Genomic DNA, 72,089 nt, shown 5'->3' with positions numbered 1-72,089 from the left:
TTTATACATGTGATTTACCTCTGTTATAAATCCTCGAGTACTGTGTGTGTCAGCATACCAATCCAGGGATGACACTTAAGCACAGAGACTTGATCCATTCGGGTCGGGTCGCTACAAGATGGTATCAGAGCACATGTTGACTGTAGGACGTGACCCTAGAAACTGGCAAGCCCATAGGAAGGATTTTCTCTAAAACTTTTCTTTTCAAAAGAATCTTGTACCTCTCTTCTCTTCTGAGTTAATTCAAATATTCCCTTTAGTGATACCATATCCCTTTTCCCTTTTGACCACACGAAGATTCAGCTGATGAGACCACTTCAAGAAGTACAGGATATCGGACAACTAAGACCATTCGGAATGAAGAGGATTTTATCGTGCATTATGATAATGGAAACTACAACGGTTGAAGACTCCGAAGACTGGAAGAATTTGTAGGCTCTGAAGAATTGCCAAATGTGTATGACCTAGGAAGGTTACCCTTATGGAACTTGGCAGACTATGGAAGCCGTCAATACCCGAGATCAAGGTGTATCGGAGAAAGACCGGAACATGGAGCATTAGACCTCAAATTTTTTCTTAAGAAAACCCAAAGCCAGGAGATATCAGTTATGGAATGAAAGCTCATGGCAGTAACATGGGCATAAACACGGCTATCCATGATGTTATCGTCCGCTTATGCTATTGTCACCGTGCCGAGTTAAGCATGCATATGCATGGAAGGATTGGATGGTAGAAGGCTGATGGAGCGCCTATCAGCAAGATGAAGTTTTAACTTTAGACCGGTGTATCACCAGGATTTGGAGTATTACATCAAGAAGTTTAGGATGGACCTGCAGGAAGCTGTATTTGGCAAAGAAGTGTTTCGTGAAGAACTCAGAACCCAGAAACTGAAAGTAGCCAAGCTGGGAAAGCAAAACCTCGAGATAACGGAGACTCGTCAAGAACTGAAGGACAGTAGGATCATGGTTCATGTCAAGGATGTTGAAACCCAGAAGTTTGGAACGCAACTCCAGAAATATTAAAGGACGTCACGAGAGACTTCGCGTCAACAGAGATGATTTGGCAAAAGAACTTGAGAAGGACAAGCATGATTGGAAGAAGCCATCGGAGACATTAACAAGACTTGAAGAGTTTGGCGACTTTGAAGATTTTTGACCTCTAGAAGACCCAACCCCTGTTATATGCCTACGTTAGATGCGACGTTTGTGAGCTGTCATTTGTTTGATGTTTTTCTGACAGCCACGATAAAAACTTGTCTATTCAAAACTATTGTTTGTATTGTGTGTATCCCCCTCTATCTCTCTTATCTCACCCCAAACCCATGGACCCAATAGAGGATGAAGGGAGATGAGCTTGTATTTTCTAGACCAATGAGTCAATTGGAGACGGACCGATGGATTCAGAACATGGAGGATCACATGAAGAATAACCCTATAGTCGGAAAGGATATGACCCGGCATGCTCTTTAATGTTTTGAAAGAGGTGTTGTTACTTGGTGGAGGATGTACCAAACCATCAATGGATGGCAAGAAGTAACCACTTGGAAAGAATTTAAGTGGACTCTACAAAGATCTCGTCTTGTGTCCCAGAAATTTAAGCCTTATGGAAAGGATATGAAGAAACCTTGTGCATACAAGCCTTGTGGAGAAATAGGCCACAACCATAAGGAACACAAGGATGAATGCCCTAATTGTGAAGGAAGTCACCCAGCTGAAGAATGCCCAACTAGGCAGATCATTTGTTTCTTGTGTGAAGGGACTACCCACTACCCTGCTCAGTGTCACATCTACCCCATCGTACAAAGGACCGTCCAGCAGAAGAAATAAGCAATGAAAAGAGCCCTCATGGAAAGTTTAGAAGAATCTGCGATGAAGGAAGAGGTGGAGGACACACCCAAAGAAGAACCAAATAAACCCTGCACCAAGTCATGCTATTCATGTGGAGAAGAAGGACACATCTCCCAAAATTTTCTGAATGGGGATTTAATAGAATTCCCGACAGAGAAGTAGAGTATGACCCACAGGAAATAGAAGCCCTGATTGGAACGGAAAAGTCCAGGAAGAGAAGTAGATTGGATCCCAGGAACAACCCAATTTCTACAAAGAGAGACCTGAGTCATATCACATGTTTCAGGTGCAAAAATTCAGGACACTACCACAATGATTGCCCAAAAGGGAAGATGATGACCCCAGGAGGCTATATAATCACAAGGAAACCCCGAGATATGTCAGAAGTAATATGTTTCCGTTGTGATGAAGCAGGGCACTTTGCCAGAGAATGCCCCAAGGAGACGGAGACTTGTGATAAATAGTTGAGTGCAACGAGAAAAAAAATGTAGTAGTAGTGTGGACATTTCTTTTATTAGTGAAGTGTCGGGTTGAGGCATGTAATGGAATACAGGAGATTGAAATAATTTGAGAATCAATAAAGTTAGCATCATTGGTATAGGTTTGGATTTTATGAGTTGCTACTCTATGAAGAAATTTTTTGACCATTTTCGAGGATATGAGAAATATGGTCTATGGAAGATTGAGCATTTTAAAGGTGGTAGTACCCTGTGAGGAAACTTGACCCTTGGAAAAAGGTAATGATATTCCACGAAGTGGATTTTGAACAAAATAAGTATGAGTTTTATCTCGATATGTTGGATACCCCAAGAATATGAGGGTATGGAGTATTATTGGATGCAAAGGAGGTAGTCTATGAAATTGGAGACAGAGCATGTCTTCGTGTGTCCCCTCTGCGAGGAGTTAAACTATTTGGAGTTAAGGGAAAGTTAGCCCCGAGATTTGTAGGACCATACCGAGTTTTGAAGCGTATGGGAGAAGTGGCCAACAAGTTGGAGTCACCCGAAGGACTGTCAGGAGCTCATGATGTGTTTCACGTTTTCCAGTTGAAGAAGTGCCATGCAGAGATGGCCAATATTCCCCTGTAAGGACGCTTGACCCTGGAAAGGATAATGATGTTCCACGAAGTGGAGTATGGACTTCATAAGTATAAGTTTTTTTTCTTTTCTCGGTATGTGGGATATTCCCCGAGGATGAAGAGATGAAGTGCTATTGGATATAAAGGAGGTATGATGTTGGAAATATGTATCAATGGAAATTCCATGATGAGTCTGAGTAATCATGTCCTAGTTTGGTGCCAATAGAAGGAAGGAAGACAGTACAATTGGATGGATTTAAGAATACCAGGAAGTTGGATGTTGGATTAAGGATCAGTTGCCCGATGATAAGTTCAAGGAACTACAAGTGATGAGATGGGCCATAACCCGCAGGCCCCAGGACCTGCCAAGAAGCAAGCACATTCTTGCTGAAGGAAAACCCTGAAAGAAGTTACGATTTTATCGACAGACGATTTTATAGGAGTAACGCAAAAACCTGAGAGTTGTGAAGGAACGATAGATGTTTGTTTGGCTTGCAGAATCCATGGATTTATCCGAACTTGGTTCGTCGACAAGAGAAATTCTGCAATGCTTGCGAGGATGAGCGAGTGTTAGAATGCGAGATTCGCTAAACCATATACAAGGTAATGATTTGGGTGCGGGATGGATTGATCACCATACCGACTTACTCTTATTGTTCACCTTGCTATACGGGATGGTAAATCTGAGTGACTTACCTATAGTAGAGAGACGACGATCAAACCTTGTTTGAACCTTAAAATGGTGTAAGTATTTTTTTCCCTTGTACAAGGCAGCTCTTGCCAATCGTAGGTTATACGGTGAGGATCAACCAGACCCATTTCCTACAGGAGAAACCATAAATTGTTGACCACCATGAGATGTCGATAGTTGTTTAGTATTGGCGCCTGACCCGTCAGCTAAGAAGACCCAGTCATGGAATAACCTTACCAAGATGGAATGGACACAAGAATTGAGGAAAAGGTTATGCCACCACCGGAAGAGCCTAGAGAAGGAATTATACTGAAGATCTGAGAAGACCGACACTGTCAAGAATAATGGATGGAGTATATGAGTTTTGATGGAACCGTAACCATGCTTCTAAGGGTGGTAGCACCCCAGACCCCGGTGATGATCGATGGATTTTGAGAAGACTCCAAACCTAACCTATTTCTTGCTAGCCTCTCCGAATCTCGAGGACGAGATTCATTTTAAGGGTGGTAGGTTTGTAAGATCCCAAAATTCTAAATTTTGGAATGTTATAATAAACAAATAGATTAGATTGATTGTTTGATTGATTGACTGAAAGTGAGTGAATTCGAAATCTTTTGAAAGTTAAATGAGAGGGAATAAAAGGACTTTCCCAAACTTTCATTTTTCTTTTATGATCTCCATGAATTCAAATTCCTTTCATCACAAAACCCTCGAGAGAAGATGACATGACTTCTTCCATTTATTTAAATGAAAAGGGGTGTTGAAAATATTTGAATATCATTTGAAAATATTTCCAATTCAGAAACTTCAAGCAACTCAATGATTTTAATGAGAGAAGATAAAATGACTTCTTCAAAACATATGAAATATGAGTTGGAAGTTTAAAAGGATCTAATTTAAAGTCCTTTTGGAAATTATTTTCAATTTGGAGTATTTGGGTTTTATTCAAATTATTTTTCTCCAAAATAAAACTATATGGAAAATAGGGTAACATGATTCCCTACAACAGAAAATTGGAGAGAAATAAATTTGAATTAATTTTGGTATTTTGAAAATGATTTTTATTGGATTTTAGTAGAGCAGTAGCACTCTTTGATTTATTTGAATTTTTGTGGATTTTATTTAATGCTAGAAAAATGTCCATGTCGTTGGAAATCTTTTTCTGAAAATTTTGATATATTATATGCCTATATAATATTTTAATTTATTTTGTTTTTCTTTTATTTTTGCTTGTCTGAAAAAAATCCTCTGGACCGACCGGACCGGGCCGGCCCAGTTCGCCAGGCCACGGCCGGCCGGCCCACGCCGCTCGTCCCCGAGCCCCGAGCGGGATTCCTCCCACCACACGCCGCCGCACCGCCTCGGCGTCCGTGCTCCAGCCGGACACCGCCGCCGCCTTGCCCTGCCCCCTCCCCCACGCCACCTCCTCCCCTCTCCTATAAAACCCGAGGCCCCGGGCCCCGTTCCTCCTCCTCCGCTGCAACCGCCGCCCTCGCCGGAGCTCCCGCCCCGACGAGACCTGACGCCGCCGCCGCGCTCCGTTCCAACTCCCCGAGCGCCGCCGACCCCCACCAACCTCATCGCCGCGCCACGCCGCCCCTTCCCCGCTACTCCGCAGTCGCCGCCGACGCCCGGAGCCGTCGCCCCGTTCATCGCCGAGCCACCGCCGTCGTCTTCTCCGGCGACGTCGACGCCCACCGCCGCGGTAAGCCACCGGTCGCCCTCGTCCGTTCGATCTAGGATGGACGGCTAGGATTAGATCTCGTCGTCTTTTTTTTATTTCCGAATCGGTACACGTTAAATAGAGAACGCTCGCTTTTTACCTCTTCGCAGCGAACACATTCGTTAGTTAGCGTTCGGTAACGAACGTTCACTTTTTAGCTTTTTCTTTTTCTGTTATTTTCGGCCAGGGACCCATCTGTGAATAATTTATTTACAGATTAGCCCCTGATCTTCAAACAACCACATCTTTTTACTCGTTTGTCCAAATCCAACAAAACCAACGCCCACGTCTTCGTTATGATCCCCTCTTGCCAGCAAAACAACTTAAACATGTTTTTGAAAGTTTTAAAATTTGAATTCAAACATATTTGTATTCAAATTTCGTTTGATCGTAACTTGAGTTTCGTACCTCCGTTTGAGTTGATTCTTTTTGCTAATTGAAGCTCTTGACCTAAACTTTCTTATAAGGACAAATTCACATAATTTTGGTGCTGTTAGAAATTGTTTTATGTTGCAAGAGTTATTTGCTTGGTTTTGATGTTTCCCGAATCGTCTTCTTCGTTCTTTCTGATCTTTTGAGTGATTGCTTATGTGTGGTTACCATTGCTTGCTTACGATAGATTGACGGAGTGTGACGAGTAGATCTATCAAGAGTTTTGAGTGCGAATCATCTTCATCAACCTTGCAGGCAAGTAACACTTTGATCATACTTTTCCATACCCAGTTTTTATTGCATTAGATCAATCCTCAAACATTGCATGGTTAGGATATAATTAAATTGTGGGTTTTGGGAAGTAGTTGAGGTAGTACCTATTACCTATTTTATTTTATCAAACCCTTGGAAGTTACTTCTACGTTGCTATTATATTGCCATGCTATGCTCGTAGACGTGGATTGGGTTTGAGAGATATTCTTGACAGATGTGAGATTGTTAATAATGGTTTACTTAAGGTGGCAACTAAAACTCACATCTGGGTGGATTGAGGCACCTGGAGAACCCAGTGTTGTCTGTTTGTATAAGGACCGCCACCCAGGCTCAAAGGGATCATAAGATTATTCATGCTAGAAACTTCCGTGTGCAGCCGCAAGCTATTATGGGCTCTAGCATAGTCGAGTAAGTTGTGGGAAACCTTTCCATGATGGGCTAGCAGATGTAGGGGATTGTAGGTGTAACGGCCTATCTATCGGTTAAGGGGACCTCTTCGGAAAGACTGTGTCTCGGTCATTCGTTTCTCAAACATCATGTAGTGCGAGAAATCAAACGGAGGCGATCGAGTCTTGTGGGGAAAAGTGCACAAACCTCTGCAGAGTGTACAAACTAATCATGATTAGCCGTGTCCCCGATTATGGACATCTTGAGTATCTAGTTCTTGGATTATCCCGTTGATCTCATCATGTTACTTAATTTAAATTTGATTTGGGTTTAATCACGTTCTTAATTGGGATTGAGATGCTGTCAACCATCTCAATGTTTCACAACCACAATGGTAGTTAAATAAAATTTATTCCTTTGCAGTAGGGAAAAATTGGCTTTTCGCAAAAACATTATAACCATAGAGCTTTTCCACCAGCCATATATGCATGTAGTGATAGCCTTTGTTCATCATTTCCCTACGGTGTGAATTTGCCAGCATATTCCATGTGCTGGCCCGTTTTCGGGCTGCAACGTTTCATGTTGCAGGATATCTATCTTACGACGAGTAAGTGATTCGTTAGGGTTACGATTTCTACACTCAACTTTGCCGTTGGTGTTGATGGGAATCCACAACCTTGTTACTTCCGCTATTTGGATTGAGGTAATAGTATTTACGTTACTTTATACATGTGATTTACCTCTGTTATAAATCCTCGAGTACTGTGTGTGTCAGCATACCGATCCAGGGATGACACTTAAGCACAGAGACTTGATCCATTCGGGTCGGGTCGCTACACCCAGGCAGTAGGCCTGTGCCTCTTTCGATCTGTATCCCAGTTTGTGCTAGCCTTCTTAAGGCAAACTTGTTTAACTTATGTCTGTACTCAGATATTGTTGCTTCCGCCGACTCGTCTATGATCGAGCACTTGTATTCGAGCCCTCGAGGGCCCCGGCTTGTATTATGATGCTTGTATGACTTATTTATGTTTTAGGGTTGTGTTGTGATACCTTCCCGTGAGTCCCTGATCTTGATCGTACACGTTTGCGTGCATGATTAGTGTACGATTTAATCGGGGGCGTCACAGCCCGCTGGCCGCCGTTGTACTGGCCGCCTCCTTGCGAGCCAGTAGGTCGACCCCCGGAGCGGCCGTCGTTGGTGGTGTCGGCGAAGGTGCGCCCCCCTCCCCGGCCGCCGCCTTGCCGCGCCACGGCGTTAGCGGAGGTGGAGAACTCGGGGGCGAAGGCGTTCTGCTCCTTGAGAGATTCGCAGGAGAGGAGCATGGAGTAGAAGTCCGACAGGCTGACAGCACCGGCGGCTGCCAACACCGTGAGAGAGTGCTGGAGGGACTCGTACTGAGGCCCGAGACCGACGACGATGTAGTCGATCACCTCAGCATCGGAGAGAGGCGACCCCACCTGGGCCATGGCGTCCGCGAAACCCTTCATCTTGTGAAAGTAGGCGGCGGCGGTGAGGTCGTTCTTCTTCAGCGTCGAGAGTTGACGCCGCATCTGGCGCACCCCGGCCCTATTCTGCGCCGAGAACATGGACTCGAGGCACGCCCACACAGAGGACGCGGTGGTGCGGCCGATGACATGGCCGAGGATCTCCTCTGTCATGGAGCCGACGAGGATGCTGAGAACACGCTGATCTGTGTAGAACCACAAGGCGTACTCCGGGTTGGGCTTGGTCACGGCCTTGGCACCGTCTCCTTCGGTGATTGTGGCCGAAGGCGCTCCGTAGGAGCCGTCGAGGAAGCCGTACCAGCACTGGCCGGCGATGTTGGGGACGACCTGCATCTTTCAGAGAAAAAATTGGTGCGATCTAGACGCACCGTGATGGTGTTGAGGTGCTGGTCGGTAGGGGCGGAGACGATGGCGCCGACGGGGATGGATGGTGTGGAGGACTGGGACGGGGTGCTCGAAGAGGAGATGGAAAGCTGCAACGCGGCGGTGGAGCCCATCGCGTCGGAGAGCTGCGGCGGCGGTGGCGGGGAACGAGACGGCGGCAGCGGAAGCGCGTGAGCGAGAGAAACCCTAGGTCGGATCGACCCGCTCTGCATACCAAGTTAAAAGGAATTATTTGCCGTGGTTAGCCCCAACCGGCTGGCATCCCTTTATATCGAGGTCGTCAGCGGAGGGGAGCCGCTGGAGGAACGGCGGGGAACGGACACCCGTGGGCCCTGGCAGCTAGCGCCAGGGAGATCGCTTTTCTTTCTTCGGTTGGAAGAAAGAAAACTGCGGGTGGTGCGACTGGCCACGTAGCGATGCGCTTGGGCCCATATGTCATTGACTTCACGCTCAATCAGTACACGTAGTAGTATATCCGAATCTCTCCTAGCGTCGCCGCCTATCAGTTTCAAAATTTCGAGGAGCCGGCGGAGGGAAGAGAGAGGGGGAGAGGGAGAGGGAGGGACAGACGTCCGCACCGCCTTTCCCCTTCCACCTCCCACTCCGCCATCCCCACCCCTGCCTCCACCCCCGTCCCGCTCTCGGTCTCCGCGCTCTGATTCCGGCGCGCCTCGCCGGGTCGGAGGCCGCCATCCCCACCCCTGCCTCCACCCGCATCCCGCTCACGTTCCCCGCGCTCTGACGCCGGTGCGCCTCGCCGGGTCGGAGACCGCCATCCCCACCCCTGCCTCCACCCGCATCCCGCTCTCGGATCCCGCGCTCTGACGCCGCGCGCCTCGCCGGAATCGGAGGCTTAGGGAGGGAAGCTTGTCCGCGTGGCGTTCGTTCCTGCGGTTGTCTCGTTACTCGCCGACGGTCCAGGTAAACTTGCGCTCCCTCCCTGATGATCGAGTAACACCAGCGCGCCATGCTTCCCTCCCCTCCTCCTCCTCCTCCTCCTCTCCCTAACCCCCTTCACTCGTCTCTGTGCAGGTAGGGCGGCGGCGAGCGACAGGACGACGCAGGCGTACGCCGACCACCATCCCCCTCCGACCTTCCTCTCCGCCATCCCCGCCCCTTCCTCCGCCCACCCCGCCCTCGGTCGCCGCGCGGCTCGCGGGATTAGGGGCACAGGAGGGGAGGGAGCGCGTCCCTCTCGCGGGATCCAAGGGCAGGGTCACAGGTACGCGCGCGTAACAACCCACATCCTCGGGCGTTTGCTTGCTCTCCGCTCCGATCGATTTACCATACGAGTATCCGTGTCATTGCTGGGGCCTCGGTTTGTTGTGCACGGGCTAGATTTCGTTGCGGTGGTGAATCAGACTGATCGTACGAAAATAATATGAAAATAATAATGCCATGTGTAGTTAAGGAACCTTTATTTGCATCTCAGCTGGGGTTGTTTCTGTGTGTTGATTATCTCTAGAAGGATCACTACTATGTGCTTCTGTTTTCAGTTGGACTGGTAGTACGAAATACAAATCATATAACAATTGCAGTCATTGTTTAGGTCCTCTATTTCCTTCTGATGAGCTTGATCAGTTTAGCTTTGGTTTTTCCTGTCCCCACTCCCGATTGATATGTGACATCCTGCGTACTTTTTGAGCCTGCAACTACATTGCTGCTTCACCGCCTTGATTATATTAGCTAGCTCCAAACTTCGGTTGTCCCAATTGATATGTGGGTACTTAGGAAATATAATGTGCTTTCGCTTATTGCGTCACGCCGAACTCTGTTTGTTGCTTGTTACTTAAGCACTTGAGTGCTTGCCCAGGCTTGTTAAATTACCATGTTACACCTCTGAGTACATTAGGAGTTTTAGTATTATCATGTATTTATTTTATCACTACCTTGGCAATCCATTTTGTTAATCTTGTTGTCTGAAGTTAGCGGATATTCATCAATTGCATTACTGTGTATGCAAGAAACCCATTTTTTCATTTCTCGGTTAATTTTTTACTAGCCAAATTGGCAGTTAAAAGAAGTGTCTGCTCCTCCATTGTTCTTTAAACATTATCATTTGAAGTTGCACGGTTGCCTCGTTTATCTCTAGAGTGCATAAGTAATCACAATAGTTATATATTATTCCATTTTTTCAGCACTGTAGCTTATGCAAGAGAACTAAGTTATGCACAGTATATGATAGAATGAACTTACTCATTATGTCAGATTTTGTAAACATCTTACTTTAACTGTTTCTTGTTATGGGTTTCTATTCTTATGTGTTTTGTTATTTGTATATCCATTAGATTTAGTATAATACAAGGTGCATCTCATAGCAAATTGAATTGCTAAAGTTGGTAGTTACTTAAACAGTTTGAAGAAATCCTCCTGTGAGGTTACACAGTAGAAACTCTGCTGTTGTGTCCTGTTTTTTTATTTATGTTGAAAACGCAACATGCTTTCTCTGAGATTTATCTGATGTCTGCATCCTCATAATTTTTTCCACACATATATTGACTAGTCAGAACATGAATCTGCATTATGGTTTTTGAGGTTTTCTGTTAGAAAATACAATGTCGGTTGGTAGTTAAGATCATGAACAGCCACTCTGTTGCATTGATCATGCATGTATCTCAATTCTTTGTAATCAAATGTAGCCAGAGTTATCAAAGATCTGTGTATTATGGTTTTCAAATTTGCATTATGGTTTTTGACACTTGTCGATTAGAAAATACAATGCCGGTTCATAGCTAAGAGCATGAATAGGCACTATGTTGCACTATATCATTGATCATGCCTATATCTCCAACTCTTCATAATCAATAGCCAGATTTGTCAAAGATTTGTGTATGACGATGTAGTGGGATCATTGGCATGTCATGATCTTCAGTCTTTTCTGATTATAGAAGAATATAGTATGCTCATAGAAACATGATACATGCTCGTTTACATGTGCTCATCGAGTGACCTCTCTTGGAGACCTGTGTTGAGGCAACTTGACTAATTTATCTGAGGTTAGTTTGCGTAGTGCTGAAACGTAAAATACTGATGGCCATCCTTGCTGTAAGTAGTTAGTTTCAATATTGATTTCTGATGGCCATTCGTGCTCCTATGTCTTCTTTTCCGAAGCCAGTTCTTTATCTTCAAAATGTAACATGCTTTCTTTGAGATTTATCTAGCTGATGTCTCCTGTCTGCACCATTTTAATTATGGCAGGGATTTAATTATGTTTGTTAATCAATATGCCAGGGATTGACTGAACGGTGATTAGAGAAGGGGTTTCCCAAGTGGCAGCTATGAAGTACATGTGGCAGAGCGTTGCTAGGGTATTGCTACTACTGCTAGTCTCCAGTGGATGGCTGGAAGTGGCCACAGCCCGTCCAGATCAGTCCTTCCACAGTCTAAACCGTAAGTTGCATTTTTGATGCAGCATGATTCCTCATTTCTATTCCCTCCTGTTGTGCCAAAGTTTTTCTCCTCTTTGTTTTCTCAGGCACTTTGACAGAGGAGTATGGTGCCCAATGCTACTCCAGCTCACTTTCTGTTCGGATTTCACGATATTGTGACATACTGGACGAGTCACCGAACAGTGAATGTTGTGATGCCATCTTTGCAACCCTTGGGAGAAAGGATTGCCTATGCAAAGTTGTCAGAGAACCGAACTATCGATCATCACCCATATCAGGGGGCGACTTTATTGTTGATCTTTACCGTTCTTGTGATGGGGGCCCTTACATAAGTCCAACGGCGGAAACTGAGTGTGAACAGCCAGGCAGGCAAGCCCCACCCACACGGCCGCCGCCCACACCGCCGTCGCCGCCCAGTGCAAGAACTGCAGAGGGTGACTTGAAAGGCCTTCTGTCCTTTTGGAGGAAGCTTGGATGGGCAACTTCTTCGCTGCTGCTCCTGGGGCTCCTTAGTTTCATTCTGTGGAACACCTTGACCCAGCTTGCTCATGATACTAGGGTCCGTGCAACAGGATGGTTCGTAAGCAATGCAACTAATGGAGCAGAAACAGCAGGAGATGCACGCCCCCCTCCCACATGGAATGTTATCACAAACAACATCTTCGTCTGCAACCTTGGCTTCTCCCAAAAACTCAAGGACCCAGGTGAAGCTATGGCACCAGCTAATGTGGAGCTTTCTGCTTCTGTAAGCCCTCAAGGTGGTACGCCCTTTACCAGCGGACAAGCAGATTCGGTGGAAGAGAACCCAGAGTCATCTTTGCTGCGATAGGTAACCTCTCAAGCCGTTTTAATCTACTACAAAACTGTTAGGTTTTGCCCTGAGCCGGGAAGAGCGAAGAGCTTGTCATGATCATCCTGGTTGTAAGCAACAGTTAGGTTAAAACTTGAACCTTAACAGTGAAGTAGCTCAAAATGTGTTAAACAGGAGTGCCACGGCAGTAACTAGTTTAAATATTGGTGTCTGATGGTTTCTGGCTAGTATTTAACTTGTCTATTCTGAAAGCCAATTGTTTGTGGTTCAGTGATGATATCCTTGTTCATTCTGGTGCAGGGAAGTGCTACTCTGCTGTTGAGATTGAAGATTTCTTCGACTCCAACTGTGTCCATGTAGAAGATTCATTCAGTTATCACATTCGGATGGCTCTCCTTGTTTCTGTGCTTGCTGTCGTCATTCAGTCTACTGCCAACATCATCCCGGGCAAGGCTGTTCACGATTGAACGGATGTTGCTAAACCTCCCTAGTTACTGCTGCTCGTTTATCGCTGTTAATTCTCGCTCCTAAATAACACGGCTGGGATGTAGCCGGTGTGAATCATTATCGAATTTTCCAATTGCTTGCCGTGTGGCTGCTACACATGCACTCGTTATATGAGTAGTCCTGATACTGTGCTTGTTGGTGGATTGTGTCCTTAAGTTTTTGGTTAGTACTGGTAGAGTTGAGGTTGAGGTTGCATAGTGATTTGTTGAGAAATGATCATGTTTGCTCAGTGTTTGAGCTGGAAATGCTGGACAAAAATTGCTGTTTGTTTGTCAATATCAGCCAATGAAATTGGGAGCTTTGAGCTCCTTCAGTTGAAAAAAAAGCTTCAGTTTTCAGTATATGATGTCCACGTTTTGCCTATTACTAGCCAGCTTGTATTGTGTTTGTCTTGAATTTTATATCGCATTGCATGTACAAAAATGTAGTTTTTGGATAGTTCCAGAGCTAGCAGAGCTAATGTTCAATTCAATTCAACCACAAGTTAAGAGGGACATCGAGAAAAATGCTTAGCTCACCGAGCGTTGAACACACAACCGCTTTCAGAACTCCCTAACTCTCGACGATCCGAGCATCACAACATCTCTTGGATCCTGATACACAGCCTCCAAAGAGCCATGCTCTTCTTGAATTTATTAAATGAAAGTGAATGAAGTACATATCCATGTAGAACTTTTGTTGACTTTGCTTTCATAAGGCTTATAATAGTTGACTTCTTTTGCTTCGTATTGCCTCCATGGACTATTCTAAGAGCAACTACAGCGGAGTCGCCATATGTCCCTGATCATTATAATAACCGTTAATATAGTAATTTTGGCCAAAATGGCACTCTAGCAAAGTCGTCAAATGACTCTCGATCGACATAAACGAGCTTGCAGCCTACATATTTGGATGCTTTGGAGGGCTAGTATGGAGCTCACATCAAACCCAACCACTAGTGTAAGAGGGAACTTCACCTTCTTAATCCTCGCGTCGTGTGCAAGATTTGAAGCAGCCCGAATTCCCAGGCACCACCGACGACAGGCACTCGACCATAATATTACCGACGTTCCTTTGGCTTCCCGTGACAACCCGTTGGATGACCGGGCTGGAACGCGGCCGCGAAGGCGCAATTTTTTGGTCCTCTAGGCTTGCATTGCTATATTCCCACTTGCCCCCTCCCCGCCACTGATTATGGCTAGCATTGGCTGCAGCAAGGCCGGCTAGGGAATCCAGTCGTCGTTGCTACTATTAGCTAATTACTCCCTCCGTCCCATAATGTAAGACTAGTGCCAAAAAACGTCTTCCATTAAGGGACGGAGGAAGTAGTTTATAGTTAACTAAGCATTATCATTGTTAACAATGTTAGGGATTTCAAAAAATCTTCCACTTTTTTTTAAAACCACAAATTAAAAAAATTGGTATTGGATAAAAAAATGTCATTGATCTGGATTTTTTTATACTTGAAAAATGTTCATGAATTTTATAAATATTCACAAAAATGAATGTTAAAAATTTCAAAAACTATTGAAGAGTTTGCAAAATGTTTGTGAATTCTAAAAAATGTCCTAATTTTTTTTAAAAAACTTCAATTTTTTAAAATGTTAGTCGATTCAATTCATTCTCACAAATTTCAGAAATTTTCATCAATTCAAAAACTGTTTTTGAAGTCGAAAAAAAGTTCACAAATTTTTAAAAAATTCTGAAGATTCCAAAAATATTCTCAAATTTCAGAAAATGTTCTTCAATTCAAGAAAAAAAATCATGAACTAAAAATGCGATTTTTTTCATTTTTTGCCAATTTCGGAAAATGTCCGTTGATTCAGAAAATGTTCATGAATTTTTAAGAATGTTCATCAAGGTTTTTTTAAATAATCCTGGTTTTTTTAATTTTTTTCATGAATTTCAAACATGTTCCAAATTTTGAAATGGGAAAGAATGAAAAAGGGAATAAAAAACCATAAGAAAAAAAAAACTGGTTCAGGGTGGAAAAGTGATTATCGGCAGGCCCATACCTATGAGAGCTGGGGGGCGGGGGGCGTTGGCAATGTATCCCTCAACTCACAGGATAAAAAGGAAACACCATATGTTTTTGAGGCCATAAGTGAGGGAGCGCCTTTATCTTGCTTTATTATCAGAGATGAGATCACCTCAAACCCATCAAAAAATTCGGAGACATCACCTCAAGGACGGCCTCCTATCACTACAATTGGACCGGTCCAAGTAGCTTCATGTGTTGCCATACGTTTTTCTTCCCTGCTTCTTTAATTCTTCTTTATTTATTTTGTAAAAATATTCTAAAAACTTAATTTACTTATTTAAAAAAATCACTATGAATTTGAAAAATGTGAAAGAAGTGTAAAAATTTGATAGTGTAACTTTAAGGAAATTTTGATAGCATTAAAATCTCCATAATATTTTAGTAAATGTTCATGTATTTAAAACAAAATATGTACCTAAAACGTTGTTTTAAAAAATGTTCGTTTACTTTAAGATATTTTCCTACCGTTAAAAAATGTACATGACGTTTTATATTCACACGTTATTTTTTTGAGGTTAATGGTCACACGTTGTAAAAACATGTTCATGAAATTTTAAAAAAATGTGAATACAATGTCAAAAAAGGTTTGCGGAAAAATGTTTTGTGTCGTTCAGAAAATTGTCCCGAATTTGGGCTGCGCATCCCGTTTTAACGGAAATTTGGGCCGCGCGGAGCGGTGGCCCCGCGGCATATGCTTTGGGACAGCCCATCACGCGGCGAAGCGGTACGGCTGCGTGGGCATCGGACGGTCCGGGGGCAGCCACGTCTGTCGATCCTACGGTTCCCACGCGTCTTCTCACTCCGTACTGTGGGGATTGAGGGTTGCCCCGCCGCGCCCGGCCCTGCTCCCCGCTCCGTTCGCCGCCGAGGTCACCCGCCTGGCGATAAGACGGCGCGGCCGCAGTCCCAGTCCCGTTGGCCGTTGCCCGGTCACGGACGCCGTGGAGGTGATTTCCGCCTGGCGAGAAGAGCGCCCCCATCTCTCCGCCTGCGGCTTTGAGTACGGCCGCGTGGGAGGAGAAGGCGGTGAGCGAGGAGCTGTGGTGGACGGTGTGAGCTCGAGCGGGCGCAGGAGGCGCCGCCGTTGCGACGGTGGGCCATGGCCCGGAGCTGCCTCCAGCTTCCTGCCGCCGACCAGCTGTGGTCCTGCTCGTGCGAAGGTTCTTCTTCTTCTTCTTTTTTGTGGTCAAGCTGCAAGGTTAAATCTAGGTTCAAAGTTGAATTATTCAAGTCAACCATCCCTTATCATGTCTGTCCTTTTTGTGGTCAAGCTGATGGGTTAGGAACTAGGCTAAGCTTCAAGCTAAAGCGCATAGTCACCAAGGTTAGAATATTGCTGATGCAAATCCTGCAAGTCAGGCTGATAGATAACTGATACATAGATTGGCATAGATGTTTCTCAGCAAAACAACAGAAAAACACTTGCATCCTGAAGAAGTACAGTATTTATTTAAATCAATACAGAGTTTATAAGCTACACTCTGAACGTACATAAATCAAAGTTACATAATAATATACTACTTAAATTGAAGTTACATACTATAGTTACAACTCAAATCCATCAGTCTTATTTTCTACTCCTTGGGCTTCCTCGGCTTCGGCTCCTTCGTCTTTAAACCTCCATTGTCGTCCATTCTTTGGGGCCTCAGCATCATATCAAGGATACCATGCAACTTCTCTGTTCCTCCATATAGCTCAAGCTTTTTTATCTGGGATTTGAGATAACTATTATAACAATCGTACTTCTCACAAAAAAGTGCAACGGACAACAGGCCCCACTTTGGTATGTATTTTGTCTGGTCTTTACTGAGAAAAGTCACCTTGTCCAGATCTGCTGTAAATATTGCCCGAACACCATTAAACCTCAGAGATTCCGGTCCCATGATGGTCATGGTGAGAACAGCAACTTTGATGTCTTCCTCAGGGGTAATCCTAGGATCATAATTAGCCATTATGTGGATAGCACGGAGTAGTGCCTCCCGTCCTAGTTGCACCTGGGTTAGGGATTCATAGCCACCTTTAATGAGATCTGGATAGCTCTCACCAAAGGTGAGCTCTGTTCCGCGCCCATGAAACAGTGCTCCGTAGCCTTTCATGTAACACAATCGATCTGCTGGAGTCACGAAAGACAAAAAATACAAATTTTCATTCCGCCACATGATCTTCACTCTATCTTGACCTTCACCCAGCACCGTGACATTTATCCATTGTGTTGGGGGGGGGGGGGGGTTAATTTCTGATCAACATCCTTATCTAAGGGCGCAAGCACGGTATGAGTTCCATGCAAGGGGCCAAACTGCCCCACTACATGTACTTCGTGGTAGAATGATTGGTATGATGGTGCCAAAGCATTCCAGATTATCCCCTCGCCCTCGGATCGCGTGTAGATGACAAATGAGAATAACACAGCGATGAAAATCATCCTGTGTAAAATCAAAACGGAAATACATCAGGACATAACCATGTTTTGGACTGAACAGGGAACAACTACAAATTTATTACCCATGTTACCTGATGTCCTGCCCCATGGATACTCCTTCCCTCTGAAGAAAAGCAAGTGGTGTGAAGTTGAATGAATTGTGCTTGGTGCACAGGCAGGGCGTACAGTTGCTCTGTGTCTGTTCCATGCAAGAACATTTGTTGGGGGTATAAATACCACTCTTTAATATGATTTTACCAAACAATAAAGAACATGGCTGCAGAATGCCATGCAAGTAGCACTTCTTGATATGATTTATCAAAAAAGAAAGAACATTAGGTTGGGGGTAGACGTAGCACTTCTTGATATGATTTATCAAAAAAGTAAGAACTCAGGGCAGAATGCCATGCAAGAACATTAGATTGGGGGTAGAAGTAGAGTGAGGGCTTTTGCAGGCCGAGTTGCTCATTTAGCTAGCAGCACAATAGCCCAAGAGCGGCAGTTCGCTGAGTCCCAGCCATCCACTTCTTCTGCCCACGCTGGAGACGCACGCAGCTAGCCAATTTTTTCTACCCACGACGAGGTGGCGCTCTGTCTCTGTGCGTGCCGAACTGCCGATTGCAAGCCAGGCGAGGGAGAGCTTGACCAAGCCGCTGGCGCCGGATGGGATGGAGCCCCCATGGTTTCCAACGCTGCGGAGAACACGGACAAGTCACACAGTGCCGTGCATGCCGCCGCTGGTGGGGATGAGCGACGGGATGTAGCACAGAAAGTGGGGATGACCAGCGCGGTTGCCGCCGCCACGGTCGTCAACGCTGGGGAGGGGAGCGCATCAATGCAACGATTGGCTGCAACAACCTCATTCTCTAAGCCTAAAGTGAAATCCTCACTCACTGGAAGTCCCTTCCAATTCTGAAATTGCAACCCCTAACTAACACTAGCTTCTATTCTGATTAGAGAGGTATAACTCTGTACATGTCACTACTGGTGTGCCTTGTGTTCGTGCCGTGCGGTTGAGGCAGTTGCATGATGTGATTACCACTCAACTACGCCAACTAGTTATCTTTCTTAGCCCAGAGCAACACATTTCCTGCTACGCTCTAGTATTGTCTGTCATGTATTCAGTTGTGCTCACAGTTAACTTATCTTGCAGCATAATATTTATCTCATTTGTTTCACTATCAAATTATGCGGATCTACCACCCATATCTGATTTGACATGTATGATTATTGTAGCTGAGAGAGCCTAACTGTGAACAATTTGCCCTTTTATTTGTGTTGGCATGGACTACTTGGCTTTTCTCTGTCAGGATGAAAAAAAAATTGAACACCCAAAGTTAAATTCCTGGATCCGCCGGCCTGGACCGGCATTTTGGTACAGGGGTGACGATTCGAAACAGCACAGGAAGGGATTCTCAAAAAAAAAAGCACAGGAAGGAGAATCTCGTCCTCCACCTCTCCCCATTCCCCGAACTTTACCTCATGGGAGAAGCCCCAGCCACATAACAGACTTTGCCTCTCTCCCCTCGGGCGATGGCAGCGGGGGTGCTGCCCGGCGAGATGTCCACCAGCGGCGTCGACTCTGTTGGGTGTGTGTATTCCGTGCCCTCTTTTTTTTTTCCTTAGGTCATCGCGTGCCTAATCCCCATGCTGGATTTGGATAAAGTTGACAGGGATCTGGATTTGTACAGGATCCATGGGGCTCCGGCTTGTGGTGCTTCCATCCTACCCGCGGAGTCGCAGGATCCATGAGCGTCAATGTCCAGATGGGCAGCGGCGGCGGGACTGGCGGTGGCGCCGCCGGATACGTGATGTGCTCTGAAGCTACCAGTGGCTGGATAAGGAGGTTAGTGCGTCTCGTTTAAGAGCAGGGTTGTGGTTGTTTGCTTATGTTGCTGCATTGATTTGTTTGCAGAATATGTGACATCCCAGTTAGAGGATGCATATTAACTATCTGTCATGCTAATTGTAGCCTGCTTGAAATGTGCGGTTAGGAAGTGTCTCTTGTTTAGCTAAGTTGAGATGGGGCTGTGTTCATGTGGAGTTCAGTAGTGTATGGTAGTTGGATCTGTCAGACATCCTAGTATCATTGGTATTCTGCTGTTGCAGACTTGGTTGGATTTATAGTTGATGGTGTGCTTCACAAAAATCTATTGATTAGTCTGTCTGTGCACATGCTGATTTCAGTGGAGATTATTTTGGTTAGGAGAATGACTGGTGTAATTGTTTGGGTTTCATTTGGAGTTGTGACAAAATGTCTGGTAGTGATTTTTTTTCCAATACGTCACAGTGGGATTTAGTACGATCAGTTCTTGGCAGTGGTTTTTGGGGGCTTGTTCATTTAGTGTTTGGCGTGCCAGTTATGACAATGCTTAGGAAGCACCTCATGTTTAGATAAGTTATGGTGTTGTGTTCATGTTGAATTCAGTAGTGTATTTTTCGGTGTGATTGGTTGTAGTATGGTTGTTGGATCTGTAACCCATCATAACATCATTGTGGATTCTGCTGTTGCAGACGTGGTTGGATTTTAGTTGTTGTTTCGCTTCGGATATATCCGTTAAATAGTGTATGTGCACATGTTGATTTCATTAGGGGATTAGTTTGCTGAGGAGTAGGTGTGCGGTGTAATTGTTTGGGTTTCATCTAGAGTTGTGCCAAATGTTAGGTCAGTGAATTTTTCCCGATATGACACAATGGGATTTAGTAGGATCAGCTTCTTGCAGTGGTTGTATGGCTTGTTCATTTAGTGTTGGTCATGCCATTGTTTGTTTTTGACAGTGCCTAGCAGCCATTCTCTTTAATATTGGTCATGGTTAGTTTGAGACAAAGCCAAGCTCTTAGGGTTGGTTGGGTTATATTATTTGATCTATCCGTAGGTTTTAGCTATAAAATCCTTTGTTTTGATGTTTAGTTCATCTCTGAGCGGAACGCTGTCGTCGCCGAGAGGATTATTATGTGTGGTGGATTCTTGTCTTGTTCTTGGATTTGTTACCCACCACAACATCATTATAGGTTACTAAAGTTGCAGCTTTGGTTGGATTTTAGTTGTTGTTGTGCTGCACAGCCCCTGGATTAATCACTGTGGTTGTACACATGTTGATCTTCAGTATGGGATTACTAGTGTTAGGCTTATGTGATGTAATTGTTCAGGGTCATTGGAGTTGTACCCAAATTGCTGGGGATGTTTGGTTCCAGATTAACAGAAAGTTGATGGATGACACAAGGAAGCTTGGTTTTTGAGCTCAAATGATCGACGCCGTACTGGACAGATTTGGGTTCTTTTTTACTGAGAAATCCTGTACCAGCAGGGTGCCTATCGGTGCGTCATCGTCGAATGCATCCGTGCTCCCTATAGAGTCGCAGGTTCTATGAGCATCGTCAATGGCCGCCGCGGCAAGGGCATGGAGGAAGGTGGGAACGACCCAGGGGAGCAAGGGTTAATACTAAAAATTTGGAATTATTGTTGTCCCGAATGGCATGGTATTTTAGTTCATTTTAGTCCAAAAAAATCTTGCTGATGATGTACATATGATACGGTCAGTGTGGTATGACTTAGAGAGTATCATAGTCATAGCATCATTGCATGAATTCTGATATGTGATTGTGTTCTGTTGGTAGGAGATGCAATCTAAATTAAGCAATCAAATGCGGATTTGTCATATGCCACAGACCACAGCAGCTAGCTAGGGGAGTGTTTTCTGATAACGGACAATTCAATTATTTATGTGAAAAGACTTGATTCTCAGGCTGAGTGTGGAAGCTCATTATGCATTTTTATTGATGTTTATCTGAAAACCATGCCCATGCATCAATGCATGACACATGCTTGAATCTCAAGCTCAGTGTGGAACCTCATTATTCAATTATTTTTTTTTGTTCAGGGGTAGGTGTCAATCAAAAGAAGCGCCCAAGGGGCAGGCCAACAACAAGCCGAGACAAGGCTCCTTACGAGCAACATTTGAAGAGGCCTCGGTTTTGTAAGATCTGCAGGGTGTAGGGCCACAAATGTACAACGTGCCCCCAAAGGGGCGATTTTCCAAACGAAGTTGCCGAAATGCACCAAGTGTGGTGTGGTTGGGCATCGTCAGAATGTTTGTGGCACTAAAAAGAGTGGACCGTTGGAGCCAAAAAATTTCTAGATCACACTTGTCATGAGGGGTTTATGAAGTCAGCATATCCAATGTTTGTTTTCAGGAATTTATTTTGTGATGCAGTTGTTTCCATGAATTGCCCTGCCCGAACTGTTTGGCAGTCAAACCAAACTTGCACGATATCACTCTGGTTGATTTAGAGGGTTTACCTAGTCAGCCTTCCCAATGTTTTGATGTAATTGTTTTACTTTATGCTGCATCTGTCTTATTTGTTGGCATTAATTAGTCTGCCTGAACTGACTGGCATGGTCTAGCTTGTTTTTGTTTGGTTTTTCTAGGGTGCTCCATTGTACTGTGGACCGGCCGGCTGGCAAGGCTGAGCACGCCTCCTCTGTCGCACACATGAAGAACAAAGAGACCTGGCGGTGAGTTGGTTGGGTGGAGGAAGATGACAACAGCGGCTGGTTTGATGTGAGGGCGTAGTAAATTGGGAGAGATGGACGATTTGCTGGTGAAATCAAACATCATATTTTTTTCCCATGATAATACGTGTCTCATTAAAGATTCAGTTACAAACCACGCAAATATCGACATTACAGGACTGAAAAGATAGGATAATCCTATGCAAAAAACCAGCGCCTGCCCCTCTTCACTAAGGAAAATGAGACAGATCACCTCTTCACCCGAGCTCGACGCGGCTCCATCGCTGCTCAGCAGCTTTACGGACCTCCAAAGTAGTTTGCTTGAAGCAAAACCATTGCCGTTGAAAGAATCAGACTAGGGCAACATGTACCTGGACACGCCATCGAACTCAAGAACTGACACCCCCACACGACTATGACGCCGGAGGAGGAAACACTAGTAGAAAAAGGGCCATTTGTCCCGGTTCTTGAGGGCCTTTTGTCTCAGTTGTTGAACCGGGACTAAAGTGTCGTTACTAATGCCCTGGGCCTTTAGTCCCGGTTCTTACATGAACCGGTACAGATGGGCCTCCACGTGGCCCGTGCGGCGAGCCCAAGCAGGAGGCCCTTTGGTTCCGGTTGGTGGCACAAACCGGGACCAATAGGCGTCCACGCGTCAGCAGCTGGCAGGAGCTAAGGTTTTTTTTGAAAGGGGGTGGTTTAGAGGTTTTGGGGGGTTAATTTAGGTGTTTCATATATTGTGTTATCTAGCTAATTAATAGAGAGAAGTGTCCTCTCTTATCTCCGTGCTTGGTCGACGTACGCTACGCATTATACGTATAGAGAGGACTCGACACGCTAGCTAGTAAGCAAATGAAGGAAACAGAAGATCGTCATGAACATATGCATACAAAGAGAAGTGATATCGACCACCTCTCCTTCTCCGAGAGATTGGTCGAAAAACAAGTTCTCGTATATCTATCCGACGCTACTGGCTACATATATACAATATAATTATCTCTTACAATATAATCTCCTAATTATATATGAACACAGGGTCCACATGGTATTCTCCGTCTTTAGCGATCATGTGGTCAAGGAAGAATGCCGCCAATTCCTCTTGAATATATATATATATATATATATATATATATATATATATATATATATATATATAAATGAAACTCAACACAAATGATGGTAATAAAATAAAATTGTGAATATTATTGCTTACGCACTTTATATTGTTCGTCAGAGTAGCCCCGCTCACAGGTCGTGTGGTAGATGGACTCGCAAACGTAGTATCCACAGTAATTATTCTCGGCTTCCTTCCACAACCACTTTACAAGAAATAGAGGTCAATCAAACTGATAAGCAAGCATGCTATAAATGGTATTGATGAAACTAGCGCTTGAATCACTAGGAGATGCGCGGAACATGCTAGCAGTACTTACTTTCGGGTGTCTAAATTGCAGCTTCTTCGGCAGTCCCGGAGCTTTTTTGGTGAATTTTGTCCAAACTCTGCCAGACAAAGAAAACAATTACTTGATATCAGGAAATGAACAAAGTTGCTGATATGGTGCGATAATGATCGATTTAACTTACTTCTCAAGCATTTCAGTCATGTCCGCATACTCCTTAGGATCTTTTCGTCTCGAGTCTAAGACGGTTACTAGTCCCCGCTCAAGTTTAATCTCTAAGAGAATATAGTGGAAGCTGCGCACGCATGCATAACTCATCAATTACATTACTATAACCTGGACTAATAAGGGAAACTGAATATGCACAAGACAGTAACACTCACTTGAAGTTGTAAGGAAAGAGTATTATATCCTTGTTTCCATTTATTACCAACGATCGTAGCAAGTTGGCCTCGGTATCTTTGGCATGAAATTTAACCTCATTTGCATCTATGAGATTTGTGTTAATGAACCCAATATCACCGATTTGTCTTTTCTTCAATTCGGCCATCTTCAATCTGCATAATATAGTGAGAATAATTATAAATACATGCAATGAAAGAGCTGACCTATATATAGAGACTTAATGACAGAAATAATACTACTTACAGACAGTAGCAAGTGACCGTTAATTTATCGATGGCCATTTGATTGAAAAACTGGAAGAACTCCTCAAATGGAATATGCAACAGATCAATTCCAACGAGGTCATGCTCCTCTTTAACGAACAGCGTTAAAATATTCGTCCCCCCAGACTCTCTGCGGGTTTTCATGTACCAATCATGGAATCTTCGCATCATCGTTGTTAGAGATTTTTCATCTTTGACGAGAGGCTTCCCGTACTCGTATCTGTGTTCCTCCACCTCCAAGAAATCATAATGTACATCGTCAGGCAGGTAATCTCCAAGATTGCTATAACCGGGCACCATCCTCGGATCATTAGCGACGATGTCGCTAGACACCTTGAGCGGGGGGCACGATTGGTCTGCTTGTTCGCCGAGCTGGGCAATTTTTTTCCCAGCTCGTCATTCTGCTAACCTTTGATCACTGATAGTACTTCCCGACCGCTTCACTTCGAGAAATGACTTTTCAATAATGCGGTCATAGTTGGCTTTCGGTGGAGACTTTGATGGTTTCTTCAGGGCATCCAGAGTGCGCTTCGCTTTCACCAGATCTATCTTCTCCTCCGGAGGTGGATGTTTCTTTGCTTTCACCCCTTCAAAGAAGTTCGTCACTTCGGCTCGCACGATCTTCGCGTTCTCCTCCACGGTCCTCTCGTATGGTAACTTCTCTGGAGTCTTCAGAGAAGGACCGAATCTGTATTGCCTCCCGCCTCTGGCTGTACTGCTAGACGCCGGAGCAGACGGAGCGGCTGCGACTGTCTTCTTTCGTGCTTGCTTACGAGGCGGAGGAGAAGGACTACGACGCTCCGGAGCAGCCGGAGCGGTGGCGGGTCTCTTCCGCCCTTGCTGGCGAGGCGGAGAAGGAGGAGGCTGGCTGCTCGGGCGCGCCGGCGCAGGCGGAGAAGGAGGCGGAGTGCCGCCACGTGCCGGAGAAGGAGGCTGAGTGCCCTGATCACTCGCCGGAGGAGGAGGCGGAGGAGGAGGCGGAGTGCCCTGACTCGTCGTCCGGAGGCGTCCAGTTCGGCAGGTTGATGAGCTCCTTCCGCCATAGGCATGGAGTCTTCAGAGAAGAACCCAGCGAGTCTCCCCTTCACCCGTAGGGTGGTCAAGATCGAGGTCCTCAAATCCATCCATTATTTGATCCACCATCACCCTAGCATATCCTTCTGGAATCGGCCGGCAGTGGTAGGTTGCGCCAGGTTCAGTAGGTAAAACAGAGCCAAGAGCCGCCTTGACTTTGAATTTCATCCATTGCATCATAAGGTGGCAATGTTGAGACTCCGTGATAGCATCCACGGGGTAGCTAGCAGGAGCCGTGAAGACAGGCTCCTGCTGAAGCAGCTCGGTGGAAGCCACGCTGCTTCTCCGCTGAGATGGCGGGGTAGCTTCGGGGGAAGCTTCGGCAGGTCATTTGTCCCGATTTGCTTCTCGTTCCTCTATCGCTAGTACCCTTGCGTGCAGCGCCTGCAGTTGGGTATGCTCCACTTTCCTCCTCCTGTCCTGGCATTTGTAACCGCCTGCGTCCGGAAACCAGCCTTCCATGGAACGGAGCCTGGCGTGCCTCGTGTCCGTCCAGGGTGCTCAGGATTCCCGAGGGCCATTGTGAGCTCGTCGTTCTCTCTGTCTGGAACAAACGTCCCTTTCTGGGCTGCATCGATATACTCCTGAAGCCTCGTGACTGGTATTCTCATTTGCTCGTCCGTCCAAACGCACTTCCTTGATACAGGGTCCAAGGTCCGCTTGTACATACCAAAAACAATTAATGCATCAATTAGCTAGCTATAGTCAGCACATGCTTAATTAATATATATACCTGGCCGGACTCCGTTCGGTCACCGGAGCCGTCATCACGGTGTCCTTCTTGCATCGGCATTGGGTCACCGGAGCCATCATGATCATGTCCTTCCTCCTCCATTGTTCGATCACCGTAGTCTGCTTCTTCACCCTCTCCTTCCAGACCATCGGTGTCATTGAGAAACGACAAGACGGCCTCACTTTCGTGTGCGATTATGTCCCCCAACATCGCTTCTGTTGCTTCGTCTCGGGGGTCCATAGTTTCTGCAAATTTTTACAACATGGCAATTATTATTCAAACATGACAGATGGATATATTAGTGTGGCAAACATAGAACTAGCTAGCTAATAACAATAAGGAATCATATTAATTAGTGGCCTCGACGCTGCTTCTCTAGGGTTTGGGGTGGCCTCGATCGGCAACGCTTCAAGGGTTTGGGGTGGCCTCGACAACGCTTCAAGGGTTTGGGGTGGCCTCGACGACAATGCTCTTTTAACTTGGTAAATTTGGGTGGCCTCGAGAGAGTTTGTCGGGTAGGGGCGCGGCGGGAGGGGGTAGGAGACCGACATCATTTTTTCTACGGTTTGGGTGTCCTCGAGAGTTTTGGTCGAGCGAGAGGGCCGGGGGGTGCTCCCGTGGTATAAGTTATCACGGTCGAGAGGGGGTATATATATCGACCGCCCCTCATGTGGAAGTTATCCGGAAGGGGGTTATATCGACAACGACGACATACATACATTGGAAAATAATGTTATCGGGGAGGGGGTATATCGAACCCCCCCTCGTGTTGAAGTTATCGGGACGGGGTATATCAACAACGACATACCCGATAAAAAATAAGAAGACGAAGAAGAAATAAAAAGAGGAGAAGAAGAAAGGAATAGAGGAGAAGATCGAAGAAAAAAAGAAGAAAAAAAAAGAGGAGAAGAAGAAAGGAATAGAGGAGAAGAAGAGAAAATAGCTTCTTCTCCTCTATTCCTTTCTTCTTCTCCTCTTCTTTTTCTTCTTCTTTCCTCTTCTTATTTATTTCTCATCTTCTTCCTCTCCTCTTCTTCTCCTTTCTTCCTCTTCTTATTTTCCTTTTTCCTCTCATTCTTTTTCTTCTTCTTCCTTTCCTAGCTAGATATATAAAACTTTTCTAAAAATGTAACTTTTGCATATATAGAACTTTTTCTTCTTCCTTCTTCTTCCTTCTATTCCTTCTTCCTAAATATATAAAACTTTTCTAAAAATGAAACTAACCTAAAATGTACTAAATTAGAGAACATATATAGATAAAACTTTTCTAAAAATCTAACTTTTGCATATATGTATTTTTAAAACATCATTACAATTGAAAAAAATACATACATACATACAAAAAACATGTAAAAAATACATACATACATATATGAACGTACATAAAAAAAATACATATATCTAAAAAATACATACATATATGAAAATCTAAAAACATGTAAAAAAATAGCATGTATAAGTAAAAAAATAGCACCGCGGCGGCGGGGCCGGCAGAGGCGCGGTGCTCATAGAGGGAGGAGCGTGCGGCGGGCGGCGTCGGGGCGAGCAGGGGCGCGGGGAGTGGCGCGGCGACGGCGTCGGGGCAGGGGCGGCGAGCGGCGGGGCAGGGGCGGCGCGCGTCGGGGCAGGGGCGGCGCGCGTCGGGGCAGGGGCGGCGCGCATCGGGGCAGGGACGGCGCGCGGCGACGACGTCGGGCGAGGGCGCGGCGACGGCGAGGGCGCGGGCGACGGCGACGACGGGCGCGGGCGACGGCGGGCGGCGTCGGGCAGCCTGGCGGCGTCGATGTGCTCGGCGTCGTCGGGGGCAACTGTGGTGATGAACTCTGCAAAATTGCTAAGTGCTACTTATATACAAAGAGCATTGTTCCTGGTCCGTCCCACGAACCGGGACCAATGCCCCCTTTAGTCCCGGTTGGTGCCACCAACTGTGACCAAAGGTCAGTTTTCGGCAGCCCAAAGGGCGGGAAGTGGCGGCCTTTGGTCCCGGTTGGTGGCACCAACCGGGATTAAAGGGGGGCATTGGTACCGGTTGGTGCCACGAACCGGTACTAATGCACCCCTTTAGTCTCGGTTGGTGCCACCAACCGGGACCAAAGGCCCTGTGCTGCTGTGCCCGCGTTGAAAGTTTAGTCCCACCTCGCTAGTTGAGAGGGGCGCGCAGTGGTTTATAAGCCCCACTGCCGCACCCCTCTCGAGCTCCTCTCCATTGCAGGCTTATGGGCCTAATTGTCACTGTTATGCCTGATGGGCCTACTGGGCCTTCTGCGGGCCTGAATCCTGGCCCATCGATGGGTTTCTAGTCGTACTCATGCCGTGGTGGCCAAGTAGGTGGCATATTTTTTATTTTTTGCCTGTTTTTTGTTTTTTTGCTTTATTTATTTTGTTTTGTTTCTACTTACAACAAAAAACTTATTTATTTTATTTTATTTTGTTTCTAATTACTTATTTATTTTACTTTATGATAATTTTTTTGCTATTAAAGTTTCTAACAAAAAAAGTTCTTTATGAAAATTCTTTTTACTTTTAATGATTCTGAACAGAAAATACTTCGGTAATTTTAGTTGCATCAATTTTATATAATTTTAGTTTCAATAATACTAGAGGTTGCTTATAATGTTTTGAACAGAAAATACTTTGATAATTTTTGTTTCATAAATTTTATTAATGTTATTAAAGTTTATTTTATTTTGTTTCTACTTATATATTTTATTAAAGTTTATATTATTTTGTTTCTAGTTACTTATTTATTTTATTTGTTATTTTTCATGCATAATTTTTCATGCATTTACTGATTATTTTGAGCTATAAGACCCTGAAATTGAAAAGCATTTCAAATGAACTCTGAAAAGGTTGAAAGTTGGCATGGTATCATCATTTCATCCACATAGCATGTGCAATAAAGTTGAGAGGGTTAGTCAAAAACTGGATGCACTTCGTGTACAAAACGGACAATCTCTTTCGAAGTATCAGGATTTCATACGGAAACTCGTCTGTTACAAAGGGATTTCATTTTTTAAAACTTATTTGAACTCCTGACTTTTTGTGTGTTCAAAATGCACCATTCAAAGCCACACCATCAATTTTCAACCCTTTCTGACTTCATTTGTTAGTTTTCATGTATTTACTAATTATTTTGAGCTATAAGACCCTGAAATTGAAAAGCATTTCAAATGAACTCTGAAAAGGTTGAAAGTTGGCATGGTATCATCATTTGACCCACATAGCATGTGCAAGAAAGTAGAGAGGGTTACGACAAAAACTGGATGCACTTCGTGTACAAAACGGACAATCTCTTTCGAAGTATCAGGGTTTCATACGAAAACTCATCTGTTACATAGGGATTTTATTTTTTTAAACTTATTTGAAGTCCATCGTTTTTCTGTGTTCAAAATGCACCATTCAAAGCCACATCATGAATTTTCAACCCTTTCCGACTTCATTTGTTATTTTTCATGCATTTACTGATTATTTTGAGCTATATGACCCTGAAATTGAAAAAGCATTTCCAATGAATTCTGAAAAGGTTGAAAGTTGGCATGGTATCATCATTTCATCCACATAGCATGTGCAAGAAAGTAGAGAGGGTTACGGCAAAAACTAGATGCACTTCGTGTACAAAACAGACAATCTCTTTCGAAGTATCACGGTTTCATACGGAAACTCGTGTGTTACAAAGGGATTTCATTTTTTTGACCTTATTTGAACTCCAGAGTTTTTCTGTGTTCAAAATGCACCATTCAAAGCCACATCATCAATTTTCAACCCTATCTGACTTCATTTGTTATTTTTCATGCATTTACTGATTATTTTGAGCTATAAGACCCTGAAATTGAAAAGCATTTCAAATGAATTCTGAAAAGGTTGAAAGTTGGAATGGTATCATCATTTCATCCAGATAGCATGTGCAAGAAAGTAGAGAGGGTTACGGCAAAAACTGGATGCACTTCCTGTACAAAACAGACAATCTCTTTCGAAGTATCAGGGTTTCATACGGAAACTCGTCTGTTACAAAGGGATTTTATTTTTTTGAACTTATTTGAACTCCAGAGTTTTTCTGTGTTCAAAATGCACCATTCAAAGCCACATCATCAATTTTCAACCCTTTCTGACTTCATTTGTTATTTTTCATGTATTTACTGATTATTTTGAGCTATAAGACCCTGAAATTGAAAAGCATTTCAAATGAACTCTGAAAAGGTTGAAAGTTGGCATGGTATCATCATTTGACCCACATAGCATGTGCAAGAAAGTAGAGAGGGTTACGGCAAAAACTGGATGCACTTCGTATACAAAACGGACAATCTCTTTCGAAGTATCAGGGTTTCATACGGAAACTCGTCTGTTACAAAGGGATTTCATTTTTTTTAACTTATTTGAACTCCAGAGTTTTTCTGTGTTCAAAATGCACTATTCAAAGCCACATCATCAATTTTCAACCCTTTCTGATTTCATTTGTTATTTTTCATGCATTTACTGATTATTTTGAGCTGTAAGACCCTGAAATTGATAAGTGACCAAATTAATAGAAGTTCATCATCACATTAAAACCAAAGTACATACATCGTTCTCATTGAACAACATATATAGCTCTCCAGAGCATCTAATTAAACCATATATTGAAATTATGTAAAACATTTCAATGCAACAAGAAATGCGATCATAATCGCAACCAAGGTAACAATTGATCCAACTGCATAATGATACCAAGCCTCGGTATGAATGGCATATTTTCTAATCTTTCTAATCTTCAACCGCATTGCACCCATCTTGATCTTGTGATCATCGACGACATCCGCAACATGCAACTCCAATATCATCTTCTCCTCCTCATTTTTTTATTTTTTCTTTCAAGTAATTGTTTTCTTCTTCAACTAAATTTAACCTCTCGACAATAGGGTCGGTTGGAATTTCTGGTTCAACCACCTCCTAGATAAATAAAATATATGTCACGTTGGTTGGCATAATTGTCATAAACAATAAATGAACCAAATAGTTACAAAAAGATAATATATACCACATCCGAATCATAGACAGGATGAGGGCCGACGAGGGCGGATACCAAAACCATCGCACTATATAATAACAAGGAATAATAAAAGTAAGAAAATTAGACAAGTATCTATCTGAAGTAAGAATTTTTTTCTTTCAGAAAGAAGATAAGAACAAGAGGCTCACCACGGTGGTGCCGGTGACGAGATCGGCGCGGGCGATCGACGGCGGTGAAGACGGGGACGGTACGTGACGGACCGCTAATCCTGGACAAATCTCGGGGAAAATGGAGTTCGGAGGTCGAGTTTCGAGAGGAGAAAGATTAACTAGTGTGGCTCAGACATTTCATCGAACACCTCATGTGCATAGGAGGTGAGCTAGAGCACCCAAATGCCCTCCCCTCGCCGGCCAGAAAAAAATAAAGCACTGTGGAGTGCTCTGCTGTGGCGATGGAGTATATATAGGCAGCTCATTTGTCCTGATTCGTGCCTAGAACCGGGACCAATGGTTGTGGGCCAGGAGTGAGGCACACTGGTCCCGGTTCGTGCCTAGAACCGGGACAAATGGGTCCCCACGAACCGGGACCAATGCCCACGAGGCCCCGGCCGACCCCATGGGCTAACGAACCGGGACGAATGCCTCCATGGGTCCCGGTTCGTGACTGAACCGGGACTAATGGGCTTGCCCTGCCCGAACCAAAGCCCTGTTTTCTACTAGTGAAACAAGAACTGCCAGCCTTCAACCACAAACCCAGCACAAGATGCACCATCTTCCAGCTGTCACTTGCGTAGACAACCGTCTGCGCGTACTCCTGGACGACAAAACCTCCCTGCTCCACCATGACGTCAGAGACAACGCCGCAGCAACAGGGACAGAGCAGAAGGAGAGACACACCTGATGGAGTCACCGCCGCCGCCTCACCGACACCATCCATGAACCCTAACGCCACCGATCTGAAGGATCGGCAAACACACGATGCCATCAACTCCGAGACGCCGCTATGATGAGCATCGCCAGTGTGGGAGTGGAGTTGAGGCAGATTTATTCGCCCAGACGTCACTCCCACCACCCCAACGACGCACCACGACCTACAAAATACAAATCCTAAGAGCAACTCCAATGGGGCGACCCATTTTGTCCGTTTGGGTTAACCGGACACAAAACATAACACAACGGGGCGACCCAAACGGACACAGCGTCCGCCTGCTGTCCGTTTGGTGTCCGCTCGAACCCATTTTGGGCTCAAATATGGGAAAATTTGGGTCAAAAGCGGACACAAAGCGGACGCTCTTTGTGCCCTCTTCGCCCCCTCTGTCCGGCTGCATGTGCCGGCTGGCCCACTTGCCATCCACCCATCTGTCTCATCCCGTCTCTCTCCTCCTTTTTCCTCTCTCTCCCACCCACCCGCCCACCCCACTCGAGAGCCGGAGCATCGCCGGAGCCGGGCAGCGCCAGAGAAGCGCCGCAGCTTGGCCAGTGCCAAAGTCCTGCTTTCTCCCGATGGCGAGCACGCGCACCACGAGCTCGTTCTGCCCCTTGGTGCCGGCGCCGGGCCGGCGAGCGCCGCGGCGTCAACGATAGCATGCGTGTGCTCTGGGATTCCGGCTGCAGCTTTGTTCACCGGCCTGCGCGCATGCACATCAGCACAAGAAACACGGGAGCACACACATGCATGGCAACTCGTGGGAGCTTATGACCGGCCAAATCGAAGTCCCCGCACGCCACCCTGCAGTCCAACGGCGTTGTCCTTCCGTCCCCGCTCGCGTGCCTCCGCATTGGAGCTCGCCGCGCGCCGGCCCCATCATGCTCACGCGCCCTGCCTGCTGTCCTCGCTGGCGCGTCTCCGCGTTGGAGCCCGCCGCGCCTGGCCCCGCTATGCTCGCGCGCCCGGCCTGCCCCCCGCGCCTCGCCTCCCCCGCGCTCGCCCTACAGCGCGCCCGGCCGCGCTACTGGCCGCGCCCCCTCTCGCGCTCCTCGCCTCCCCCGGCCGCGCTCCTGGCCGCGCCCCGTCTCGCGCTCCTCGCCTCCCCCGGCCGCGCTCCTGGCCGCGCCCAACCGTGCCCGCTCCCCCGCGCACAGCAGCAATAGAGGACGGGCAGGCTCGTCCTCCTCCGGCGCCCGTGCTCGCACAACAGCGGCAGAGGACAGACGGGCTCGTCCTCCTCCGGCGCCGCTACTCCGCCGTGGTGGGCTCGTTGTCAGGCCCGTTGCGAGTGCAGTTATATCTTCAGTTAGCTGTAGCTGTTAGGTTCAGTAGAAGGACGGCTGAGATCGCTCCTCACCTTTTCAATGCTCGTTGCTAGCCGTTAGATCGTACTGTTCCGTTTCAGGCCGTTACTGTTACTTTTCTGGCTGTTGCCGGGTACGCTGTCCACCTATAAAGGTAGCCGGGTTGTGGCTGTCCTGGGTATCGAATCTTCCATGAGAATTGCCGTGATGGCTAAGTAAACATACAGCTAATACAAATATCCTAGATCTGGGCAAGTTTTCCCCATTTCCTCTCTTCAAATCCATAGTCTATGATCTGAATTATAGTTAGGTCCTGACAAATTGATATCAGTAGTTAGCGATTCCTTGGCGATAGCGTTTCCGGGCGGGCAGAAAAATTGTTTTCCTCCAAGTATTCCCACCCAATTCCCACCCTCTTCTCTGATGTCGATGGCGGCGTGGTGGCGGTGATCGACGGCGGCGGTGAATTGTTCGGGTACAGATCAGTCGAGCCGGAGCGGTTGGTTGAGCTCACTGCTCAATTAGTAAAATTCGGCGTCTGAAGCACTGATCCGTGTACCTTGGCAGCGTGGATCGGGGAGGCGGCAGGATCTGGAGTGAAGGAAGGTTGCGGGGACACCCGTGGTAAAATCCCTGTTGGAAATATGCCCTAGAGGCAATAATAAATTGGTTATTATTATATTTCCTTATTCATGATAATCGTTTATTATTCATGCTAGAATTGTATTGATAGGAAATTCAGATACATGTGTGGATACATAGACAACACCATGTCCCTAGTAAGCCTCTAGTTGACTAGCTCGTTGATCAATAGATGGTTACGGTTTCCTGACCATGGACATTGGATATCGTTGATAACGGGATCACATCATTAGGAGAATGATGTGATGGACAAGACCCAATCCTAAGCCTAGCACAAGATCGTGTGGTTCGTTTGCTAAGAGCTTTTCTAATGTCAAGTATCATTTCCTTAGACCATGAGATTGTGCAACTCCCGGATACCGTAGGAATGCTTTGGGTGTACCAAACGTCACAACGTAACTGGGTGGCTATAAAGGTGCACTACAGGTATCTCCGAAAGTGTCTGTTGGATTGGCACGAATCGAGACTGGGATTTGTCACTCCGTGTAAACGGAGAGGTATCTCTGGGCCCACTCGGTAGGACATCATCATAATGTGCACAATGTGACCAAGGAGTTGATCACGGGATGATGTGTTACGGAATGAGTAAAGAGACTTGCCGGTAACGAGATTGAACAAGGTATCGGGATACCGACGATCGAATCTCGGGCAAGTAACATACCGATAGACAAAGGGAATTGTATACGGGATTGATTGAATCCTCAACATCGTGGTTCATCCGATGAGATCATCGAGGAGCATGTGGGAGCCAACATGGGTATCCAGATCCCGCTGTTGGTTATTGACCGGAGAGTCGTCTCGGTCATGTCTGCGTGTCTCCCGAACCCGTAGGGTCTACACACTTAAGGTTCGGTGACGCTAGGGTTATAGAGATATTAGTATGCGGTAACCCGAAAGTTGTTCGGAGTCCCGGATGAGATCCCGGACGTCACGAGAAGTTCCGGAATGGTCCGGAGGTAAAGATTTATATATGAGAAGTCTTATTTTGGTCGCCGGAAAAGTTCCGCACTTTATCGGTATTGTACCGGGAGTGCCGAAAGGGGTCCGGGGCTCCACCAGCCCCGGGGGGCCACATGGGCTGTAGGGGGTGCGCCTTGGCCTATATGGGCCAAGGGCACCAGCCCCAAGAGGCCCATGCGCCAAGAGATAAGGAAAAGGGAGAGTCCTAAAGGGGGAAGGCACCTCCGAGGTGCCTTGGGGGGGAAGGACTCCCCCCTGGCCGCACCCTTCCTTGGAGGAAGGGCCAAGGCTGCGCCCCCCTCTCCCTTGGCCCTATATATAGTGGGGGGAAGGGAGGGCAGCAATACCCAAGCCCTGGCGCCTCCCTCTCCCTCCCGTGACACCTCTTCCTCCCCGCTTGCGCTTGGCGAAGCCCTGCCGGGATCCCGCTACTTCCACCACCACGCCGTCGTGCTGCTGGATCTCCATCAACCTCTCCTTCCCACTTGCTGGATCAAGAAGGAGGAGACGTCGCTGCTCCGTACGTGTGTTGAACGCGGAGGTGCCGTCCGTTCGGCGCTAGGATCATCGGTGATTTGGATCACGACGAGTACGACTCCATCAACCCCGTTCTCTTGAACGCTTCCGCTCGCGATCTACAATGGTATGTAGATGCACTCTCCTTCCCTCTCGTTGCTAGTAAACTCCATAGATTGATCTTGGTAATGCGTAGAAAATTTTGAATTTCTGCTACGTTCACCAACAATCCCTTACTTCTCCTTCAAATCAAGGTGATGGGTCGTGCTAAGACGATCGATGAGGCAGATCTGCAAGACATGTTATCCTTAAGAGATGATGTGGGAATCATGCAGAAGGACCAGGCTCAGATGCAAGCTGACATGGCAAAATTGCACGATGATGTGCACTCCATCAGTTCCAAGCAAGGGGAAATTGCAACACAGGTGGGCAGTGTAGAACAAGTTGTTCTGGATCTAGGCAAACAACTTTCCACTATCAACTCAGTGTTACAAGCCTTGGTCAAAGCTCCAGTACATGGAAATACTACTGATGTACCTTCCAGCTCACAACAGAGACCTAGATCACCAATAGTGTCGCAGGAACAGTTACAAAACCAAGCACTCAGAACAGAGCAATTAAGGAAGCAATTGGAAGCAGAAAAAGAGAAAACAAGACAACTGGAAGAGTTGCAACTCCACAATCTCCCTCCAGTCAGAATTAACAAACCAGCAGTTCCTCCTGGATATGAACAACAGGGCAGAACAGAGCAGGCAAGTCCTCTCGGTACTCCAGTAAACACTACACAGCATCCTTATACTCCTGCCTTCCAGCAGTACACCCACCAAAACAGAGATAGGCAGTTGTGGCAAGGATATGCAAAAACATATGAACAAGACATGCAGTGTCAATTCATGAAATCTATAACAAAAGGACCTAAAATGGATTTTCCTAGATTTGAGGGAGAAGATCCAGTGGGATGGATTAGGCAGTGCAACAAGTACTTTCAAATGTCAGGTGCACCAGAAGAATATAAAGTCTCTCTGGCCCATTTATACATGATTGGTGAAGCAGATGTATGGCTCAGAAGATCTGGGTTACTAAAGAAGAAAGTGTCATGGAAGGAATTCTGCACTGAGGTTACTAAAAGATTTTCCACACAAGGCTCCTATGACTTAACTGAAAAATTCAATTCAGTTAAGCAATCAAATAGTACTGTGTCTGAATACACAAAAATATTTGAGGACCCCATGGCTGATGTCCAAGAAGAAAATCCAAAGCTTGGAGAATCTTGGTTTGTCAGATGTTATGTCAATGGTTTAAGAGAAGGAATAAAGTCCCAAATCAGACCCTTGAGACCTCAAACACTGACAGATGCATATTGGTTAGCTAGGGATGTGGAACCCTGTCATCCACATGTGGGTGTTACTGCAAAAAGGACAACTGTTCCTTACAACAACTTCTATCAGAAGAGCAATACTACTTATCCTCCCAAAGTGAATGTTGTTCCTGTTATACAACAACAGCTCCCTATCAGACACACTGAACCTCCTGTTAGTACTGCTCAGAAAATTAGGAAAGTAGGAGAATGCTGGAGATGTGGTGACAAATGGGTACATGGTCATAAATGTAAATTAGTACCTAATGTCCAGGCAATGCAGCAGGAGCAAGAAGAGCCAGTTACCTATGACATTGAGGAACAACTGTTAGAAGAGCAGGCAGAGCAAGTGGCTGAAGGTGATCAAGCTATGTTCATATCTGCTTTTGCAATGGGTCAGCAACTTGCAGTCCCAACACCTACAGTAATCATCCATATCAATGGAAGAAGAGCAGTTGGATTCAGGTAGCACCACATCTTTCATAAATCAAGACTTTGCGGTTAAAGCAAACTGCAACTTGTTACCTGTCAAGCCTAGAAGAATTGCAGTTGCTCGGGGAGGCATACTAACATCTACTGCAGTTGTCCCTAACTGCCAGTTTCAGATATCTAAAATGACATTTTCCCACAATTTTAGAACTCTAGCGCTACCAAGTCATGATGCAATTCTGGGATATGATTGGTTTACTGCTGTTAGCCCTGTTTCTTTTGACATTCCTGCAAAACAGTTCAGTTTTACACATGGAGGAAAGCAGACAGTATCTACAGCAGTATTCACTACTCCTGCTAGTGTGAAAGAAGTACCTGTTAAGAAAGTGAAGAAACTGTTGGACAAAGGACCTGAAGTTTTCTTGTGTCAAATCAATAATATACTCATGGATGCACCAGAGGATTTTAAAACTCCCCCACAAATACAAAAATTACTGCTGGAGTATGCCGACCTATTTGAGGAGCCTAAAACACTGCCTCCACATAGGGCCCTGGACCACACAATTCCTCTGGTGGAGGGTGCTACTCCACCACAAGTCAGACCTTACAGGGTGCCTCAAAACCAAAAAAGAGAAATGGAGAAACAGATCAAAAATTTACTGGCTGCACATCTCATCAGACACAGTCAAAGTCCCTTTGCAGCTCCTGTAATCTTAGTAAAAAAGAAAGATGGATCCATGAGGCTGTGCACAGATTACAGAAAACTGAATTCTCTTACAAATAAAACAAGTTTCCCATACCTGTTATAGAGGACCTTTTGGATGAATTGCATGGGGCAAATTATTTCACCAAACTGGATTTGAGGTCTGGCTATCACCAAATCAGAATGTCACATGAGTGTTGGAAATATGCCCTAGAGGCAATAATAAATGGTTATTATTATATTTCTGTGTTCATGATAATAGTCTTTTATTCATGCTATAATTGTATTGTCCGGAAATCGTAATACATGTGTGAATACATAGACCACAACCTGTCCCTAGTAAGCCTCTAGTTGACTAGCTCGTTGATCAACAGATAGTCATGGTTTCCTGACTATGGACATAGGATGTCATTGATAACGGGATCACATCATTAGGAGAATGATGTGATGGACAAGACCCAACTTAAGCATAGCATAAAAGATCGTGTAGTTTCGTTTGCTAGAGCTTTTCCAATGTCAAGTATCTTTTCCTTAGACCATGAGATCGTGCAACTCCCGGATACCGTAGGAGTGCTTTGGGTGTGCCAAACGTCACAACGTAACTGGGTGACTATAAAGGTGCATTACGGGTATCTCCGAAAGTGTCTGTTGGGTTGGCACGGATCGAGACTGGGATTTGTCACTCCGTGTAAACGGAGAGGTATCTCTGGGCCCACTCGGTAATGCATCATCATAATGAGCTCAATGTGACTAAGGCGTTAGTCACGGGATCATGCATTGCGGTACGAGTAAAGAGACTTGCCGGTAACGAGATTGAACAAGGTATTGGGATACCGACGATCGAATCTCGGGCAAGTAACATACCGATTGACAAAGGGAATTGCATACGGATTGATTGAATCCTCGACACCGTGGTTCACCCGATGATATCATCGTGGAACATGTGGGAGCCAACATGGGTATCCAGATCCCGCTGTTGGTTATTGACCGGAGAGGCGTCTCGGTCATGTCTGCATGTCTCCCGAACCCGTAGGGTCTACACACTTAAGGTCCGGTGACGCTAGGGTTGTAGAGATATATGTATGCGGAAACCCGAAAGTTGTTCGGAGTCCCGGATGAGATCCCGGACGTCACGAGAGGTTCCGGAATGGTCCGGAGGTGAAGAATTATATATAGGAAGTCCAGTTTTGGCCACCGGGAAAGTTTCGGGGGTTATCGGTATTGTACCGGGACCACCGGAAGGGTCCCGGGGGTCCACCGGGTGGGGCCACCTGTCCCGGAGGGCCCCGTGGGCTGAAAGTGGAGGGAACCAGCCCCTAATGGGCTGGGGCGCCACTTTGGGCCTCCCCCCCATGCGCCTAGGGTTGGGAACCCTAGGGGGGGGGAGTTTCCCCTTGCCTTGGGGGGCAAGGCAACCCCTTCCCCCTTGGCCGCCGCCCCCCCCTTGGAGATCCCATCTCCAAAGGCTGCGCACCCCCCTTGGGGGCCTATATAAAGGGGGGGGAGGGAGGGCAGCATACTACAGCCTTTGGCGCCTCCCTCCTCCCCTGCAACACCTCTCTCTCTCGCGCAGAAGCTCGACGAAGCCCTGCCGGAGAGCCGCTACATCCACCACCACGCCGTCGTGCTGCTGGATCTCCATCAACCTCTCCTCCCCCCTTGCTGGATCAAGAAAGGAGGAGACGTCGCTGCACCGTACGTGTGTTGAACGCGGAGGTGCCGTCCGTTCGGCACTCGGTCATCGGTGATTTGGATCACGGCGAGTACGACTCCGTCATCCACGTTCATTGGAACGCTTCCGCTCGCGATCTACAAGGGTATGTAGATCCACTCCTTTCCCCTCGTTGCTAGTAGACTCCATAGATGCATCTTGGTGAGCGTAGGAAAATTTTAAATTATGCTACGATTCCCAACAGTGGCATCATGAGCCAGGCCTATGCGTAGTTACTATGCACGAGTAGAACACAAAGAAGTTGTGGGCGTTGATGTTGCCAATTCTTCTTGCCGCTACTAGTCGTTTCTTGTTTCGGCGGCATTGTAGGATGAAGCGGCCCGGACCGACCTTACACGTACGCTTACGTGAGACAGGTTCCACCGACTGACATGCACTAGTTGCATAAGGTGGCTAGCGGGTGTCTGTCTCTCCTACTTTAGTCGGAACGGATTCGATGAAAAGGGTCCTTATGAAGGGTAAATAGAAATTGGCAAATCACGTTGTGGTCATACGTAGGTAAGAAATCGTTCTTGCTAGAAACCTACAAACCACGTAAAAACTTGCAACAACAATTAGAGGACGTCTAACTTGTTTTTGCAGCAAGTGATATATGTGATATGATATGGCCAGAAGATGTGATGAATGATATATGTGATGTATGAGATTGATCATATTCTTGTAATAGGAATCACGACTTGCATGTCGATGAGTATGACAACCGGCAGGAGCCATAGGAGTTGTCTTTATTATTTTGCATGACCTGCGTGTCATTGAATAACGCCATGTAATTTACTTTACTTTGTTGCTAAACGGTTAGCCATAGAAGTAGAAGTAATCGTTGGCGTGACAACTTCATGAAGACACAATGATGGAGATCATGATGATGGAGATCATGGTGTCATGCCGGTGACGAAGATGATCATGGTGCCCCGAAGATGGAGATCAAAGGAGCATGATGATATTGGCCATATCATGTCACTATTTGATTGCATGTGATGTTTATCATGTTTTTGCATCTTATTTGCTTAGTACGACGGTAGCAAGTAGGATGATCCCTTATAATAATTTCAAGAAAGTGTTCACCCTAACTGTGCACCGTTGCGAAGGTTCGTCGTTTCGAAGCACCACGTGATGATCGGGTGTGATAGATTCTTACGTTCGCATACAACGGGTGTTGACGAGCCTAGCATGTACAGACATGGCCTCGGAACACACGCAATACACTTAGGTTGACTTGACGAGCCTAGCATGTACAGACATGGCCTCGGAACACGGAGGACCGAAAGGTCGAGCATGAGTCGTATAGAAGATACGATCAACATGGAGATGTTCACCGATCTTGACTAGTCCGTCTCACGTGATGATCGGACACGGCCTAGTTGAGTTCGGATCATGTTTCACTTAGATAACTAGAGGGATGTCTATCTGAGTGGGAGTTCATTAAATAATTTGATTATATGAACTTAATTATCATGAACTTAGTCTAAAAATCTTTACACTATGTATTGTAGATCAAATGGCCCACGTTGTCCTCAATTTCAACGCGTTCCTAGAGAAAACCAAGCTGAAAGATGATGGCAGCAACTATACGGACTGGGTCCGGAACCTGAGGATCATCCTCATAGCAGCCAAGAAAGATTATGTCTTAGAAGCACCGCTAGGTGAAGCACCAATCCCTGAGAACCAAGACGTTATGAACGCTTGGCAGCAGCGTGCTGATGATTACTCCCTCGTTCAGTGCGGCATGCTTTACAGCTTAGAACCGGGTCTCCAAAAGCGTTTTGAGAAACATGGAGCATATGAGATGTTCGAGGAGCTGAAACTGGTTTTTCAAGCTCATGCCCGGGTCGAGAGATATGATGTCTCCGACAAGTTCTTCAGCTGTAAAATGGAGGAGAACAGTTCTGTTAGTGAGCACATACTCAGAATGTCTGGGTTGCACAACCGCTTGTCTCAGCTGGGAGTTAATCTCCCGGATGACGCGGTCATTGACAGAATCCTCCAGTCGCTTCCACCAAGCTACAAGAGCTTTGTGATGAACTACAATATGCAGGGGATGGAAAAGACCATTCCCGAGGTATATTCAATGCTGAAATCAGCTGAGGTAGAGATCAGAAAAGAACATCAAGTGTTGATGGTGAATAAAACCACTAAGTTCAAGAAGGGCAAGGGTAAGAAGAACTTCAAGAAGGACGGCAAGGGAGTTGCCGCGCCCGGTAAACCAGTTACCGGGAAGAAGTCAAAGAATGGACCCAAGCCCGAGACTGAGTGCTTTTATTGCAAGGGAAGTGGTCACTGGAAGCGGAACTGCCCCAAATATTTAGCGGACAAGAAGAAGGCCGGCAACACCCAAGGTATATGTGATATACAAGTAATTGATGTGTACCTTACCAGTACTCGTAGTAGCTCCTGGGTATTTGATACCGGTGCGGTTGCTCATATTTGTAACTCAAATCAGGAACTACGGAATAAACGGAGACTGGCAAAAGACGAGGTGACGATGCGCGTCGGGAATGGTTCCAAGGTCGATGTGATCGCCGTCGGCACGCTACCTCTGCATCTACCCACGGGATTAGTTATAAACCTCAATAATTGTTATTTAGTGCCAGCTTTGAGCATGAACATTGTATCTGGATCTCGTTTAATTCGAGATGGCTACTCATTTAAATCTGAGAATAATGGTTGTTCTATTTATTTGAGAGATATGTTTTATGGTCATGCCCCGCTGGTCAATGGTTTATTTTGATGAATCTCGAACGTGATGTTACACATGTTCATAGTGTGAATACCAAAAGATGTAAAGTTGATAACGATAGTCCCACATACTTGTGGCACTGCCGCCTTGGTCACATTGGTGTCAAGCGCATGAAGAAGCTCCATGCAGATGGACTTTTGGAGTCTCTTGATTACGAATCATTTGACACGTGCGAACCATGCCTCATGGGTAAGATGACCAAGACTCCGTTCTCCGGAACAATGGAGCGAGCAACCAACTTATTGGAAATCATACATACCGATGTGTGCGGTCCAATGAGTGTTGAGGCTCGCGGAGGATATCGTTATGTTCTCACTCTCACTGATGATTTAAGTAGATATGGGTATGTCTACCTAATGAAACACAAGTCTGAAACCTTTGAAAAGTTCAAGGAATTTCAGAGTGAGGTTGAGAATCAACGTGACAGGAAAATAAAATTCTTACGATCAGATCGTGGTGGAGAATATTTAAGTCACGAATTTGGTACACACTTAAGGAAATGTGGAATAGTTTCACAACTCACGCCGCCTGGAACACCTCAGAGAAATGGTGTGTCCGAACGTCGTAATCGCACTCTATTGGATATGGTGCGATCTATGATGTCTCTTACCGATTTACCGCTCTCATTTTGGGGTTATGCTTTAGAGACTGCCGCATTCACTTTAAATAGGGCACCGTCTAAATCCGTTGAGACGACACCGTATGAATTATGGTTTGGGAAGAAACCTAAGCTGTCGTTTCTAAAAGTTTGGGGATGCGATGCTTATGTCAAGAAACTTCAACCTGAAAAGCTCGAACCCAAATCGGAAAAATGCGTCTTCATAGGATACCCTAAGGAAACTATTGGGTATACCTTCTACCTCAGATCCGAAGGCAAGATCTTCGTTGCCAAGAACGGGTCCTTTCTAGAGAAGGAGTTTCTCTCGAAAGAATTGAGTGGGAGGAAAGTGGAACTTGATGAGGTGATAGTCACCCCTTCCGAACCGGAAAGTAGCGCAGCGCGGGAAAATGTTCCTGTGGTGCCTACACCGACTGGGGAGGAAGTTAATGATGATGATCATGAAGCTTCAGATCAAGTTGCTGAACTTCGTAGGTCCACAAGGACACGTTCCGCACCAGAGTGGTACGGCAACCCTGTCCTGAAAATCATGTTGTTAGACAACGGTGAACCTTCGAACTATGAAGAAGCGATGGCGGGCCCGGATTCCGACAAATGGCTAGAAGCCATGAAATCCGAGATAGAATCCATGTATGAAAACAAAGTATGGACTTTGACTGACTTGCCCGATGAGCGGCGAGCCATAGAAAACAAATGGATCTTTAAGAAGAAGACGGACGCAGATGGTAATGTGACCATCTACAAAGCTCGACTTGTCGCTAAGGGTTATCGACAAGTTCAAGGGGTTGACTACGATGAGACTTTCTCACCCGTAGCGAAGCTGAAGTCCGTCCGAATCATGTTAGCAATTGCCGCATACTATGATTATGAGATATGGCAGATGGACGTCAAAACGGCATTCCTTAACGGCTTCCTTAAGGAAGAATTGTATATGATGCAGCCGGAAGGTTTTGTCGATCCTAAGAATGCTAACAAAGTATGCAAGCTCCAGCGCTCAATCTATGGGCTGGTGCAAGCATCTCGGAGTTGGAACATTCGCTTTGATGAGATGATCAAAGCGTTTGGGTTTACACAGACTTATGGAGAAGCCTGTGTTTACAAGAAAGTGAGTGGGAGCTCTGTAGCATTTCTCATATTATATGTGGATGACATACTATTGATGGGAAATGATATAGAATTCTTGGAAAGTATAAAGGCCTATTTGAATAAGTGTTTTTCAATGAAGGACCTTGGAGAAGCTGCTTATATATTAGGCATCAAGATCTATAGAGATAGATCAAGACGCCTCATTGGTCTTTCACAGAGTACATACCTTGACAAGATATTGAAGAAGTTCAGTATGGATCAGTCCAAGAAGGGGTTCTTGCCTGTATTGCAAGGTGTGCAATTGAGCACGGCTCAATGCCCGACCACGGCAGAAGATATAGAAGAGATGAGTGTCATCCCCTATGCCTCGGCCATAGGGTCTATTATGTATGCCATGCTGTGTACCAGACCTGATGTAAACCTTGCCGTAAGTTTGGTAGGAAGGTACCAAAGTAATCCCGGCAAGGAACACTGGACAGCGGTCAAGAATATCCTGAAGTACCTGAAGAGGACTAAGGATATGTTTCTCGTCTATGGAGGTGACGAAGAGCTCGTCGTAAAGGGTTACGTCGACGCTAGCTTCGACACAGATCCGGATGACTCGAAGTCACAGACCGGATACGTGTATATTTTGAATAGAGGAGCAGTAAGCTGGTGCAGTTGCAAGCAAAGCGTCGTGGCGGGATCTACATGTGAAGCGGAATACATGGCAGCCTCGGAGGCAGCACAGGAAGCAGTCTGGATGAAGGAGTTCATTACCGACCTAGGGGTGATTCCCAATGCGTCGGGCCCAATGACTCTCTTATGTGACAACACTGGAGCTATTGCCCTTGCGAAGGAGCCCAGGTTTCACAGGAAGACCAGGCATATCAAGCGTCGCTTCAACTCCATTCGTGAAAGTGTTCAAAATGGAGACATGGATATTTGTAAAGTACACACGGACCTGAATGTAGCAGATCCGTTGACTAAACCTCTCCCTAGGGCAAAACATGATCAACACCAGGACGCAATGGGTGTTCGATTCATCACAATGTAACTAGATTATTGACTCTAGTGCAAGTGGGAGACTGTTGGAAATATGCCCTAGAGGCAATAATAAATGGTTATTATTATATTTCTGTGTTCATGATAATAGTCTTTTATTCATGCTATAATTGTATTGTCCGGAAATCGTAATACATGTGTGAATACATAGACCACAACCTGTCCCTAGTAAGCCTCTAGTTGACTAGCTCGTTGATCAACAGATAGTCATGGTTTCCTGACTATGGACATAGGATGTCATTGATAACGGGATCACATCATTAGGAGAATGATGTGATGGACAAGACCCAACTTAAGCATAGCATAAAAGATCGTGTAGTTTCGTTTGCTAGAGCTTTTCCAATGTCAAGTATCTTTTCCTTAGACCATGAGATCGTGCAACTCCCGGATACCGTAGGAGTGCTTTGGGTGTGCCAAACGTCACAACGTAACTGGGTGACTATAAAGGTGCATTACGGGTATCTCCGAAAGTGTCTGTTGGGTTGGCACGGATCGAGACTGGGATTTGTCACTCCGTGTAAACGGAGAGGTATCTCTGGGCCCACTCGGTAATGCATCATCATAATGAGCTCAGTGTGACTAAGGCGTTAGTCACGGGATCATGCATTGCGGTACGAGTAAAGAGACTTGCCGGTAACGAGATTGAACAAGGTATTGGGATACCGACGATCGAATCTCGGGCAAGTAACATACCGATTGACAAAGGGAATTGCATACGGATTGATTGAATCCTCGACACCGTGGTTCACCCGATGATATCATCGTGGAACATGTGGGAGCCAACATGGGTATCCAGATCCCGCTGTTGGTTATTGACCGGAGAGGCGTCTCGGTCATGTCTGCATGTCTCCCGAACCCGTAGGGTCTACACACTTAAGGTCCGGTGACGCTAGGGTTGTAGAGATATATGTATGCGGAAACCCGAAAGTTGTTTGGAGTCCCGGATGAGATCCCGGACGTCACGAGAGGTTCCGGAATGGTCCGGAGGTGAAGAATTATATATAGGAAGTCCAGTTTTGGCCACCGGGAAAGTTTCGGGGGTTATCGGTATTGTACCGGGACCACCGGAAGGGTCCCGGGGGTCCACCGGGTGGGGCCACCTGTCCCGGAGGGCCCCGTGGGCTGAAAGTGGAGGGGAACCAGCCCCTAATGGGCTGGGGCGCCACTTTGGGCCTCCCCCCCATGCGCCTAGGGTTGGGAACCCTAGGGGGGGGGGAGTTTCCCCTTGCCTTGGGGGGCAAGGCAACCCCTTCCCCCTTGGCCGCCGCCCCCCCCTTGGAGATCCCATCTCCAAAGGCTGCGCACCCCCCTTGGGGGCCTATATAAAGGGGGGGGGAGGGAGGGCAGCATACTACAGCCTTTGGCGCCTCCCTCCTCCCCTGCAACACCTCTCTCTCTCGCGCAGAAGCTCGACGAAGCCCTGCCGGAGAGCCGCTACATCCACCACCACGCCGTCGTGCTGCTGGATCTCCATCAACCTCTCCTCCCCCCTTGCTGGATCAAGAAAGGAGGAGACGTCGCTGCACCGTACGTGTGTTGAACGCGGAGGTGCCGTCCGTTCGGCACTCGGTCATCGGTGATTTGGATCACGGCGAGTACGACTCCGTCATCCACGTTCATTGGAACGCTTCCGCTCGCGATCTACAAGGGTATGTAGATCCACTCCTTTCCCCTCGTTGCTAGTAGACTCCATAGATGCATCTTGGTGAGCGTAGGAAAATTTTAAATTATGCTACGATTCCCAACAATGAGGATATACACAAAACTGCCTTCAGAACTCCTGGGACATTTTGAATTTCTGGTAATGCCTTTTGGCCTGTCTAATGCTCCTGGCACATTCCAAGAATTAATGAACACCATATTTGCACCTTATCTGAGGAAATTGTGTTGGTATTCTTTGATGATATATTAATCTTCAGCAAAACCTTTAAGGAACACTTGGAACATATCAAGTTGGTGCTGGAACTTTTAAGAGAACATCAACTGTATGCCAAACTGTCCAAGTGTGTTTTTGCAGCTCCACAAGTAGAATATTTAGGACATGTGATTTCTGCAAAAGGAGTGGCCACTGACCGACAAAAGATTTCTGCCATAGCTGACTGGCCAATACCTGAGAATATTACAAAACTCAGAAGTTTTCTGGGTTTGGCTGGATATTATAGAAGATTCATAAAAGGATATGGTGTAATTTGCAGACCTCTGCATGATTTGCTCAAAAAGGGGAATTTCCACTGGTTGTCTGAACATACACAAGCTTTCCAACAACTGAAACAAGCTTTGACATCTGCCCCTGTTTTGGCCTTGCCAAATTTTTCTCAACCATTTATTTTGGAAACTGATGCTTCAGGGAAGGGAATTGGAGCTGTCCTGATGCAGCAGGGCAGACCAATATCTTATTACAGTTCATCTTTATGCCCTAGAAATGCTGCTATGTCCACCTATGGAAAAGAAGCCCTAGCCATACTTGAAGCACTGAAAAGATGGAGGCACTACTTATTAGGGAAACAGTTGATCATTAAAACTGACCAGCAATCCCTAAAGTTTATAACTGATCAGAAAATCACTGAAGGGGTGCAGCACAAACTAATGATGAAGCTGTTGGAATTCAACTTCACTATTCAGTACAAAAAGGGCATTCAAAACAGAGTTGCTGATGCACTGTCAAGAGTTCTTCCTAAATGCATGGCTATCTCTGCAGCTACACCTACTTGGGCAGAAGATCTAGTGGCAAGTTATCAGCAAGACCCTACCAGGTTGCAGTTACTGGAAAAACTCCTCATTCAAGGGAGTAATAAATTGCCAGATTACTCTCTAGCAGCTGGAATTATAAGATACGAGGGAAAAATTTATGTGGGCAACTCTCCTGAATTGCAGCAAAAATTACTTGCAGCCTTGCACAGTTCCCCTATTGGTGGTCATTCAGGGAGAAGAGCAACCTATCACAGAGTGAAAAGCATTTTCTACTGGCCTGGTCTAAAGGCAGCTGTAGAAGCTTTCATTGCTGCCTGCCCTGTTTGTCAGAGAGCTAAGCATGAGAATTGCTTGCAACCTGGACTGCTAGAACCTCTGCCTATTGCTGATATGGCCTGGCAGCACATCTCAATGGATTTTATTGAGGGACTGCCCAAATCACAAGGGAAGGATGTGATCTTGGTAGTAGTGGATAGGTTTACCAAATACTCTCACTTCATACCACTATCACATCCTTATTCAGTACTCAGTGTGGCTCAGGCATTTGTGGATAATATAATCAGATTGCATGGTCCTCCAAAACTCATCATATCTGACAGAGATAGAATTTTCACCAGCCAACTCTGGAAAGATATCTTCTCTGCACTGAAAGTGGACCTCAGATACAATACTGCTTATCACCCTCAAACTGATGGCCAGACTGAGCGTGTCAATCAGTGTTTGGAAACTTATCTGAGATGCATGACTACATCTGCCCCCACCAAGTGGTTATCCTGGCTCTCATTGGCAGAATTCTGGTATAATTCAACTTACCATATTGCCATTAAAATGTCCCCCTTCCAAGCCCTGTATGGATTTTCTCCTCCCCTCATATCAGAATTGGCAATACCTGGACCTGAGGATGAAGAAGCACATGACTTCTTAACTGCCAAACCGCAGATTTTACAGCAACTCAAAGATAATCTAGTGTTGGCACAAAACAGAATGAAGAAGTATGCTGATACTAAGAGGATTGAGAGGAGTTTTCAAGTGGGAGACCCAGTTTACTTAAAAATGGCCCCATACAGATTAGCAGCATTTGGCTTCAGAGGTGCTTTAAAGTTGCAAAACAAATATTATGGTCCATTTTTGGTCATTCAGAAAGTGGGCAATGCAGCTTACAAATTGCAGTTGCCTAGTGGGGTACAAATACATCCAGTGTTCCATGTGAGCCAGTTAAAGAAGCACATCGGGGATAAGTCTATATCTGATCCTAATCTACCACTCGTCAACCAGGATGGAACAGTCAAAATGGGACCAGAGGAGGTTCTAGAGGTTCGACAAGTTCCTCGACACAACTTTCCAGTGGTGCAGTGGCGTATCAAATGAACTTGCCGACAACTGATGCAACATGGGAAGACGCAGATTTTATCAAGTACACATTCCCGGAGTTCTTCAACAACACTACGCGAGCGTGGCGTGAAGCAGCAGTTACGTCGTGAGGACACGTCGAGACTCAAGGAGGGGGCAATGTCAGGCCCGTTGCGAGTGCAGTTATATCTTCAGTTAGCTGTAGCTGTTAGGTTCAGTAGAAGGATGGCTGAGATCGCTCCTCACCTTTTCAATGCTCGTTGCTAGCCGTTAGATCGTACTGTTCCGTTTCAGGCCGTTACTGTTACTTTTCTGGCTGTTGCCGGGTACGCTGTCCACCTATAAAGGTAGCCGGGTTGTGGCTGTCCTGGGTATCGAATCTCCATGAGAATTGCCGTGATGGCTAAGTAAACATACAACTAATACAAAAATCCTAGATTTGGGCGAGTTTTCCCCATTTCCTCTCTTCAAGTCCATAGTCTATGATCTAAATTATAGTTAGGTCCTGACACTCGTGCTCCTCCGGCGCCCGTGCTCCGTTGTGGCGGGCTCTTCCTCCTCCCTGCCTGCTACGTGTTCGATGAAATGCCAAGGCGGACATGACAAAAAATGCGTATGTCCCCGTTGGACGCACCGTCCGACCCGTTTGAAAAAGTGGACACGGACGAGTAAACGGACGAAAAGCGGACAAAATCGATGTCCGTTTAGGTCACCCCGTTGGAGTTGCTCTGAGTACAAATCCGCAGACGAGCTCGTCTGCTCCCGCTAGGTGTGCCAATCGAACAAGGGCACGTCGGGAGGTGCACTGAATGCGAACGTAGAGGCCAGGGGGACAGGAGTATACGGTGATATAAGATCCCGTCACGGAAGCAGTTCACATGTTCCGACGGTACAGGCTTATGAATAGCTGACGTTTCAAAGCTTGCTTAAAAATAAAAACTCTTAGCGCTCCCGGGACGCTACCCGCGAGCACCATGGCAGAACCCTAGCGCCGCCACCCTCCGGGCGTCCTCCTCCCCTTCTTCCCCTCGCCGCCGCCGGTGGGCGCGGGCGGTGGCGGGGCTTCTCCTCCTCTCCCGTCTGGATTCATGGGCTGCGCGGGCGCCGTTTTGGCCTCTGGCGGCGGGGTCAGGCGGTGCCGGCGGCGGCTTTGCAGGGGCGGCGGCGGTGCGGCGCTGTTGCGGGGCGTCCCGGTCGGCTCCGGGATATGGAAGCGGCGGCCGGCTGGGACTCTGCCTAGATCCGGTTCGTCTCGTCCTTGGGTGCCTCGGGTGCTACTCGGGGCTCAAGTGTTCGCGGCGCGGCTCGGGTGGCCTGCCGGTGGCATGGATGGCTAGGGCGCGTCGGGTTTCCTGGTGCAGGGAGCGAGCGTGGCTGCCGGGCGGAGGTGCTTTCGGTGGCGGTGTATCTGCACATCGGCTCCCTACGGCGCGGGCTGAGAGCGCCATGGCCTGGCCCTGGTGGTTGGTGACCCCGAGGTCGTCGGGCGGCAGCTGCTGACGGCGGTCGTGTCAGCAGCTCTTCTCGCGGGCATGGAGGCGGGGCTGAGGTTAGTGGGTGGTGGCTATGGTGTTGAACGGCGGTGACGGGACTTGGCTAGGCGAGCCGAGGGGTTATGCAGAGAAGAAGACTGACACTGTTGTAGTTCCTGCAGTCGGAAACAACTTTGATTCACTTGGAGAAGCATATGACTATTACAACCTGTATTCCTGGGAAATTAGGTTTGGAATTAGGTACGGAAAAAGGAGACTGAACGTTGAGAGAACAAAATGTATGCAGGAGATAGTCTGCGACTGCTCGGTTAGTATTATTTTTTATTCACCGTTATCATAACAAACTGAGCTGATGTATCACACTTATGCTTATGCCTAGAAAAAAAAATCTGACATTGTTATTTGTTACGACATTTTGCAGGGGTCCCAAAAAGAAGTAATACACGGTCTTACCGATGTAGGTGCCCAGCGATGATACGGTTGCTCTGGTCAAGAGACAACGGCGGGTACATAAACGAGCACATGCCATCCATAATCACTCTCTTACAGATAAGTCTGGCTAGAAAGTATACTCGCAGACATATCGATATATACACACGTGACCTTGTTAAGTAGCTCCGTGAAAATAATGTTAGCTTCTGCAAGGTGTACAATATAATTTATACACTCGGATTGCCACCATAAAATGTTCTCTTGGATATAGCTTTTCGGTGCCACCAAAAATTGCCTATATTGGTGTCGATAATCACTCGTAAAATGGAAAGAATTGGGAGGTGTGTTAAAATTGTGAGATAGCCTTGTAGGATGAGGTGCTCTATTGTACTTGAGCAAGGATCTGGAGTATTAGTTGTGTTCTTGCATGAAGCACTTACTTTTAGCCTAGACTATTTACAGATTGAGACTGACATTCACATGTGAATTACTTAATTCAGTATGTTACAACTTAATACCGTACTGAGTACAGTACTATTACTGACTTTGGCTTTGTGCGACCTTGCATCAGTACTATATTTTTGGCATCTATAGAACACTTGTGTAGTTTCTTGGTTTTAAACATTTAATCAGCTTCCATCCACTTCAAATGTAGTTAATTGGCCTTAGTTTTATCAGCAGTCCATGGTTATTTGATAATTGATAGACTTAGAATTGAAGTAGCTTTTGCACAGCATGGCAGCTCCTGTCAAACATATTCTTTTTTTCCTTTGCCTAACATTAGCAAAACCTGAACAGTCCACAAATAGTTCTCCTTGTTTTTTGCTAGTTCTTGCACATACATTAGATGACTTCTGAGCTGCCAACAAAGCCAATTTTTTTCTTGGTTTTTTGTTTGGAGAATGGATAAGCAGCATTCATTTTGTTAAGTCTTTACATGCTTGTTCATGCAAAGATCTGTTTGCATGCTGCATTCATGCATATCAAGACTTTTAATTCATTTATTTCTTATCGCGGATTTGACCTATGTAGCATCCAGAAAAAAGATGCCTCACATTTATCACGGGTTTGAACTGATTTTTGGTATATGAGGCCATGAACTGAGATTCCATTATTATTTTTACTGCTATTTCCTTAAAATTTTCGTTTCTTACAAGAATTTGAGTATTTCACGCTATGTTTCAATTTGCGATGATTAGAGAAGATGGTGGAGGAGGCTGCTAGGCTTGCCAAGGTGATGGGAGAGGAACTAATTAATTGTTAGTTTACTTAAGCATCTTGCAGAGTGAGTTCTGTTTTCGCGACTAGTTTCGCCACAATAAATCTGAGAATGAACGTTGGGCTCATATGAAAGCCTATTTTGTTGTTCCTGTAAAACATATTCCTTTTTTATCGTTCACAGATTCTCCTTGGTTTGGTCTTGGAGAAGATAATTCTTTCTCATGCCGGACAATTTGAATGCTTACTACCTACGAAGCATGGACACGGCAGGAATTGCTAATCTGCCATTCGGATATGGCGGGATACGGGGAGACGGGGACACAGCAGGATATCCGTATCCCCCATTAAAATGAAAGAAAAAAAATGCGGGGTACGGTGGGATACGTATGTGACACAGTTGGGATACGACCTGGCCCCAAAACAGCCCTGGCCCAAAACGAAACCCTATTTTTTTGCATGAGTCGCAGGGACCTCTCCACACAAAAACGAGGTGCTCCCAGGTCGCAGCCTCTCCTGGATCGAAGACATCATCGCCTGGACTCAACCGGCGACCACTACCCCAGCACCAGCAGACAGCAGCCTCTCCTCCCGACGGCAGGTAACCCTCCCAATCTCCAAACCCAGCAGCCTCTCCTCAACTTCATCTCATATTTTATTCTGATTCCTTCCATTAAGCTGCTGGATGGTCTGCTTGCTGCTCTTTGAATGCTTGTAGTAGTCATGCTGCTCCTGGCCTGCTGCTGCTGCTGCTGTGTGTTGCTACCCATGTCATGTTTGCTAGTTACTTGTGCTGCTGTCGAACATGAATGATGATTGATGAATGCTTGCTCCTTGTACTGCTTGATGTTAGGTAACATGGCATGGGGGGACGAGGATCAATCAAGCACTTGATAAAAGAGACACCAAATGGGGCAGTATTCTCTATTCTGATCTCTTTCTCATTAATTTTCTGTCTTAACTTTATATGTGGATCAACCCAATCACTGGGTGGATTAATTCCACTAGGGGATTGGTTCCCCTATAACCAAACAAGGCCTACGGTTGTCCTGCATCTGGTGGAACATCGTAACAAAGATGGACTTTGCCTTAGCCGTGTAGCCAGTTTCAGAAATGGTGTTCATCGTGTACTTGGTTTTTCCTGTAGGGCGAGTGCAGTTTTTGTTTTTTGGTTTGGACCTACATAAATTATGTTGTTCAATCATACGGGCGGGGATTCTAACTTGTGGAGCCCATGTCATGAATTTTCAGGCAGCATGGGTGATGAAAGCTAAACGCCATTGGAGCAGCATGCGAGTGAGGTGTACACTAGGGCCCATGTTCGAGAAGTTTGGCGAGATACTGTACGAAGCAGGGCAGTACAAGGTCGAACCTGTTGAGCAAGGCATGAAGTACCTAGTGCGGCAGCACCATCCGGAGAGGCATGACAAATGGTGCAAGGTGGTGTATGAGGTCACAGTTAGGGGGTGATCAGTTTCTATGTGAGTGCGGCAACTTTGAGCACACGAGAATGTTGTGCAGTCATTCACTGAAGGTACATAAAATTTGTTCAAATGCTTCATGCCTGTAGGCGACGGTGTTTAATGGACCAACATGCGGCATCTCGATTAATGATGCTACTTGGGTGCAAGTCATGGATTTTATGGGAGTCACGGAGACACACCAGACAGGTGTGACATGCCGAAGAAACCGAGGAGGTAGCTGAAATGCACCAACTGTGCCGTAGGTGGTCACCGGCGAAACACATGCGGAAACCCAAGTATCGTGCTTCATGCAGTGCCTCCTGCTGAAACCCCAATCCGGCTGGAGGGGACAGGTTTGTAGTTAGCTTTGTTTCTAGTTTTGCGTCCAATTTGTAAAATTTGATTTTGTCTTGCTAGTAGGATTTTCTTAAGGCTGGTCATAGTGAGAGTAATATAGGTAGTAACATAGATGCCACATAAGCAAAAAGAGTGAGGTGGCAAGTAGTTAATGAGGAGAGAGGCAAATGGAGTAACATAATATGTTACCATGACATAGCGCTTCCCAATGCAAAATGAGTCTACAAAGTAATAAATGAAGGTATCTATGTTACCACATATATGACACCACCCACTATGAAGGTAGTAACATATGCATGTTACTAGTCTAAGTTACTCTCCACTATGACCAGCCTAAACCTGTGTGCATTTAACGTAACCCTGTGTCACCCGCAAAATAAGCCATCCATTGGTAATCAGTGTGCTAATTGTACAAGTATTGTGAAAACTTATGATTGTTAACGAGGCATGTTCCTATATTTTCTCGGATCACTTCCTATTGTTGCTGCATTAGCCGCTGCACATATTGCAAGCCTGCTGTCACAAGGTGCTGTGCGAACATCTCCAGAATGGTACTGTGCTAGCAGGTGTTGCGTGTTTTTTTTACAAAGATTGTTATTACAAAAAACTTAGACAATGAATATGTTGCCTCAGACGTAATGTCAATCAGCAAACAGCTTATAAAATGAGTGACAAGTACCTTAGCCACAACTGTTGACACAGTCAGCAAACAGCACTCCTGGAACGACGCCTGTGTGTACGGCTGCCGTTACGGTGTGTACGTCCCACGGCAATAAAATGAGTGTTCACGGTGTGCCGACGCGCACAGGTCGGCCGTTACGTACCGGGCGTCGTCACCGTGTCCAGAAAACGGCCGTCAGCTACGCGCGCGGGTCCAGCCAACCCATATACGGCCCAAGATAAAAGATTTTAGAGGTAAAAGCACCCAGGTATCCTAACTTGCATAAAATGTGATGATTTAGTCCTAAACTTGCAAAACTCAACCCCACCATACCCCAACTTGCACTGCATGTGGCGTTTTAGTCCCAGGCTAATGACAGCTCGACAAGTGGCAGCCAGGTGGCTAGCCCAGTCGTCGCATGCACTTTTGCAGACCCCCCCCCCCCCCGCCGTTTTCTCTAATCAACCCGCAGTACATGCACCTGAATTAAATCTGTGTCTGGAATCGATCTCGCGTCCGCCCTGTTCCCCATCTGCCTCCTCCGACAGCTCCCACTCCCAGCTCCTATTCCAGATGGCCGTCGCCGCCGCCAAGCTCGCCACAGCCGTCCAGCTCCCAGCTCCTAGTCCAGATCGTCGTCATGGTCTCCTGGTCGGACGATTCATCCTCGGCGGCGGCGTCGGACAGTGACTCAGTCACCAGTCAGGTTAGCCGCCTGCTCCCCCATGGCAATGCAGTTAGGGTTAGGGTTCCAGCAGGATAGTATGGCCAGAGCTTGAAGATGCTGATTTGTTATTTTTATAGGCACCTGCCACCCATCTTCTGCTCAGAATGGAGAGGCCCTGCTACTGAATTTGCCTATAGATGTGACCACCAAGCTGTTTGTGATAAGTTTGTTGCCTTCGATTCAATGCATAGTGGCAGGAGGTTTTTAGCTTGTGCACAAAAGGTGAGTAGTTACCTATCACATATTGCATTTGTTTATATTGCTTGCTGTGTGTAGTGTGTTTTAAGTGTGGATGATAGTGTGTGTATTGCTTGCTATCTGTCACTTCATGTGTTAATCATTTAACTGTTTTGATCATTTAGAATACTTAACTGAATTGTGAATAGATAACTGAACTTCAGCTATTAAGTTCAGTTAATTGCATATATGAACTTTGACTGCACTTCTGAACTTATCTGATTTTAGTGTTGAAATTATACTGAATATCATTTAACTGCACCAACTCTGATAAAACAATCTTTTTTTTTGAAATCCATAGGAAGGTCCTAAATTCCCCTTTGTTGAGTGGATTGACCCTGAGTGGCCTGCCCAACTGAAGATGAGCCTAGCAAGGATTTGGGGCATGTATGATGATGAGAACAAGCTCAGGCTGAGGCAAAATGTAATTAATGCTGAAGAAAATTATAGGGTTCTGAAAGATAAGGAAAAGATGGAAAAAGAGTTGAGATTTTTCAAGGTTGTTTTTGCTAAAATGGTGGCTGACAAAGAGTAGGCATTGGCCCAGCTGGGCAACACAGAGATTGCTCTAGAAGACTTGAAGCAAGAACTTGAGAAGAAGATTTGTGACAAATCTGTCACAAATATTCATCAGGTTGTGAGGGCCAAGGCAGAGAAAGACAAGAACCTGATGCAGCAGGAGAGGAACAAACTGATTGAAGAGAGGGACCAGTTAGTAGAAGAGAGGGACAACTTGGTGTTGCAGAGAGATCAGTTAAAGCAAGATAAAAAGAAGTTGGAATACATGATAGGTGATTTATTCAAGCATAAGGAGGAGACCAAGGGCAAGATAAGGAAGCTGAAGGAGATGCTGGATGAGTTTGAGTGATTAATTCTTGCTGTAATGCTAAATTAATTTGTGGCACTTTAATGGATTTGAGTAACTTGTAGTTTGAGTAATTTGAGTACTTTGTGTGCTGAAGTTTGTCAGTTATCTGGATTGGCTGAAAGTGTTATATTTCTAGTGAACCAGTTATGGATGCAGTATTCTAATTAACTTATCCACTTATTGTTCTTGAATTATAATCGCTGTTGTTGGTCAGATAACTAAATTCTTTCACTTAACTGAACCCTCCCAGCTCCTGCATTTGCTCCTCTCCCTCTCCCATCTTCTGCATTTGCTCCTCTCCCTCTCCCAGCTCCTGCATTTGCTCCTTCCCTCTCCCAGCTTCTGCATTTGCTCCTCTCCCTCTCCCAGCTTCTGCACTTGCTCCTCTCCCTCTCCCAACATCTGCACTTGCTCCTCTTCCTGACCCTGCATCTGCACTGACACCTCTTCCTGGACCTGAGACTGCACTTGCTCCCCTTCCTCTTCTTGCACTTGGATTTCCCTCTCCGCTGCCTCTCCTTTTCTTTCCTCTTCCCCTGTCAGCTTCAGTTCTTGCCCTTGTCTACCTAGCAACATTCATTTCTGTAGTGACCCTGGGTTGTGGTATTTCAGCCCCAGCAGCAACAACACAGCTCAGGCAGTGGGCCATGGACCCTTTGAGGAGCTCTTCTTGCTCTTTCCCTGTTGGCCATGTTGAAAACCATACTGGTTGGTGACTCACTAGGATCCAACCTAGGATCTGGCCTGTTTGGAAAGATGTTCTGCAAAGAAAAAAAGGTAATTTTCCAGATAAGCTCAATTTAGGCAGTTAAACACATTTCATACAACCAGCTCTACTCCTTAAGCATACCTGAAGAAATGTTGGGTCATCATAGTTCTCATCAACCAGCTCTACTCCTTCTACAATTAGTGCTTCCTGCCATCTATAGTGCCCTTCCTGTTGTGGTCAGCTCTGCCACAAATTGAGCAGTGCATTGTCACACCTTTTTTGTTCAAATATCTAACACCATTCTAGCTCTTCTCTTCTGGAGTTTTCTTCCTGTTTTTCTTTGGCCTTCCCAACTGTTTAGTGAAAACTGGTGGATATACTTTGTAAGCATTCTGTTTCTCCCAATGCTTTGGATCTCTAAGTGGAACCAGAGTGTATCCATATGCTTTCAGATAATTCTCCACAGTGTAGCAGTCATGAACCATTATCTCAGGGTCAATTCTCTCCTCCCTGTAGCATTCTATACTATGGCCACATGGTACTCCAGACAGCTGCCATCTCCTGCAGTCACAAGTGTGCAAGCACAAGTCCACTGTATAACTAGAGTTGCCAGACTGAACTCTGAACAATTGTTGGCCAGCTTCCGAGACATGGCAATTAGCAGCAAACTCAGTGTTCATGTCTAGTTTCTTCTTGATCTTTGGGCATATTCTCTTCCCTGCCCACTTCTCTATGGCATCTCTCTGTTTACTCACTAGCCTTTGCATGATCTTGTAAAAAATGTATTCCAGCATTGACAATACTGCCATCTCTCTGCCCTCCAGAATGTAGCTGCAACAAATGTTGCACCATTTCTGATTAGTATGATCTGATAGAATGTTGCAACAGTATAACAAAACTAATGCATAGGAAGAGGTAGGTACTTCATAAACTGTTGCAGAGCATTTACCTATTAAATACTTCAGAGTTATTGTTCAGCAGAATATCACACTTGGAAAAGACACTAAAAATGCTTTACACCATGTCTTTGGATCAAGTCTTTCAGTCCAGTGGAAGGCAGCTGAACTGTGTCCATCCATTTTCTCACAGTTTTGGCTCCACTTCACCTTGTTTGGTGCTCTTTCAATGCCCCACAGATCTTGCTTCAGCAACTCTCCTTTGTGCTTCTCATTAACATTCTGATAAATATGCCTAACACAAAACCTATGCTTAGCATCTGGCCAGATTTTTTGCACAGCATTGATCAAACCTTTCTGCTTGTCACTCATAATAGTGAAAGGAGCAATATTTGTGATGTTAAGGTCATCTCTCAATGTAGTGAGAAACCACTCCCAAGAACTTGTGCACTCTACGTCTACCAACCCATTGCAATGGGGAAAATGCAGTAATTAGGATCAATACCTACTGCACTAAGGAACACTCCTTTAAACCTAGTTTTCATGTGACAACCATCAATGAAAATAATAGGCCAGCATCCCTTGAGCCACCCCCTTTTACATGCATCATAAGCCCAATATAGAGTTTTCAGACATTTCCTGCCCAGTGGGAAAACTTTGTCTTTAACAAGCTCAGTTGACAAAAGAAATGTAGACCCAGGGTTGCTATTCCTCGATTCATATCCATAATCCCAAAGCCTACTGAACTGCTCTTCTTCATCACCATGGATCTCCTTAAGAGCAACTCTAGCAGACCCCGCAAAATGCCCCGGCCCGCAAAATAACCGCCAAATTGCGGGTCGGGGCCAGAAAATCTGCACGACTAGACCCCGCATCCCGCACCGGCCCACAAATTTTTTTGCGGGGCGCGGCAAATCTTCTCCCCCAACCTCTATCTTCACGGGCTGGGAGGCCGACCCGAGCTCAACCCCTATCCGGCGCGAAATTTGGCGGGAGGGACATTTCCGCGCGCCCTTTCCCGCTCCCCGCACACTCCGCCACCATTGCCCCCACTCCGCAAGCTCCGACTGCTCCTCCCCGGCCGTCCCTCGCCGCCATGGACGACCCCATGCTGTCCCCCGTCACCGTCGAGGTCGCGCACGCCCCTTCCCCTCGGGCGGATCTCGTCGCCGGCCATGTTGGCCCCGCCGGCGTCGCCGAAGCACACGCCGGGCCTGCCCGCAAGCGGCAGGGCAACGTGGTTGTGCAGGGCGGGAATCCGGCTGCCCCCGCCGCGATGGCCCACGCTCCGGGCGCAAATGCCGTAGTGCGACCCCGGCCGGCGGCGGATGTCGGGGGAAACGACACCTATGGGATCACAAGAATCCCTACTATGGTTGCTTGGGCGCAGGGTTGCAAGAAGAGTAGGATCAGTAGCCAGCACGAGGAGCGTTTACCCAGGTTCGGGACGCGAGGATGCGTAAAACCCTAGTCCTGCTTTGGTGGGTGTATTTCAGAGAGTTCTTGAGCTCTCGAACTAGCTGTGGTGAGTGCATGGTCCGAAAGAGCCAAATCCTTCTCTAGTATGCCATGGGCCTCCTTTTATAGTCGAAAGGGGCTGCCACAGTGGCACGCAGGAGGTGGAAAGCTGCACGGTGCCCTGAGCTTATCGCTCGTATTACAGGACAAGACGCATTTAATGCGTAGCTGAGGTGTCCCCCTGCTTTATCGAGGACGGGGGCGAGGCCCGTCCCGTCCGTCGCCGGTCCTCCTTGCTTCGACACGCGCCTTGGCCAGCGATGCATGCAGCGCCATGTAGGCAGGCAGGCAGCTGAGGTGGCGCGGTGGTGGAGCCTTCACGAAGATCTGCATGCCGCCACGCAGGCGCTCGATGAGTTTGCCTGGGGGCTGCATGTTGCCACACAGGTGCCCGCCCAGCTGGTTGGGCTGGCAGCTGCATGTGAACGGCGGTGGAAGCTTGGTTGGCGTGGGCCTGGCGGTGGCCCTGCTGGCGTCGTTGGTGAGGGCCTTGCCGGGTGACCTGACAAGGGTCTTGCCGTGTGGCCCGGCAAGGGTCTTGCTGAAGGAAATATGCCCTAGAGGCAATAATAAAGTTATTATTTATTTCCTTATATCATGATAAACGTTTATTATTCATGCTAGAATTGTATTAACCGGAAACATGATACATGTGTGAATACATAGACAAACAGAGTGTCACTAGTATGCCTCTACTTGACTAGCTCATTGATCAAAGATGGTTATGTTTCCTAGCCATAGACATGAGTTGTCATTTGATTAACGGGATCATATCATTAGGAGAATGATGTGATTGACTTGAACCATTCCGTTAGCTTAGCACTTGATCGTTTAGTATTCTGCTATTGCTTTCTTCATGACTTATACATGTTCCTATGACTATGAGATTATGCAACTCCCGTTTACCGGAGGAACACTTTGTGTGCTACCAAACGTCACAACATAACTGGGTGATTATAAAGGTGCTCTACAGGTGTCTCCAAAGGTACTTGTTGGGTTGGCGTATTTCGAGATTAGGATTTGTCACTCCGATTGTCGGAGAGGTATCTCTGGGCCCACTCGGTAATGCACATCACTATAAGCCTTGCAAGCATTGCAACTAATGAGTTAGTTGCGGAATGATGTATTACAGAACGAGTAAAGAGACTTGCCGGTAACGAGATTGAACTAGGTATTGAGATACCGACGATCGAATCTCGGGCAAGTAACATACCGATGACAAAGGGAACAACGTATGTTGTTATGCGGTTTGACCGATAAAGATCTTCGTAGAATATGTGGGAGCCAATATGAGCATCCAGGTTCTGCTATTGGTTATTGACCAGAGACGTGTCTCGGTCATGCCTACATAGTTCTCGAACCCGTAGGGTCCGCACGCTTAACGTTTCGATGACAGTTATATTATGAGTTTATATGTTTTGATGTACCGAAGGTTGTTCGGAGTCCCGGATGTGATCACGGACATGACGAGGAGTCTCAAAATGGTCGAGACATGAAGATTGATATATTGGAAGCCTATATTTGGTTTTCGGAAGTGTTCCGGGTGAAATCGAGATTTTACCGGAGTACCGAGGGGTTACCGGAACCCGCCGGGGGCTTAATGGGCCATAGTGGGCCTTTGTGGAGAAGAGGAGAGGCGGCCAGGGCAGGGCTGCGCGCCCCTCCCCCCTTGTCCGAATAGGACAAGGAGAGGGGGGCGGCGCCCCCCTTTCCTTCCTCTCTCCCTCCTCTTCCCCCCTCCACTCCTAATCCAACTAGGAAAAGGGAGGGAGTCCTACTCCCGGTGGGAGTAGGACTCCACTTGGCGCGCCCTCCTGGCCGGCCGCACCTCCTCCCTTGCTCCTTTGTATACAGGGGCAGGGGGCCACCCTAGAGACACAACAATTGATCGTTTGATCTTTTAGCCGTGTGCGGTGCCCCCCTCCACCATAGTCCACCTCGATAATACTGTAGCAGTGGTTAGGCGAAGCCCTGCGTCGGTAGAACATCATCATCGTCACCATGCCGTCGTGCTGACGAAACTCTCCCTCAACACTCGGCTAGATCGGAGTTCGAGGGACGTCATCAGGATGAACGTGTGCTGAACTCGGAGGTGCCGTGCGTTCGGTACTTGATCGGTCGGATCGTGAAGACGTACGACTACATCAACCGCGCTGTGCTAACGCTTCCGCTTTCGGTCTACGAGGGTATGTGGACACACTCTCCCCTCTCGTTGCTATGCATCACCATGATCTTGCGTGTGCGTAGGAATTTTTTTGAAATTACTACGTTCCCAACAGTGGCATCCGAGCCTGGTTTTATGCGTAGATGTCATATGCACGAGTAGAACACAAGTGAGTTGTGGGCGATACAAGTCATACTGCTTACCAGCATGTCATACTTTGGTTCGGCGGAATTGTTGGATGAAGCGGCCCGGACCGACATTACGCGTACGCTTACGCGAGACTGGTTCTACCGACGTGCTTTGCACACAGGTGGCTGGCGGGTGTCAGTTTCTCCAACTTTAGTTGAACCGAGAGTGGCTACGCCCGGTCCTTGAGAAGGTTAAAACAACACTAACTTGACGAACTATCGTTGTGGTTTTGATGCGTAGGTAAGAACGGTTCTTGCTCAGCCCGTAGCAGCCACGTTAAACTTGCAACAACAAAGTAGAGGACGTCTAACTTGTTTTTGCAGGGCATGTTGTGATGTGATATGGTCAAGACGTGATCAGATATAAGTTGTTGTATGAGATGATCATGTTTTGTTGAAGTTATTGGCAACTGGCAAAAGCCTTATGGTTGTCTCTTTATTGCATAAGATGCAAGCGCCAAATAATTGCTTTACTTTATCGCTATGCGATAGCAATAGTTGCAAGAGCAATAGTTGGCGAGACGACCATGTGACGACACATTGATATAGATCAAGATGATGGAGATCATGGTGTCATGCCGGTGACGATGGAGATCATGACGATGCTTTGGAGATGGAGATCAAAGGCACAAGATGATGATGGCCATATCATGTCACATATTATGATTGCATGTGATGTTTATCTTTTATACATCTTATTTTGCTTAGTTCGGCGGTAGCTTTATAAGATGATCTCTCACTAAATTTCAAGGTATAAGTGTTCTCCCTGAGTATGCACCGTTGCGAAAGTTCTTCGTGCTGAGACACCACGTGATGATTGGGTGTGATAGGCTCTACGTTCAAATACAACGGGTGCAAAACAGTTGCACACGCGGAATACTCAGGTTAAACTTGACGAGCCTAGCATATAACAGATATGGCCTCGGAACACTGAGACCGAAAGGTCGAGCATGAATCATATAGTAGATATGATCAACATAGTGATGTTCACCATTGAAACTACTCCATCTCACGTGATGATCGGACATGGTTTAGTTGATATGGATCACGTGATCACTTAGATGATTAGAGGGATGTCTATCTAAGTGGGAGTTCTTAAGTAATATGATTAATTGAACTTTAATTTATCATGAACTTTAAGGGTCTTGCGGGGGAGCCTGCTTCGTCCCTCTGCTCCTTGTGGTCTCGCCCTTGGCGTTGCTCTGATTATCTTGGGCTCCGGTCTTACCTTGGCTCACCTCCCCTGTTCTACTTGGTGTGACCGTGGGCGCGGCTCCGACTGCCCGTGCACAGGTAAAGGGGTACAAAAGCGTGCCCCTCTTTTTGTACACCGACAGGAGCCCCGGTCCTGGGCCACACATAAGCGCGACACATTGTTGGGCCAGGCCCAAAACGATGCGCGGGCAGGCGGGGCGGTTTTTACCGCGGTAAAACTCTTCGCGCGCTTCGCTTCCCACGACCCGCGCGCGCAGCGCGGCGTGGAGGGGTGTGCGTGACGTGGGCGGCATGCGTGGGCCGGTTTCCACACGCATGCATGATATCGCAGTAAAGAGGCGGCTCGCGCCTTCCTCGTAAAAAGAGGGAGGCGTGGAGGCGCGACTCATTTACTGAACGGAGCCGGGTCGTGGTCTTCAAGCGTCCACTCCCCACGATCACGGGGTGGGAAGAGGTCACTTCACCCGTTCCCTCAGTTCTGCACGTCCACGCGTCCTTCATGCTCCTGGGGCGGCAAGCGGTGGAGGCGGGAAACCGGGCCGTCGCTGGTTGGGGCAGCGGGTCGGTCCTGATTCCCTGCGCCTCCGGTGGCTGGATTGGCTGAGCGGGACTGCCGAGCCCCGACCCCGCCCCTTTATAAAGAGGGGGAAGGGGGGATGGCATCCCGCATTTTTCTGTCATCTGTCTCCTCTTGCTTCTGCTTCTTCCTTTCACTCGCCATGGAGAAAGGGAATCCGTGTCCCTCGACGTTGGCGGCGAGGGTCGCCGCTCGACAACGCGTCCCTCCTCCTCCTGAGCCCGTGGTGGTGGAACCGGCCGTGAGGGGAAGGGGAGGGGGCGAGGCCGGGGCAGAGGCCGTAGTGCTCGGGGAAGAGGAGGACGGGGCGGCGCGCCGGCTTCGCCCCCGCCAATGGTGCCTTTCCCGATGGAAGGCCATGTCGGAGACCAGCCCCGCGAGTTCTTCATTAGGCTGCGCCGGCCTCCGCGTCGCCGTCTTCGTCTTCCCGCCCCGTTTGCTCGGGAGATGGAGCGTGACTGGCCTCAATCCCTCAGATTGCACATGAGGGGTTGTGGGAATGGGGGCACGCGGGTCGACGTCGACTTCCCAGCTCCTCGGGTCATGTACCTCCGTCGTGGGTGGAAGATGTTCGCTCGCATCCACAGCCTGACGGCAGGGCCCGTCCTCTACTTCAAATTGATGGAGGACGGCCTGCTCTCCGTCAAGGTCTTCGGAGACTTCGGGACTCGCCTGAAGTGCCGCGTGGAGAGCTCCTCCGATGGAGATTCCGACGATGGAAGCTCTTCCTTGAGCGAAAGTGATGAGGAGGACAACAGGGCAGATGACGGGGATGAGTCCGACTAGGCGTCGGACGCCCCGCGCCTGAGCGGGTGCGGCAGCAGCAGCATCTGCACCTGGCCGCTCCTTCGGCAGGGTTTTGCCGGAGGTGGGGCCAGCTCCTTGAACTTCTCGGGGCCGTCTCCTTGGGCGGCTGGCGTCGAGAGGTTGCGGAAGAGGAAGAGGGCGGGCGACAAGGCCGTCAACTCGGAGTACGCGGGCACCGACGCCTTCGTCGCGTACTGCCGGTCCTGCCGCCTCGTCTTCCAGCTCCTTTCCCGGTACCTTCATCACCGGCCTACCCGTGGGCGGCTACCGAGGTGTCTCTTGGTGCTTTCTGCTGCTCGTAGCTCGCCTAGGCGCCCCTTTTGTCCTATCGCCTCCTTGACCTGCCTCCTGAGGAGAGGGACAAGAAACGGATCACGGGCACCTTATCTCTTTTTTAATCTGTAAGCCTTCGGGCCTTGTTAAATTTAAAGCTTGTAATCCCCTTTGTTCATGTTTTTCATTCCGTACGGACTGTACCTGTTGTGGGATGCTTTTAATGAAAAAGGGATGTTTGCCGGGTTTTTCGTTCGTGGGCAGACCCCGCGACAAGGAACGAATCCTTGTTATAATTTAAGATAAACATTTTCACCCGGCAACAGGCCTTGCCGTTCCCCTACTTCGCTCGACCATTCTCGCGCCCTTGGCGGAGGCAGGGATGAAGCGGGCTTAGGCTCCTTGTTCTACTTCCTTGCCACCGCGGCTACAACCAAATCCAGGCCCAGGAGATAATCCTTGGGTATAGAAAAGGGGAGCACGGTGGCCTAGAAATAAAATGAGGTTTCACATATCCCAGTTCCGTTCCAAAATGCATGATAGAGGATGAAAGACTTATCTGGATCTGCAGCCCCCGGCAACCTTGTCTTGCCTCGGTTGGATCCCCGTGCTTGCAGCCCTCGGCAACTCTAGTTTGCCGGGGTCGGGATGCCGGTCCGTTTCCCTTCTTCCAAGTAGCTTAGCAGAAGTGCTCATGTGCCCTGCGAACCAAAGGAGGACAGAAAAGAAACAGATTGACGCGCACTCGACCTCTAGGCTAGGGGTTAGTCGCCTCTAAGCACTATCAACCCTAACCAAGGAAGAGACTCGACCTAGCATGCATGCTATAACTTAGGGCACCAGCGCTTCATTTATTTATGCTCAGGGTCTGCGCCTGGCTTTGTACAAAGGGTTAGATGCCTTGTCGGCAAGGCTTGTACAAAAGGTGGCTTGCCGGGAGGCCCGACAAGCCGCGCCTTACGGGTAAAACTTGCGAAGATGCTCGATGTTCCAGGAGTTGCTCACTGGGACAACATCTTCGGTCTCCAGGCGGACTGCGCCGGGCCTGGTGACTCGTATTACCCGATAAGGGCTTCCCACTTTGGCGTCAACTTGTTGGAATTCTTGGCCGACTGAATGCGCCGAAGAACAAGGTCGCCTTCCTCAAAGCTTCGGGCATGAACCTTGCGGCTATGGTAGCGGCGCAAGGCTTGCTGGTAGCGCGCTGCTCTCACAGCCGCCCGAAGACGATCTTCCTCAAGGAGCGTTGCGTCATCTTGGCACAACTGCTCTTGCTCAAGCTCATCATAAGCAAGCACTCGAGGTGACCCGTATATGAGTTCCGTGGGGAGAACTGCTTCTGCCCCGTATACCAGGGCAAAAGGTGTCTGGCTGGTGGCTCGATTTGGCATCGTCCTGATCGAGCAAAGAACCGTCGGCAATTCATCAATCCAGCGCCTTCCGCGCTTGCGCCGCTTGTCAAAAGTCTTTGTCCTTAGGCCTCGCAACACTTCAGCATTTGCCCTTTCCGCTTGGCCGTTGCTCCGTGGGTGTGCCACGGAAGCAAAACAGACCTTGCTGCCGAGGTCTTGAATGTATTGCATGAAGGTGTGGCTCGTGAACTGCGTGCCGTTGTCGGTGATGACTCTGTTTGGCACACCAAAACGGCAGACCAGTCCCTTGAAAAACTTGACAGCTGATTGAGCAGTCACCTTTCTCACTCCTTCCACCTCCGACCACTTTGTGAACTTGTCGATCGCAACGTACAAGTACTCAAAGCCCCCGACAGCGCGGGGGAAAGGGCCCAGTATATCTAGCCCCCAGACCGAGAATGGCCAGGAGAGAGGGATTGTTTGAAGGGCTTGAGCTGGTTGATGAAGCTTCCTTGAATGGAACTGACACGCTTCACACTTGGTTACTAGTGCCGTCGCATCCTGGAGGGCGGTGGGCCAGAAGAAACCTTGCCGGAACGCCTTCCCGGCAAGGGCCCTCGACCCTATGTGGGAGCCACATATGCCTCCATGTATCTCCGCCAACAGCTCCAGTCCTTCCTCCCGGGGGATGCACTTCAATTTCACACCATTTGGCCTTCTCCTGTACAGGATGTCATCGACGAACTGGTACAGGGCGGACCGACGGGCTACTTTTAGCGCTTCTTCCTGCTCCTCAGGAAGCTCCCCTGTTTGGAGGAATTGGACGGTATGCTGCGCCCATGCCGGAGTCTGGGGCTCGACGGCAAGGACCAAAGGCATTTCTTCCGCCATGGGAGCGGCTGTCTCTACGGCCAAGGCTTGACGCCCTGCCGGAGCCAGTTGCTCTTGGGCAGGCTCAGCGTCCGTGGCAGCACCCTTGCCGGCAGCCCCAGGGGGCTCGGTAGGAAAGTACTTGCCAGGACCTTATTTCCTCCGCTTGTTCTGCCCCGCTGATGGTTCGACGGATGAGTGAGTTAACTGGAGCAAAAAGGTACCTGGTTCCACAGGTAGCTTGAATGCGGCACGCTTTGACAGGTAATCGGCGATGTCGTTCTCCGCTCGGGGGACGTGCTCCGCTTGGATACCGTCAAAGCGTTCCTCCAACTTCCTCACCTCATCTACGTAAGCTTCCATCAATGGGCTCTGATAATCCTTGTTGACCTGTCTGACAACGAGCTGCGAGTCACCCCTGACGATGAGCTTCTTAACCCCGAGGTCTGCCGCGATCCTAAGACCGGCAAGCAATCCCTCGTACTCAGCAGTGTTGTTGGTGGACATCTCCCTGGGGAAGTGCATCTGGATCATGTACTTGAGGTGCTCTCTGGTGGGTGCGACGAGCAGCACACCGGCACCGATGCCTTGAAGCGAGAAAGCCCCATCAAAGTACATGATCCACTCGCGGTCTGCTTCCTTGCCGGGGAGAGTGGTCTCCTGGATTTCTTCGTCAGGCGTCGAGGTCCATTCTGCAATGAACTCCGCCAAGACTCTGCTCTGAATTGTTGAGGTACTTTTAAACTTTAAACCAAAGCTTGACAACTCCAAGGCCCATTCCAGAATCCTTCCAGTCACATCTGGGTTATGCAGTATTCGTTGTAATGGGAGGTGGGTGACGACAGTGATCTCGTGGGCTTGGAAGTAATCACACAGCTTCCTCGAGGCCATAAGGAGGCCGAAGAGCAATTTCTGCACACCGGAGTACCTCGATCTAGCTCCCTGCAAGAGGGAGCTGACAAAGTAAACCGGTTGTTGCATCATCTTCTTCTTCTGCACCACCTCACTTGACTGCGCGGGCACTGGCTCGGCGGCATCAGACTCTGCCGGGGGCCTCGCCTTGCCGGCACCAGGCCCTGCCGGGGGAATTTTGGGCTTGCCATCCGCTGGTTCTGCCGCCGTCACTGCCTCCTCGTTGACCTCCCTCTGTGCCACCAGCGCGGTGCTGACCACTTGATTCGTCGCCGCCAGACACAGCAGCAACGACTCTTGTGGTTTAGGCGCAACCAGTATTGGCGTGGAGGAAAGGTATTTTTTCAGATCCTGCAATGCTGCCTCGGCTTCTGGGGTCCACTCTATTGGGCCTGCCTTCTTCAAGATTTTGAAGAAGGGAAGGGCGCGCTCGGCGGACTTGGAGATGAATCGGCTCATGGCGGCAACACAGCCGGTGAGCCGACGCACATCCTTGATCCGCTTGGGCGCCTCAATCTGCTCAATAGCCTTGATCTTGTTTGGGTTTGCCTCGATCCCGCGCTGCGACACAAAGAACCCGAGAAGCTTGCCGGATGGAACGCCGAAGACACACTTCTCAGGGTTTAGCTTGAGGTTGATCTTGCGCAGGTTAGCAAATTTCTCTTCCAGATCTTGCACAAGAGTTGGCCCGTCCTTGGTTTTGACCACTATGTCATCCATGTATGCCTCCATATTTCTATGGAGCTGAGGTTCAAAACCAATTTGGACTGCTCTTGCGAACGTTGAGCCAGAACTCTTCAACCCGAAAGGCATCTGTAAAAAGCAATACGTACCACATGGGGTGATGAATGCTATCTTTTTTTCATCCTCTCTTGTCATGATGATCTGGTGGTAGCCCGAGTAGGCGTCGAGGAATGATAACAGATCACACCCGGGTGTGGAGTCAACAATCTAGTCGATGCGCGACAACGGGAAGGGGTCCTTAGGACAAGCCTTATTGATATCTGTGTAATCAATACACAGTCTCCACTTCCCATTCGCCTTGTGCACCACTGCCGGATTGGCCAACCACGTTGGGTGGAGCACTCCTCTCACCAAACCTACCGCTTCCAACTTCCTGATCTCCTGTGTGATGAACTCCTGCCTCTCCAGGCATGCTTTCTGACCTTCTGCTTGACGGGCCGCACGTGGGGGCAGACAGCTAGGTGGTGCTCAATCACCTCCCTGGGAACACCGGGGATGTCGGATGCTTGCCACGCAAACACGTCGACATTCGCCCACAGGAAGGTGATGAGCGCGCCTTCCTATTTGCTGTCGAGGGTGGAGCCTATGGTGTAGGCCCCTCCCGTGCCATCCTCCATGACGGGCACCTTCTTGGTCTGCGGCGGCTTGGCCCTGGATCCTTGCTCTTGTCAGTAGAGCTCTCTGGCACGTCCTCGATGGTAGCACAACACTCTGAGGAGGTGCGCTTGCCGGAGTGGGTGCGAGAGGTCTTGGTGGGCTTCTTCTTCCCTCCCGGGCCTTCAGCGGCAGGAGCAGGTGCCTTGACGGCAGCTACTGCAACTGCTTCCCGGTAGAGTTGGTCGGCCCAGATCAGCGCGTCCTTCTTGTCGGAGGGGACGGAGATGATGGTCAACGACCCGGGCATCTTTAGCATGTTGTAGGCGTAGTGTGATGCCGCCATGAACTTGGCTAGTGCCGGGCGGCCGAGGATCCCGTTGTAGGGCAAGGGGATCTCGGCCACGTCGAAGATGATCCTCTCCGTCCTGTAGTTCAACTCTCCTCCAAACGTCACGGGCAGTGTGACCTTCCCCTTCGGCTGGCTCCTCCCCGGATTGACCCCTTGAAACATGCCCGTTTCCTCGAGGTCTCCATCAGGGATTTGTAACCTTTTGATCACGATAGGCGAGATCAGGTTCAGGCCGGCCCCGCCGTCAACCAACATCTTGTTCACCCTGAGGTTGCGTATCGTTGATGAGACCAACAATGGCAAACACCCGACCGCGGTAGTGCGGTCAGGGTGTTCCTCGGCGTCAAAGATGAGGGGCGTGCTGGACCACTTCAGCGGCTTCTGAGCGTCGAACGACGGCTCCGCTGCTGTAATCTCACGCGCCCACTGCTTGAGCTGGCGGTGAGAGGTATGCAGCGAGGCGCCGCCATCGACGCACATGGCCTCCGTAGCCTTCTGGAACCCTTGCTCACCAGACTCGTCGTCCTCGTCGTGGTCATCGTCTTCTTGTTTCTTGTCACGGCCCCGGGCGGGCCTCTCTTGCTGGTTGTCCTTGCCGGGGCGGCTTCCTTGGCCGCCACGCTTCCTGCCGGATCCCTTAGCACCATCCTGGTCCTTCTCCTTGTCCCGCCTCTCGTACTCAGCTTTTTGCTTCTCAGCAAGCAGCTCGACTTGTCGGCAGTTCTGGAGGTCGTGGACCTTGGTGCGGTGGATCTTGCAGTATTGCTTGCCGGAGCTTCCTGGCTTGTCGGTAGCCGCCAAGGCCCGGCAGGCGGCGGACCCGACAATCTCCTTACCGGGGGCGTCTGCCTTGACCTTCTTGCCGGCACCGGTGTCGTAAGATCCCTCAACGGCAAGCACGGCCTTGCCTTTGTGTTTCCTGTTGCGATGCCGGCCCTTCTTCGTCGGGGTAGCAGCGTCATCATCTGTAGAGTCGGTTTCCGCGCCGGCGTATTCGCCGGGGTAATTCCTTCCCTCTTCAGGCCGGGCGCACCTATCGGCCAGAACGTAGAGCTCGGCCACATCCCTAACTTTGGTCATCGCCAGCTCTTCGCGCATCTTGCGGTTGCGCACGTTCTGGTGGAACGCGCTGATCACAGCGGTGGGATGAACGTCGGGAATGTTGTACTGCACCCGGCTGAATCTCTGGATGTACTTGCACAGGGTTTCCCCTTCCTTCTGGGGAATGATATGCAGATCACTGGCCTGGCCATGAGCTTGGTGGCCTCCTGTGAAGGCGCCAACGAACTCATGGGACAGATCCGACCAAGAAGAACTGGAATCCACCGGCAGGTGCATCAACCAAGACATCACATTGGGCTTCAGCGCCAGCGGAAAATAGTTGGCAAGCACCTTGTTGTCGCGAGATCCAGCAGCCTGCATTGCGATGGTGTAGATGCTGAGGAACTCGGACGGATGGGTCTTGCCAGTGTACTTCTCGCCGACATCGGGCTTGAACGTGCGGTGGGACGGCCACTGGAACTGCCGCAGCTCAAAGGTAAAGGCCGGGCAGACCACCTCGTAAGGTAGGCCGCCGGGGCCCCCCCGGTGCCGGGTGGTCCATAGCGGGTCCCGCCCGCTTGTCTGACTGGCGGCGCGTTTCGCGCCGACGCTCGACGGTGGTTCGAGCGTCTTCGTGAGCTCGTTCCCGAAGGACCTGGCGCTGGTCGCGGAGGGTCCGCGGGTCGGACAACACTATGGAGATGTTATCACAAACATCGTCACGACGGGCCGACGCCCGCGACGGCTGGCGAGGAGGAGGAGAGTGCATCATGGCCGCAGCTCCCCCGGTCCTCCCAGTGCCAGCATGTGGTGGCTCGGTGGAGCGCCGACCCGAGGGCCCCGCTGGTCGCGGATCGTCTTTGTTGGCGACGGCGACGAGGCTCCGGATGGTGGCCCTCCACTCGCCGAGCTTCTCCGCAGTAGGCGGGAAGTCGAGGAGCAGCTGCGTGCGCGCCAAAGCTTCCGCTGGCGTGGGCGGCGGCGACAGCTGTGTGGATTGCGGCGCGCTTCGACTTCTAACTACGTTAGAAGGAGCTCCGTTACGACCCATCGACTGCGTGCCATTTTCGCCAGCGCTTCGGCGAGCATGCTGAACCCCTTCATCTTGCGGATGACGCACAGGGCTCTTCCCACGGCGGTGCCCAGGGTCACCAACGTGGTGATGCTGCTCGGCGCGCACACCATGGGAAGAACACGCGGTGGTCGCCGGTGTGGGCGTCTTGGAGGTCGCTGCACCGCCCGGAGGTGGCACAACGACACCCTTGGAGGGCCCCGCGCTGCCTGCGGGGGCCCAGCTCCGTCTTTGGATCCGGCGACGTGCGGCCGGTCGTCTGGCGCGCGAACGACGCCGCTCGCCAGGCTCCGACTGCCTAGGCGATGCTGGTGCTCGCGGACCGCGGCCCGGGTCCTATCCGTGGCTGGTCCACTGCTCGTCCGCACCGACACGGGCCGTTCGGCTCCCAACGAGCCGATCGCCGTGGC

General features: G+C 47.9%; 1 protein-coding gene and 2 long non-coding RNA genes across 3 annotated transcripts; all 3 read left to right on the top strand.

Annotated features, from left to right (window-relative positions):
• Positions 1-8,825: 8,825 nt before the first annotated feature.
• LOC123143188 (uncharacterized) lies at positions 8,826-13,369 on the top strand. Its single transcript, XR_006470720.1, has 5 exons — positions 8,826-9,242; positions 9,354-9,543; positions 11,553-11,711; positions 11,797-12,539; positions 12,822-13,369. It is a non-coding gene; the product is annotated as an uncharacterized lncRNA (long non-coding RNA).
• A 2,275-nt stretch (positions 13,370-15,644) lies between these two features.
• LOC123142354 (uncharacterized) lies at positions 15,645-21,813 on the top strand. The gene is made up of 3 exons (XM_044561304.1): positions 15,645-16,208; positions 19,159-19,313; positions 21,349-21,813. Exons 1-3 carry the CDS (start codon positions 15,645-15,647, stop codon positions 21,446-21,448), a joined length of 819 nt encoding a protein of 272 aa, XP_044417239.1. The 3' UTR covers positions 21,449-21,813.
• A 28,076-nt stretch (positions 21,814-49,889) lies between these two features.
• LOC123140860 (uncharacterized) lies at positions 49,890-54,265 on the top strand. Its single transcript, XR_006470078.1, has 4 exons — positions 49,890-50,739; positions 50,854-52,683; positions 52,936-53,563; positions 53,653-54,265. It is a non-coding gene; the product is annotated as an uncharacterized lncRNA (long non-coding RNA).
• Positions 54,266-72,089: the final 17,824 nt, after the last annotated feature.

This window comes from Triticum aestivum, chromosome 6D (assembly GCF_018294505.1).
Source record: "Triticum aestivum cultivar Chinese Spring chromosome 6D, IWGSC CS RefSeq v2.1, whole genome shotgun sequence".
In the NCBI taxonomy this organism is placed as follows: Eukaryota; Viridiplantae; Streptophyta; class Magnoliopsida; order Poales; family Poaceae; genus Triticum; species Triticum aestivum.
This window is presented reverse-complemented; position numbering and strand designations above follow the sequence as displayed.

What these genes read in the sequence shown, in the direction of transcription:
- LOC123142354 (XM_044561304.1), top strand. Translation starts at nt 15,645, where the DNA reads ATGTTTTGTGTCGTTCAGAAAATTGTCCCGAATTTGGGCTGCGCATCC. An exon ending in GTGGTCCTGCTCGTGCGAAG is followed by an intron (nt 16,209 to 19,158) that starts GTTCTTCTTCTT and finishes GGATTTGTACAG; the next exon opens with GATCCATGGGGCTCCGGCTT. An exon ending in ACCAGTGGCTGGATAAGGAG is followed by an intron (nt 19,314 to 21,348) that starts GTTAGTGCGTCT and finishes TTTTTTGTTCAG; the next exon opens with GGGTAGGTGTCAATCAAAAG.